Source organism: Pelophylax lessonae (genome assembly GCF_965119305.1).
Source record: "Pelophylax lessonae genome assembly, chromosome: 1".
Classification (NCBI taxonomy): Eukaryota; Metazoa; Chordata; class Amphibia; order Anura; family Ranidae; genus Pelophylax; species Pelophylax lessonae.
In genome coordinates, this window is record NC_138768.1 from 179900696 (window position 1) to 179972784 (window position 72089).

A 72089-nucleotide genomic window follows, 5' to 3' on the forward strand; every position below is an offset into this window, starting at 1 on the left:
CTTTTTTATAGTACTGTATACTGTAAAGGCTCGTATACACAAAAAGAAAAATCGGAAGTAAAATTTTGTCCGACGAACGATCTGCCGATTTTCGGATTGTTAGTATAGTGCTTTTGACAGCCAATTATGAACTTTCGGATGACAAAAACTGAAAGTGGCGGCTATAAAAGTTCTATCGTAAGTGAACACAATGTCTGATTGTTTTTTTTAATCAGCACAGTTTTCATCCGAAATAAATCGTAAGCACAAGACTACGCATGCTCGGAAATGAAAGAATACATACAAAACAATTCAACACATGACATCACTTCTGAAGTTGAATTCTGCCGTATGAGAATTTTCGTATGAAAGTAACCTCTTCACTTTCCATATGAGACTAGCATGCAGTAAAAAACGGACGAAAATGAGTCCGATAATCTGATCGTGTGTACGAGGATTAAGTCTGGAGCCCTAAAAAGACCATTATCCTGTAAAACTGGAACAGAGGGTGGGGCACATCTTATAGATAACAATCTATAAACTTTTGAAAAGATCTTTCTACTGACAGTATTACAATTAGCAAGCAGATTCCCATAAGAGGAATGACACCTCCTATAGGAGCCTCCCTAATAATACCACATTGTGATTAGGGTAACAAAGCCCTTTTGTGGATTCTTCCCGGCAGACAAAAGTTTCATAAACAGTATATATTTATCTACATACAACACGCTTAAACTGCATGTCTGCTTGAAACAAGTGGTCTCACATAGAAGCCAGCACTGGAACACCACTGGTAAAAAAATAAACAGTTTTTTTTTTTATGGTAATATTGTTATTTTACTCGCTTTAGGGCCCAATCACACTAGGAACTGCATGTGAAATGCACAGGATCCTGCTGTGTGTTCTGTGCGATTCACATGCAGTTCCTTGTAATGTGATTTCAGCCTATTCATTTTGAATGAGGTGAAATCACACGGCAAGAAAAGTAGTACTTTTGGAAATGCACTGCCACCGGATCACGTGATCACACATCTGTAACAGGCAAACCAGTGCAGGCAAATGCACTGCATTTGTAATCTGCATTTGTGGCGTCAAAAACTTTGCCCTGACACCCGCTGCAGTTCGCAAGGGCTGTGCTATTTTAATGCAGATTGGTATTCTCCTGTGAACGGGCCCTTACAGTACTTGTATAATATATTAGCAAAATATAAAATAATCTCTGAGATTTGTAAAATTACAAGTAAATATGAGGTAAAAATGATGGCTTTATAAATTAAAGTAGGCATAACAAAAATAACATTCTCTCTACCCTGACCATCTTGGTTTCTTACAAACCTTAGCTGTAAAAGAAGTGCTCCAACATTTACCTTTGAAACAGAAAGCAGTACTGAAGGCACACTACTTAGGAGAGGTGATCTGATGAGGGTCCATCAGTGCTGCAAGCACCCTACTTAGCAAAGGTCATGTGACCAGCATCTGGAGTGCTGCAAACACCCTACTTAGCAAAGGTCATGTGACCCGCGTCAGGAGTGCTGCATGCACCCTACTTAACAAAGGTCATGTGACCCGCGTCAGAAGTGCTGCAAGCACCCTACTTAGCAGAGGTCATGTGACCAGCGTCAGAAGTGCTGCAAGCACCCTATTTAGCAAAGGTCATGTGACCAGCGTCAGAAGTGCTACAGGCACCCTACTTAGCAAAGGTCATGCGACCAGCGTCAGAAGTGCTGAAAGCCCCCTACTTAGCAAAGGTCATGTGACCAGCATCAGAAGTGCTGAAAGCACCCTACTTAGCAAAGGTCATGTGACCAGCGTTAGAAGTGCTTTCAGCTCCCAACTCAGCAAAGGTCATATGGCCAGTGTCATCAGTGCTGCAAGCACCCTACTTAGCAGAGGTCATATGACCAGTGTCAGAAGTGCTGCAAGCACCCTACTTAGCAGAGGTCATGTGACCAGCGTTAGAAGTGCTGTCAGCTCCCAACTTAGCAAAGGTCATATGGCCAGTGTCATCAGTGCTGCAAGCACCCTACTTAGCAGAGGTCATATGACCAGTGTCAGAAGTGCTGCAAGCACCCTACTTAGCAGAGGTCATGTGACCAGCATCAGAAGTGCTGCAAGCTCCCAACTTAGCAAAGGTCATATGGCCAGTGTCATCAGTGCGGCAGGCACCCTACTTAGCAGAGGTCATGTGACCAGTGTCACAAATGCTGCAAGCTCCCAACTGGGTAAAGGCAGAAAGGTCATGTGACCAGGGGTAGGAGGTTGCTTTTGGTTATGTCTGCTTTAAATAATTAAATAAAAATAAAAAATAAATTAAGAAAGTAAATATAAAATATCAGACACTACAGTAGCTAACACTGAGTAAAATGCTTACACCATTAAAGTGGAGGAATGTAAACATTTGGAAGCATAATCAATTGACAGAAAAAAATATCTGGAATAAAACAAATTTATAAAAAATAGTTCATATAGGCAGCTTTCCATTTCTTAGATGAGGTGTCGGCATTCGCTTATTTTGTAAGTGTTTCTTTCTCTATTTTAACTTGGTGATCATGCCAGTGACACAATACCTGTCCTAGGGGACACCACTCACTGACTGCACTCTATGTTTTGAAGAGCAGTGTTGTCACCCTAGGCTGCTCTCTTGGTTTGAACTACAATCACCTCCCTCTCTCATCACCTCAATTACATAGACAGGAGGTGTCCTGTAGTTCACAGAGGATAGCTGAGAAGGCTGATAGGATTGTTTGATATTTTAGTTCAGTGCACAGGAAGTTACAAGGAGACAAGATTTCTGTGCAGAAAATGTACACTGCATCTAAGGACTGGTAAGCTGCAATGCATTACAATTTTATTCTTAAATATTGGCTATGAATAATTATTTATAAAGCATATCAGGCATATAAACAATGGCAGTAGCAATTTTAAGAACTGGACCAGAATGTGAATTCTTTCTTTGTGCTAAGCATTAAAATTCAAAAGTGATCCTCGCAACAACTGACCCCTGAGCCTTCGGGTATTGACTTGTCAATGCTCACCAACACTTTGGTGACCAGCGGGTAGGGCCGGGACAAGATCCTCTGACACCTAAGGCTAGGCTGCCAAAGAGCACCCAACCAACCTGCTTATTCAGCTTTACAAAAACTAACACATATTTAAAGCAGTAAAAAAAAAAAAGGCTAAGTGAAGGGAAAATGAGTTAACAAACATAAGATGTTAGCTTCAAATGTTAGGGTAAAAACCAATTTGGGCTACCAACAAATTTTATTCTGTGATTTGTGCCTTTTATAAAGGCACTAGAATCGTGTTTCTGGTACAAGCACTTTTGTTTTTTTTTTCTTAAATCTGGACCTACAAAAAAGTTTACATACAAATGATTTTTAAAAAAATGTGCAAAAAAACACAAGAGAATTAATAAAAATGTAATTAGGGTTCACTGAGGTTTAACAAGGAGTTAAAATGTTGTTTAAAAGTTTTTTATTCATACATAATTGTAGCTCTTATTCATGAATAAGCAAGCTCTGAGCTGTCACACTTGAAGATTACACAGAGAAAATGCAGCTCCATGATAGCTGGTCACTGTGACACAGAGCTCCGGATACAGAGCAGGCAGGTGTCACACTGACCTCCGTGGATGTGAATGTCACGATTTCCATGTGTAATCTGCAGGACTGGGCTATCGGTTTGACAGCTCTGTCTTTCCCAATGCAGGGCAATGCAGAGGCAGGAGAGACTTCTACTTCCGCTGTGATCCCCACAGCATGGCGCCTAAAGGGGGTGCCCCTCCTGCCTAAGCTCAGCCAGGTACATCTCACAATATGTTAAGTCCTACTACCAAAGGGCCATTGAGCATTAACATAAATGTAATATACAGTATATAACTGTTACAATATGAACTGTATATACTGTTCTGAAAACCCTAAGGGCAAGAAGAGGGTGGGTGAAGTGAAAACCACTTTTGAGCCTGTGGCCTAAGAACCTGATGTATCACTGTGGAATTTTATGAATAACAATCACCAGACTTGGCCAATAAAAATAAAGAACTCAGGACTGTCCATCTTATAAAATTACTAGGCCAAAAAATAGCTATTTGCATTTTCATATTTTAAAACTAACCATATAGCCAGATATGAATGCATTATTGTATACTGCATATCCTTGTTATTTTAAATTGACAGTAATATCAATGGAATTTCAAGTAATGTCTTTAGTACTATATATTTACGTAGCTAGGAGTGCAAAGTAGCAGGTGCAACTATAAAAATACATTTCAGCCAGCTAAATAGTATATGCCATTAAATATATATATATTTATTTTTCTTCAAATATAACTTGCTATTTTGAAGACCTAATATGAAATAAAATCTAAAAACACATATGCCAAAGGGAGTGTATGAGGCTAGTATTGAGTGGTCTGGTGTATGAGGTACAAATTGGCATAGCCTGGTGTAAATGGTGTGTTAAGAGCTGCCTGGTGTAAATGGTGTGTATACTGTACATCTGTATGATGTATGAGGTGTGTATACTATACATCTGATGTATCAGGTGTGTATACTATACATCTGATGTTTGAGGTGTGTATAGAGCTGCCTGGTATAAATGGTGTGTATACTGTACATCTGTATGATGTATGAGGTGTGTATACTATACATCTGATGTATCAGGTGTGTATACTATACATCTGATGTTTGAGGTGTGTATAGAGCTGCCTGGTATAAATGGTGTGTATACTATACATCTGTCTGATGTATGAGGTGTGTATACTATACATCTGATGTATCAGGTGTGTATACTATACATCTGATGTATGAGGTGTGTATAGAGCTGCCTGGTATAAAGGGTGTGTATACTATACATCTGTCTGATGTATGAGGTGTGTATACTATACATCTGGTGTATGCAGTGTGTATAGAGCAGGAGTCAAAAGAAACAAACAAAAGGGCGCTCCGCCCTAGAGCATTATCCTCAATAACAGGCTTTAATAATTTAAAGGTAAATATACTCACAAATAAAGATAGTAAAAAAAGCACATCCAATCCAAACATCTGGAACAAACTGTATCCGTGACCTCTGAAGAAGAGGTTAAGCCTTGAAATGCGTTAGCCATCATATATTGAGGATATTGGTCATGGATACAGTTTGTTCCAGATGTTTGTTTGTGAGTATATTTACCTTTAAATTAATAAAGCCTGTTATTGAGGATAATGCGCTAGGCCAATGCGCCCTTTTGTTCATTTCTTTTGACTCTAGTGCCTTCGGACAACCCCAGTCCTAAAGGGCAGCAAGGCCGTGGCCATTTGGGAAGCCAAGTGAGAGTACCATGGAATAACATCTCCAAACAAGTTGGACAGGGGGCCCTGTCTCTGAGTGCAGGAGAAAGGTGCTACGGCATCACATTTTCGTCTTGGTGTGTATAGAGCTGCCTGGTATAAATGGTGTGTGTACTGTACATCTGTTTGGTGTATGTGGTGTGTATAGAGCTGCCTGGTGTAAATGGTGTGTGTACTGTACATCTGTCTGATGTATGAGGTGTGTGTACTGTACATCTGTCTGATGTATGAGGTGTGTGTACTGTACATCTGTCTGGTGTATGTGGTGTGTATAGAGCTGCCTGGTACAAATGGTGTGTGTACTGTGCATCTGTCTGGTGTATGAGGTGTGTATAGGGACAGCCTGGTGTAAATGGTGTGTATACTATACATCTGTCTGGTGTATGAGGAGTGCATAGAGCTGCCTGGTTTATGAAGTGTGTATAGGGAGGGACAGCCTGGTGTATGAGGTGTGTATAGGGACAGCCTGGTGTATGAGGTGTGTATAGGGACAGCCTGGTGTAAATGGTGTGCATACTGTACATCTGTTTGGTGTGTGAGGTAGGTATAGAGCTGACTGGTGTGTATACTATACATCTGTCTGGTGTATGTGGTGTGTATAGAGCTGGCTGGTGTAAATGGTGTGTATACAGTACATCTGTCTGGTGTATGAGGTGTGTATAGGGACAGCCTGGTGTAAATGGTGTGTATACTATACATCTGTCTGGTGTATGAGGAGTGCATAGAGCTGCCTGGTTTATGAAGTGTGTATAGGGAGGGACAGCCTGGTGTATGAGGTGTGTATAGGGACAGCCTGGTGTATGAGGTGTGTATAGGGACAGCCTGGTGTAAATGGTGTGCATACTGTACATCTGTTTGGTGTGTGAGGTAGGTATAGAGCTGACTGGTGTGTATACTATACATCTGTCTGGTGTATGTGGTGTGTATAGAGCTGGCTGGTGTAAATGGTGTGTATACAGTACATCTGTCTGGTGTATGAGGTGTGTATAGGGACAGCCTGGTGTATGAGGTGTGTATAGGGACAGCCTGGTGTATGAGGTGTGTATAGGGACAGCCTGGTGTATGAAGTGTGTATAGGGACAGCCTGGTGTATGAGGTGTGTATAGGGACAGCCTGGTGTAAATGGTGTCTATTGAACAGCCTGCTGTATGAGGTTTGTATTGAACAGTCTGGGGTATGATATGTGAATAGAGCAGCATGGACAGCTTCACCCTGAGCCACTGAGCTTTACATGCAGTGTGGTGTACCTGCGTTTTTGGTGCAGGTTAGCTGCACTTTGCCATAGACTTCTATTATGTTCCACGGTTTTGGTGCAATTTCTGAAAAACCCACCAAAAACCACAGGACATAATGGAAGTCTATGGCAAAGCACAGCTAACCTGCACCAAAAATGCAGGTACACTGTGCTACACCAACGTTGCGGCCAAATGCAGTGGGGCAGTGTGAAGCTGCCCCATAGGGTTTGAGGTGTAGGTATAGAAGTCTGTATCGGGTAGTCCCATGTATGAGATGCGTATACAGTTGCTGTAAGTCAGATATGAACATGGATTTCAGGCCTCATTCATGTCAGCACCAGGGAAACATTGTTCGATTAAATGACTGTGAAACATCTACATGAGCAACTGTCTGTAAAAGGCCTTGTTACTTGTTATAGTCTCATAAGGAAAACAGTATTTGATTCTGAACATGCGATGACTGTTTGCCTATAAGCTCTACGACTTCTTTAATGCTTTCCTGAGGTCACTATAGAAATTTACCAAGGAACCCGCCATAGCAAAGTCAACAGTGCTCTGTGGAAGCATCCCCCTCAGATCCGTCTGTATGTAACCCGTCAGAAAACTGTGCTCCGGGCAGCTCTGTAGAGGCACACAAAACCAGCCACAAGGGTGATTGAAGCCACGGACACAATGTGGATGGCCACTTTCATGTTCAATGCTGACACCTGCGTGAGTGAGCAAACAAAGACAATGGATTAGACTACAAGTCTTTACATTTTTATAACTCTGTTTTTACGGATGTACAGTATTATCTATGAAGAAAAGTATGCATGCAATGTTTGTGTCACATTATCATATGTAAAGTCAGTCTTCACCAAGGTGACCCTAAGTTTTAAACATACTGTCACCCATCAAAAATGTGCTGAATTTACAAACTCAGTCTGTATTCATCTCCATGTTGACCTTGCCCCTGTAGTTCCCTCAGCTGGAATGTTACACAAGACTGATATGGAAATGGGGTAAGTCAAAGTTCAACAACGTAAACTACAAGCACAGGGCTAACATTTCCGTAATGGAATGTAAGAATAGCAGAAGACACCAGAGTCACCCTTATAAAATCCCCTTTCCATCTTCGTTCTACTGAAAATAATGGATTATTCTAGTTTTAAAATGGCAAACATGCTAAGTAAACACCTGGCAAGAAGTCTACATCCATCTTTGCACATTCTTACCTCATCATTGTAATAATCTGAAGAAAATCTGTGGTAATAAAGCTTTAAGCTGCAGCAAAACAATACTGAAATCAATACTTCCTCCAAAAAAGCAAAACACTGATGAGCCTTTTTTTCATAAGGTACTTGATAATTATTAGCTCTTCATAGCTGCCAAGATATTCCCATGAGCAGACATTGGTTGAATACTGCTCATCAAGTGAGCGCCGAGCCCGCTCAGGGTCTCCTATTCATCAATACTGCAAAGTAGATCTGAATCAGTGCCCTTCAGCAAACGAATAGCTCCATAGGGGCCACAGATTAATAGCAAAGTCTTTTATATGGCAACTACTGTGTATTTTCAGTGTTCAGACATTTAAAATTATTAATATTATTAAGTTAATTTGAAAGTAATTTTTGACATCATAGTTTTAAGCGCTTGTTGTTTGGCTACAGCTGCACAGATGATTTTTAGTAGTTTAGACACACTACTAAGATCACCAGCAATTAACCACTTAAGCCCCGGAAGATTTTACCCCCTTCCTGACCAGGGTTTTTTTTGCGATTTTTTACTGCGTGAATTTAACGGACAATTGCGCGGTCGTGCGACGCTGTACCTAAACAAATTTGACGTCCCTTTTTTCCCACAAACAGAGCTTTCTTTTGGTGGTATTTCATCACCTGTGCAGTTTTTTGATCATGCGCTATAAACAAAAAAAGAGAGTCAATTTTGCAAAAATAACAATATTTTTCACATTTTTTTATATGAAATTCCCCCAAAAAAATGTAAAAATCAAATTTTTTTAACATTTTCGGCCAATTTGTTTTATGCTACATATGTTTGGTAAAAAAAAATCGCAAAAAGCGTATTTTGATTGGTTTGCGCAAAAGTTATCGCGTTTACTAACAAAGGGAAAGATTTTTGTCATTTTTGGTGTTTTTTTTTTTTAACAAGTAATGGCGGCGATCTGCGATATTTTTTGCGGGACTGCGACATTGCGGTGGACAGATCGGACCCTTGACTGACATTTTTGACACTTTTGGGGTTACCAGTGACATTACTGCAGTAATCAGTGCTATACATATGCACTGTTACTGTAAAAATGACACTGGCAGGGAAGGGGTTAACTGTATTGGAGAGGGAGGGGTTAAGTGTGTCCTAGGGGCGTGTTTCTAACTGTGATTGGATATGGCTACTAGTGTAAAAACAGAGATCAACGGTCCTACATAGTAGAACCGTCTGATCTCCATTTTTACACAGGGGAGAATGACAGGCGGCTTGTTTACATTAGCCGCCTGCCTTTCTCCCTTCCTGGCGAACAATCGCGAGTGACCGGCGGACATCGGGTCCACCGGTCACACGCACTGACTTGTTAGGGAACGAGCCGGGGCGGGCGAGCGCCTCAGCGGGTGCGCGCTCGCCCGCTTTTGGCTCACAAGCCAGTGACAGGCTAGTGACGTACCGGTATGTCACTTTGCCTGGCCGGGGCTGACCGCCGCAGTATATGTACTTGCGGCGGTCGGCAAGTGGTTAATCTCTAAGGCTAGGTTCACATCTGTGTGGGTGGTGTCGCTGCAGGGTCCACAACCACCCACACAGAGAAAAGTGTTACCCACGGGTGGGTGCCATTCATTTTAATGGCACGCCGCTTGAACTGGAAATCGCACCTGTACTGGGAACCTCGGTTCCTGTGCAAGCTGCGATCTCAAAAATAGTGCAGGGACTTCTTTCCTGCATCTCACAGAGCACTGCAGCCATTTCAAATGAATGGGCATTTGTGCCCACGCAAACTGCACAGGTGTGAACCTAGCCTAACAGCAGTAACTGATCATTAATAGCATCAAAATATCACCAGTAAAAGCTAATCGATACTTTTCAGGTTCTTTGTTTTTCATCAAGTATACAAAAAGACTCATTACATCTTATCTTTTTGAAATTGAAACATGAAAAGCAAATTGTAAAATGTTACTGAAGGTAACCCAAAGCTGTGGGATGTAAGCCATATAATTTTGTACTGAAACAATGTAAAAAAACATAGATGGTCAAAGGTCAGTTTAACATGAGAGAAAGAACAAAATAAACCTGAACAATATAATGGGGTGGGCAACTACATGGCAGATGAGGTTTAATGTTGAAAAATGTAAAGTAATGCACTTGGGCATCAGAAACACAAAAGCAAGCTACTCACTAGGGGGGGGGGGGGAACCTCTGGGGGAATCTAAGATGGAAAAGGACCTGGGGGTACTAGTGGACAACAAGCTTGGCAGTGGCATGCAATGCCAAGCCACTGCAAGCAAAGCCAACAAAATACTGGGATGTATAAAAAAGGGGATTCACTCCAGAAATAAAGAGATTATTCTCCCACTCTACAAGACTCTGGTCCGGCCACATCTGGAGTATTCCATCCAGTTCTGGGCACCGGTCCTTAGGAAGGATGTGCTGGAACTGGAGAGAGTCCAGAGAAGGGCAACAAAAATAATTAGGGGAATGGAGGACATCAGCTATGAGGAAAGACTACAAGCCCTGAACTTATTCTCTCTGGAGAAGAGATGCTTGAGGGGGGATATGATATCAATGTACAAATACTGTACTAGTGATGACCCTAGCATAAGGAACAAACTTTTCAGAGAAAGGGATTACAATAAGACACGTGGCCACTCACTAAAACTAGAGCAAAAAATGGTTTAACCTTAAAATACGTAGGGGGTTCTTTACTGTCAGAGCAGTAAGGATGTGGAATTCTCTTCCACAAGCAGTAGTATCAGCAGGGAGCATCGATAGTTTCAAAAAACTATTAGATGGGCACCTTAAAGACCACAACATACAGGGGTATACAATGTACGGTTAACAGCAAACACACACACACATCATAGGTTGAACTGGATGGATTGATGTCTTTTTCAACCTCAGAAACTATGAAAGCCTCCCTGTCTGTATAACTTCATTTCTGACACTTCAAAGGGAGTGAAGGGAATAAGAAAATGGAAAAGGGGATAAAACAAGGGAGTAAAACTAAAGGGGTTTTAAATCCTAAAGCTAAGGGCAGTTACTATATATACAGTATATGATGTCAACAACATTTGGTCATATAGCATACAATAATAATAAAATGTAAAAAAGTACCGCAGGTTAAAAGTCCATTTTCATAGCTGGTGGTGTAGGAGAAGTCAACGAACTCTCTTGGGGAAATAATATTCAGTAGTTGCCCAGCAGTCATGTATCGCATCACACAACAATTCTGCCAACCAAAGCAAAATAATGGTCAGGGATTGGTAAATGGTACATTATAATCCCCAATTATTGGTCAAGATTCTCTTTTTCCCTTTAGCTGTCATTCTCTAGCCATAGATATGCTCAAATCTTGATCGTCCCTATGGTTACTGAAAAATAACTGATAGAGAGAAGAGGCATATTTTCACCATAGATAAGATAAGCAGTAAGAGCGCAGCAGGAGCTGCTTAAAGTGGTAGTAAACCACGTTTTTTTTTCTTTCTTTTAAACCTGCAAGGCAAAATTATAATGTGCTAGTATGAATAACATACTAGCATATTATGTGAAACTTACCTTAAAACCAAGCCATCCAGCACCGCTGACAGGGCTTCTATCTTCACCCGGTCTTCCTTCCATGTTGGCGGGCTCTGGTCCTTTGATTGGACGAGATGCTGTTGACGGTACAGGGCTCTGAAGAATTAACATGGTATGCTGTTCCTTCAGAGTGTCCTAAACGCACATTTAGGACATATTTACTGCTCCTATAGGTAAGCCTTACTTTGGGCTTACTTATAGGTAAAAAGTTCCATGGGGGTTTACTCCCAATTTAAGCTGGACACAGACAATAGACAATAAATAATGGTCCTTGATGCAAAAATATTGGTTGGAAGCAGTCACCATATGTATGTCTACCTTCAGTCCTAACCATATACCCCATCTAGAGATTTCAAGGGGATGGTCTAGCATAATTCCTCCCAGTTGATAATGATGTTCTCCTAAATAACCTGGAGGAAGTGCTATGTGGGTACATTCCACTCTTTTCCTTACATGCATTAGCTTTATGCGCTGTTTTAATAACCTTTAATGTCTATGAGCAGGAGATGACAAAATTGGCCATTTTTTTGCTTAAAGTGACATTACAGTCTATTTTTCCCATAAAAACATACAAATAACATTACTTACATGTGTTACCTTTTTCCCTAATTAATTTACTCATTCGAATTTACTTTGCAAGTTTATTTATTTTTCTGGCCATCCTAACACATTCCCAGTTCTATGTCTGCCCACTGTGCTCGAGACCTATGGAGTCCTGTATGAGTCTCCTGTACCTGCATATTCCTGCCCTGTACTCTATGTGCAACTAATGCAAGCAACACATACACAGGCAGTGCAAGATGGACACACAGCAAAAGCTGTCAATCACCGCTGCAGAAGAGGAGGAGAGGTGTGGCTTTTGCTGCGTGCGGCACTTGCAGCGGCTGCATGTAGAGTTGTAGTACAGGGAGGAAGCGTGCATATACAGGAGACTTGTACAGGTCTCTATAGGTCCAAGAGCAGAGTGGACAGACATAGAACTCTCCATAGGTCGGGAGGCACAGTGGGCAGACATAGAACACTCCATAGGTTATGAGGCACAGTGGGCAGACATAGAACACGCCATAGGTCAAGAGGCACGGTGGGCAGACATAGAACACTCCACAGGTTATGAGGCACAGTGGGCAGACATAGAACACTCCATAGGTTATGAGGCAAGTGGGCAGACATAGAACACGCCATAGATTATGAGGCACAGTGGGCAGACACATAGAACTCTCCATAGGTCAAGAGGCACGGTGGGCAGACATAGAACACTCCATAGGTTATGAGGCACAGTGGGTAGACATAGAACTCTCCATAGGTCAGTAGGCACAGTGGGCAGACATAGAGTGCTCCATAGGTTATGAGGCACAGTGGGCAGACATAGAACTTTCCATAGGTCGGGAGGCACGTGGGCAGACATAGAATACTCCATAGGTTATGAGGCACAGTGGGCAGACATAGAACTCTCCATAGGTCGGGAGGCACGGTGGGCAGACATAGAACACTCCATAGGTTATGGGGCACAGTGGGCAGACATAGAACACTCCATAGGTTATGAGGCACAGTGGGCAGACATAGAACACTCCATAGGTCGATAGACACAGTGGGCAGACATAGAGTGCTCCATAGGTTATGAGGCACAGTGGGCAGACATAGAACTCTCCATAGGTCATGAGACACAGTAGGTGGACATTGAACGGGGATTGTGTCAGTGCAGCTGAGGAACAACCTAAAAAGTACACTCAGAGCTGGAAAGTTATTGAAAAAAAGATAATACATGTAGGTAATGTTATTTTCTATCTGTTTTATGAAAAAATATGGACTTTAATGTCACATTATAAATCTGGAGTTTTCTGCTGTATCTCCTTGTCAGTGCTTGCAATGTGAAAATGAGTTATACTGTTAACCTGTGTTAGAAAACTCCACCCAGACATACGTTTTAATATTCAGAACAATTTGTCTTTACAAAAGAAATGCACTGGATTGCTACTGCTTGGAAAACTGACTTTAAGTCAGCCAAAAAAATTTTTTCGTTTTAGCTTTGGATAGAGTAGGGAAGGAATAAGACCCCTGCCAGGGTATTCCTTCCCATCTGTGTATCACTGGGTACATTTCCCTTCACTTCCTGTATTTGAGAGATGCAATAGAAAGTTGGAAGGAAATCTTCCAAAGTGAGGCGAATTACTCTTTTATACAGATTTCGTTGGGCAGGTGTCCACATTGGACAATTTGCTTATACCTACTGTTCTGGGGACAACTTTAAACTTTTAGATTTCCCCTCCATTTCTTGGTGCCAGTGGTTACCAGTACAAACAAAGGGGTGAATCAGTGGGGACACAGACAACATTGAAAACTTAAAAAAGAAGTTTGGTGTTTAAAAAAAACCAAACATTATACTCACCTAAGTGGATTGCGCATTTGTGTGATGCAGCATCTGTCCCTTGCCAGGTCTGTAGTGAGAGCTGAGCGATCAAACACCACTGATTGCTCAGTTCTCCCCCTCCACTGTGAGCAGAGAGCCGTGATTCTCAGTCAACAGTTCTCTGCTCTCCCCTCACTGGAGCGCTGGACTGTGGAGGGGGCAGTTCTCTATGAGGCTTTGCCCATACTTCTCCTTTAACAAAGGGTCTAAACCCTCCTACATACTATCCAAAACTAAAAAAAGCCCAAAAAAACACTTTAAAATTGATCTCTACTGTGGCACTACATTACCATAACGGGTTCACAAACATTGGACGGGGTGTTATTTGTTTTAACCAACAATGTATTTTTGGATTTTCTAATCTTTGACCAATTCCTGCTCATGCTGTTCTTGTAAAACTATTTAGAGCTTTTTTGGATAATCAAAAATGACTAAATCTGTTTTGAAATGAAAAAAAAAAAATCCCAACCTAAAAACACTGACCTGTTCTAGATCCTTAATTATTTCCATTGTAGTCATTAAGCTGTCCCACTGCAGCCTGTATGGTCCAGGTCGGATATAGTCAACAATTTTGTTTGTAACATCTTTCACAACACCTTCAACCTTGTAGCTTTAAAAAATAAAAGAGGAAAAAACTGTCACAAAAACAAAATTGTATTTTACACATTGAAAAAGATAAAACCAAATATATATATAATACAAATTTGCTGATCTGGCATCACATAACGAGAGTGTAGGATTATTAAGTATATATTGAATTATCAGACATGCAAAATACAAACATAGGTGCACTTGTTTTCCTCCTGTTAAATCAGCCTTGTTGGTGATTAATTAATTTGCCAAGAAACTCCCAGGCCGAGTAACTGACAAAATTTGACCAGTTCAGCAGGGACCAGCCAAATTTCCATCAGTGTGTGTTGGTCCCTGCAAGACAGAAGTCAATGTTTGGTTGACTTCTTTTGAAGAGACATATTGGAAAATGTTCCTTGATTGTTAGCTGCAACCAATTGGCTAACCAAAAACAGCTGCAGCCGCTAATCAGTGTACAGTCAGGTCCATAAATATTGGGACATCGACACAATTCTAATCTTTTTGGCTCTATACACCACCACAATGGATTTGAGATGTGCTTCCACTGCAGACTTTCAGCTTTAATTTGAGGGTATTCACATCCAAATCAGGTGAAAGGTGTAGGAATTACAACAGTGTGTATTTGTGCCTCCCACTTTTTAAGGGAACAAAACTAATGGGACAATTGGCTGCTCAGTTGTTCCATGGCCAGGTGTGTTATCCCCTCATTATCCCATTTACAAGGAGCAGATAAAAGGTCCAGAGTTCATTTCAAGTGTGCTATTTGTATTTGGAATCTGTTGCTGTCAACTCTCAATATGAGATCCAAAGAGCTGTCACTATCAGGGAAGCAAGCCATCATTAGGCTGAAAAAACAAAACAAACCCATCAGAGAGATAGCAAAAACATTAGGTTTGGCCAAATCAACTGTTTGGAACATCCTTAAAAAGAAAGAACGCACCGGTGAGCTCAGCAACACCAAAAGACCCGGAAGACCACGGAAAACAACTGTGGTGGATGACTGAAGAATTCTTTCCCTGGTGAAGAAAACACCCTTCATAACAGTTGGCCAGATCAAGAACACTCTCCAGGAGGTAGGTGTATGTGTGTCAAAGTCAACAATCAAGAGAAGACTTTACCAGAGTGAATACAGAGGGTTCACCACAAGATGTAAACCATTGGTGAGCCTCACAAACAGGAAGGCCAGATTAGAGTTTGCCAAACATCTAAAAAAGCCTTCACAGTTCTGGAACAACATCCTATGGACAGATGAGACCAAGATTAACTTGTACCAGAGTGATGGGAAGAGAAGAGTATGGAGAAGGAAAGGAACTGCTCATGATCCAAAGCATACCACCTCATCAGTGAAGCATGGTGGTGGTAGTGTCATGGCGTGGGCATATATGGCTGCCAATGGAACTGGTTCTCTTGTATTTATTGATGATGTGACTGCCGACAAAAGCAGCAGGATGAATTCTGAAGTGTTTCGGGCAATATTATCTGCTCATATTCAGCCAAAAGCTTCAGAACTCATTGGACGGCGCTTCACAGTGCAGATGGACAATGACCCGAAGCATACTGCGAAAGCAACCAAAGAGTTTTTTAAGGGAAATAAGTGGAATGTTATGCAATGGCCAAGTCAATCACCTGACCTGAATCCGATTGAGCATGCATTTCACTTGCTGAAGACAAAACGGAAGGGAAAATGCCCCAAGAACAAGCAGGAACTGAAGACAGTTGCAATAGAGGCCTGGCAGAGCATCACCAGGGATGAAACCCAGCGTCTGGCGATGTCTATGCATTCCAGACTCCAGGCTGTAATTGACTGCAAAGGATTTGCCACCAAGTATTAAAAAGTAAAAGTTTGATTTATGATTGTTAATCTGTCCCATTACTTTTGGTCCCTTAAAAAGTGGGAGGCACATATACAAACTGTTGTTATTCCTACCCCGTTTACCGGATTTGGATGTAAATACCCTCAAATTAAAGCTGAAAGTCTGCAGGTAAAGCACATCTTGTTTGTTTCATTTGAAATCCATTGTGGTGGTGTATAGAGCCAAAAAGATTAGAATTGTGTCAATGTCCCAATATTTATGGACCTGACTGTATGTGTTACTGCTTATCGAATTGCATAGTTCAGAATACAACAAACATTTAAGAACTTATAGAAAAAGACAAGAATACATAGTAAAAACCATGAATTGGCAGCCTTTATCTCCCTCCCCCGAGTGGGAACTATCTGTAAGCGGATTTTGTCCACCGTGGACTTTAATTCACTAGGGAGGAGGTAGTGAATTCTATTGGCATTTACATTATTGGAGGTTCAAATACCAAAAATTCTTTAAATAGAAGCTCTTGGATTGTGGTTGCCTTCACATCTCTGTTTTTGGCATCACACAATATTGACACATAGTGGAAGGCAGAAGTAACTGAGTGTTAGGGCCCTTTCACGCGGGCGCTCCGTATGTCCGCAAATCATCCTATTTTTTTGCGGATGATTTACGGACATAATGTAAGTCAATGGCATTGCGGATGTCAGCGGAATACCATCCGCTGACATCCGATTTTCTTCCTTTCAGTTCTGTTCCGTTTTTTGGAATGGAACAGAACCCTATTTTTCATCCGTTCAAAAAACGGAAAGGAAGGAAAATCGGATGTCAGCGGTGTCATCCGCTGACATCCGCAATGCCCATAGACTAACATTATGTCCGTATATCATCCGCAAACGGATGGGATGATATGCGGACATACGGAGCGGATGACACAAATGTCATCCGCTCCGTGAAAAAAAAAAAAGTGATGGAGCGGATCGCAATGCGGTCCGCTCCGTGTGAAAGAGCCCTTAATGAATTGACAACTGTCACAGAGGCTGTGTGGATTAGCAAATAGCACTTCATAATTTAAATACTGTATAGATGTACCTGATGAGATATTTTGGGGGTTTTGTGTTATGCAGCAGCTAAATTTGGACATATAGGTACACAAAGCGCCAAGTAGACATGTAAAATCCTTTGTATTGCACGTAGTATGTAATTATTACATTAACTTTAAATTTAATAAACATTCACTAACTATTACTATGCTCACTGTAATGTGTTTTTTTTTATTAATTTGAATATAAAGTCAGCATCCTATATCCGTGGATCTGCTAATTATCCTGCACAAGTTTTTTTACTGAAAATAACTACGGTTTTGTTTTTTTTTATTTTTATTTTGAATGGCTCAGATTTGTGGCATGTTTACAATAAGGCCACATTCACACGGGCAGCTGGGATTGACACTTTGTGCACGTCCAGCCACGATCACTGCAAGTAATCGATGGCTGTGCAAACAGTCTCAAATAGCCGCAGCTGCCGACAGCCTGTCATAACCATGTACGGCTTGGCAGCCACAGCTATCCGCACACAACTGTCAATTACAGCAGCAGGAGTCAGTCGATGTTTGCTGCTGGGATTCGCAATATGGCTTAACACCCATGCAATTAATATTAAAGTACATTCACAAAGCCGTGATGAAGTCTACTGGATGAAACATGTAGTGCACATTCAAAACGTATGGTGCTGCAACGCATGTGGTTTTGAGTACTGTGGTGCACTGCATTAGCACACAGCAGAAGACACAGAGGCTGATTTACTAAAACTTGAGCACTCAGAATCTGGTGCAGCTGTGCATAGTATCCAATCATCTTCCAACATCAGCATGTTCAATTAGGCTTTGACAATAAGCCCCCTTTCACATCAGCGCCATTTGACATGCAAAATCACAGCCTATTGCCAGCAACGGCACTGTCCCAATTGCTGCAACACCCACTTTGCGGATCCACACTAATTTCCAAAAGTAGTTCTGCACTACTTTTGGTGACTTCAGGGGTGATTTTAATAGACATCTGTACATGAAGCCGAACAGATGTCATTCAAATCGCCCCCGAACGTTCAGTGTGAACGAGGGCTAAAACCTGGAAGCTGATTGGTTTCTCTGCAGAATTGCACCAGATTTTGCACTCTCCAGCATTAGTAAATCTTCCCCACAGCGCTTTGTTTTGCACTGGAGGTGTGCAGGGTTTAATAGAAATAGAACATTCTAGTAATGCCCATTTACCATGTGTTAACAAACTGTGCTGATGTGAATGGGCCATTGCACCTGGGAAAACTGTGCTGATGTGAATGGGCCATTGCACCTGAGAAAACTGTGCTGATGTAAATGGGCCATTGCACCTGAGAAAACTGTGCTGATAAGAATGGGCCATTGCACCTGAGAAAACTGTGCTGATGTTAATGGGCCATTGCACCTGAGAAAACTGTGCTGATGTGAATTGGCCATTGCACCTGGGAAAACTGTGCTGATGTAAATGGGCCATTGCACCTGAGAAAACTGTGCTGATGTGAATGGGCCATTGCACCTGGGAAAACTGTGCTGATGTTAATGGGCCATTGCACCTGAGAAAACTGTGCTGATGTGAATTGGCCATTGCACCTGAGAAAACTGTGCTGATGTTAATGGGCCATTGCACCTGGGGAAACTATGCTGATGTGAATGGGCCATTGCACCTGAGAAAACTGTGCTGATAAGAATGGGCCATTGCACCTGGGAAAACTGTGCTGATGTGAATGGGCCATTGCACCTGAGAAAACTGTGCTGATGTGAATGGGCCATTGCACCTGAGAAAACTGTGCTGATAAGAATGGGCCATTGCACCTGAGAAAACTGTGCTGATGTTAATGGGCCATTGCACCTGGGAAAACTGTGCTGATGTGAATGGGCCATTGCACCTGGGAAAACTGTGCTGATGTGAATTGGCCATTGCACCTAGAAAAACTGTGCTGATGTGAATGGACCATTGCACCTGAGAAAACTGTGCTGATGTGAATGGGCCATTGCACCTGGGAAAACTGTGCTGATGTAAATGGGCCATTGCACCTGAGAAAACGGTGCTGATGTGAATGGGCCATTGCACCTGAGAAAACTGTGCTGATGTGAATGGGCCATTGCACCTGGGAAAACTGTGCTGATGTGAATGGGCCATTGAACCTGGGAAAACTGTGCTGATGTGAATGGGTCATTGCACCTGGGAAAACTGTGCTGATGTTAATGGGCCATTGCACCTGAGAAAACTGTGCTGATGTAAATGGGCCATTGCACATGGGAAAACTGTGCTGATGTGAATTGGCCATTGCACCTGGGAAAACTGTGCTGATGTTAATGGGCCATTGCACCTGAGAAAACTGTGCTGATGTTAATGGGCCATTGCACCTGAGAAAACTGTGCTGATGTAAATGGGCCATTGCACCTGAGAAAACTGTGCTGATGTGAATGAGCCATTGCACCTGAGAAAACTGTGCTGATGTGAATGAGCCATTGCACCTGAGAAAACTGTGCTGATGTGAATGGGCCATTGCACCTGGGAAAACTGTGCTGATGTGAATGGGCCATTGAACCTGGGAAAACTGTGCTGATGTGAATGGGTCATTGCACCTGGGAAAACTGTGCTGATGTTAATGGGCCATTGCACCTGAGAAAACTGTGCTGATGTAAATGGGCCATTGCACATGGGAAAACTGTGCTGATGTGAATTGGCCATTGCACCTGGGAAAACTGTGCTGATGTTAATGGGCCATTGCACCTGAGAAAACTGTGCTGATGTAAATGGACCATTGCACCTGAGAAAACTGTGCTGATGTGAATGAGCCATTGCACCTGAGAAAACTGTGCTGATGTGAATGGGCCATTGCACCTGGGAAACTTGTAGGGGTAATAAGGTCTGTTTTACGTATTTGGAAAAAAGTAACAGGAATCACTTATAAAACAAATACAATTATGAACAACATTAATGTTTGTTAGATACTCACAGGCAGCCTCCAAATTCCTCAGATGGTTTTCGCCACACAGTTACATCACTCTGTAAAGTAGAGAGGTCCAGGTCAGCAATACTGGTTCAAGATTTAGATGACTGAGATAGTAGAACATATAACATAGCTACTGTAGATATCCTATCACAAAGATTACCAACAATAGGCTATACATTATTAGAAAGCGTGAAATATACATTAGTGAATAATTAGCTTAAAGTGGAACTCTACCCATAACAACTTGATAAAAAATAAAGCTCTTTAGCAAGGAACATACATTCCACATTTATAATTATGCTATTATATTAATATAGCAATAATCACTGTCTTCTCTCCGCAGGGACAGCTTTCCCCTCCAACCCCCACTGGGAAAAGATAATTACTCTTCAGAAGGGATTCCCCTGTCATCACTGCCTGTGTCCTGGGAATCAGAAATGTGTTTTTTTTTAGACTTGAAGTTCAGTTTTACTGTTGGTTCACACTGATCCGACCCGACTTCGGGCGACCAATGTCGTCGCCCGTGCACCGCGACTTCGGCACGGCTTGCAACGACTTCACATAATGGAAGTCAATGCAAGTTGCTCCGACTTTAAAAAAAAAAGGTGCAGGAACCTTTTTCTAAGTCGGAGCGACTTGAGTCGCTCCTATTAGAATGGGAACCATTGCACAGGATGGACCGCTACTTGTCAGGCGACCAAGTCGCCTGACAAGTCGGAACAGTGTGAACCGGCAGTTAAACTTAAAGCGGAACTAAACCTTCCTATCCTTTTCAGCCAATGAAGCTGCCTCTGTTTGAACCGCAACTGCCATGGTGCTGCATATGTGATCAGTTATGACACTGGTCAGTTGATGATTTGACATTTTGCTTGAAAGCACAATCAATGTGACAGTTAGCATTTCCGACACGCCCGAAACCATTAAATTGGTGCGTTTAGTTCCACTCCCAGCTACAAAAGCCACCTCCCATAGACTCACACTAGCATCATTTACCTCAATTTACCTTTAATATTCAATGCTGCAATGTAGTAAAATAAGGGTAGCATTGACAAATGCTATAGTTCACTTTGTGCTTTGATGTGCAATATTTTTTCATACTTCACACAATGAATGTAAAAATTACATTTTTTTGGTTACTTTATTTTGTAGGAAATGTGTGCTGACTTATGTCATACTACTATCAAAATGGGTAACCCTAAAATACCATGGCTGTAGGTGCCACTGCTCTGAAATCACATATCGGCTGGTCATGTGACCAAATGAGTAAGCAAGGCAAACAGTAGGGGGTGACAAACCAACCAGGAAGTCCACCTGAACTGTGATTCTCGGTCTGTTTTTAAGGTCATTTTCAGGGATTTTCTACAGAGTGTAAAATAGTCACTTAAAGAATAGGGCAAGTCCCTGGAACGCGTCATTCACACCCCCTCTCCCGACATTCACTGGGCACTTGACAGCTGTCATCCTCGTGTGCAGCCTAGAACGCCACCGCTGCCAATACCCATACCTGGAGCTGGCTGACGCTCTGTCATCCTCAGTCTCTGTTTTGCTCAGTGATGTCTACAGCCTCACACTGATTACAGCTGCTTGGTCCCAGGTGTTCCCTATCCATGCTGTTTCATGCTAACTTCTATGTAAGGCTGGCCATACATGTTCAATTCTCTTGTACAATTTTCTGTTAGATTTACCAAAAAACATATAATATGAGGTCAAAACTAAACAATGCTTTCAATTGAATCCTATAAGTCAGGCCTTTGTACTACAAAGTTGAAGGTAAATCTAAAGAAAATTGTATAGAAAATTGTAAGAAAATTGTATAATGTATGGCCAGCCTTAGGCCCCTTTTACACATTAGTTCAGTCACGTTTTTTTTTGTCATCAGATTTTTTTAGTTCATCCTTTGCCATCAGTTTTTCATCTGTTGTCATCTGTTTTTCATCTACTTCATCCGTTTTTCATCCGTTGTCATCCCTTTTTCATCCATTGTGATCTGTTTTTCAGCCTAAGTGTGCTGCTTATTTTAATAAAGTGTTTTTGAATTGGAAACTGATCTCAGCACCCTGCTATTTGTTTGCTTCTGTAAAACAATCAGCTTTATGAAAGGGCCTTATCCTTTATAAGCTTGCTATGTCTTGCACTATATCAAAGCTGGCCATAGATGGATGGAATTCCGAACGAACATTCTCAAAACATTTATAATATTATTATTATTAATATTATATAGGATTTATATAGCACCAACAGTTTGCGCAGCACTTTAAAATGTAGAGGGGGAGACAATACAATTACAATACAGTTCAATACAGAAGGGACAGGAGGGCCTTGCTAATGAAGCTTACAATCTAAAGGGAGGGGAGGTGGTACAAAAGGCAATAGCTGCAGAGGTGATCTGATGAAGGTGGCTCAGGTACAGTTCTTAGGTGGAGGTGGGATTGGCTTCCCTGAATAAATGAGTTTTTATGGATCGCCTAAAGGTGGACAGAGTAGGGGCTGACTGGACATACTGGGGCAGGGAGTTCCAGAGGGTGGGAGAGGCTCTACTAAAGTCCTGGAGACAAGCATGGGAGGAGGTAACAAGGGAGCTAGAGAACAGGAGGTCTTAGGAGGAGCAGAGAGGACGATTTGGGCGATATCTGCAGATGAGGTTGGTGATGTAGCTGGGGGCGATGTTGTGGATGGCCTTGTATGTTGTGGTTAGTATTTTTATCCACCTCAGCTCCGGAAAGTTTTAACCCCGTTAATGACCAGGCGATACGGCACTGCATTGCTTTAACTGACAATTGAGCGGTTTTGCAACGCTGTACCCAAACAAAATTGATGTCTTTTTTTCCCCACAAATAGAGCTTTTTTTTGGTGGTATTTGATCCCCTCTGCAGTTTTTATTGTTTGCACTATAAATAAAAAAGTACCGCAATTTTGAAAAAATATACATATTTTTTTTTTCTGCTATAAAGCATACCCAATAAAAAAATTTTAAAAATCAAATTTTTTCATCAATTTAGACCAATTTGTATTCTGCAGCATATTTTTGGTAAACAAATTCAAATAAGCGTATTTTGATTGGTTTGTGCAAACGTTATAGCATCTACAAACTATGGGATACATTTATGACTTTTATTGTTTTTACTAGTAATGACGGCGATCAGTGGTTTTTTTCAGAACTGCGACATTGCGGTGGACAAATCTGACACAAGTGACACTTTTTGGGGACCAGTGACACCAATACAGTGATCAGTGCTAAAAATATACACTGTTACTGTATAAATGACGTTGGCAGGGAAGGGGTTAACACCAGGGGTGATCAAGGGGTCTAGTGTGCTCCTAGGGAGTGATTTCTAACTGTGAGGGGAGTGGATTTACTAGAGGAAAAGAGAGATCTCTGTTTCAGCTTAGCTCTCTCTTTTCCTGTTACAGAACAGCGGTCTGCCTTGCTTACTTCTGTCACTCCGCGGAACAATCAGCTGGTCTTCGCGACCATAACGGCCGCCAGACCCGCTGATTGGCTCCAGGGGGAGTGGCGCGTGTGCCCCCGAAAACCCCTGCACAGAATCACATTTATGTACATGATTTTGCGCAGCCAGGCTGCAAAGTATATTTCTTCCGGACCGCCCACTACATATATATACTGCGGTGGGCAGTCCGGAAGTGGTTATTTTATACAGTGGGGTATTGGAAGCCAGTGAAGGGATCGGCAGAGAGGAGCAGCAGTCACTGATTGGTTAGTAAGGTGTATGAGTCTAGGCTTATGAGTCATTTTTAATAGACTGAAGGGGGGATTGCCTGTGTAAGGGTAAGCCGGTGAGGAGAGAGTTGCAGTAGACAAGGCAGGAAATAACCAAGGAGTGAATACGTTGTTTTGTGGTGTCATTAATCAGAAAGGGGCAAATTCTGGAAATGTTGCGGGGGTTTAGGTGGCAAGATGTAGCCAGTGATTGGATGTGGTGGCTGAATGTCATTCGAAAGGTTTTGTTTGCCTGTAACATTCCATTTTTGAATGAACGGACGTTACTGAAGAAAGACCAGATACACTGTTGGAAATTTGTTCGTTTGAGAAAGATTTTCCATCCTGCTTCTTTGAATTTTCTCATAACTGCGGTCAAAAATAAAAACACATATTTGACCTGACTAATGATTAGAAAAATAAACAAACTTTCTTAGAGCATTCCTTTTGTAAGAATTTTCCTTCTATATGTAGCACCCTCCTAGGTAGGTGCTAGGATAGTTAGGTAAGTGATAGTACTTGTTTTTGATAAGTAAATTTAGTTGCCCCCACTGTAGTCAGTGTGGCTGTGACAGACATCCCAAGTCTCCCACGAAGTGCGGGAGACTTCGCATTTGGGCTGCGGCTCCCTGACACCCACAAGTGCCACACGATATCCCGGCTGTAAGCCGCAGCAGCCCTTACTGTGAAGAAGTGGAGCCGATGCTTCCTGTATAGTTCCGGCTCCCTGATATTACAGGCGGAGTGATATCAAATGTACTGCGCCTGTGACAGGTGCCATACAGGAAGCATCAGCTCTGCTCTCTACTGCAGCCACATGCTTCCTCCAGCCGCCGCTCCTTTCACACTCCGTTTCTGTCTTAGAGGAGCCAGCAGCACCCACCAGCAGTACCCACCATCAATACCTGCAAGCAGTATCCACCAGCAGTACCAGCCAACAGTACCCACCAGCAGTACCAGCCAGCAGCACCCACCAGCAGTACCCACCATCAATACCTGCCAGCAGTACCCACCATCAATACCTGCCAGCAGCATCCAACAGCAGTACCAGCCAACAGTACCCACCAGCAGTACCCACCATCAATACCTGCCAGCAGTACCCACCAGCAGTATCCACCAGCAGTACCACCCAGCAGTACCCACCAGCAGAACCCACCAGCAGTACCCACCAGCAGTACCAGCCAGCAGAACCCACCAGCAGTACCCACCAGGAGTACCCTCCAGCAGTACCCTCCAGCAGTACCCACCAGCAGTACCAGCCAGCAGTACCAGCCAGCAGTACCAGCCAGCAGACAGTACCTGTCAGCAGTACCCACCAGCAGTACCAGCCAGCAGTACCCACCATCAGTACCTGCCAGCAGTACCCACCAGCAGTACCCATCAGCGGTACCCGCCAGCAGTACTAGCCAGCAGTACCAGCCCTGGAGGACAGCCAGCAGCAGCCACCATCTATACTCACCTGGGGGATAAAAAAAAAAACTAAATGGTAAGAAACGTGGACTTTGGAGGCACTAGATACTTTAAAAATATAACATTTTATTAAATAATATGTATAAAAACATCCAGATGGAAAACACAAAGAACAAAACAGTGTAACCATCCCATTCATGGAGAGAGACGTATTTATACAGAATAAACAATTCTGGTAGTTACATTGCTGGTGAATAGTGAGCAAGTACAAATCATTTGAATAGCAAATTAGAATGATTTTTGGGTGAGGTAAAAGCATAGTTTGGCTCACTGTACTCAGTATGCCGCACGACTATTTACTGCGGCAGTCAGCCCTCTACAGGCAAACCGACGTAGGGCTGCGTCGCTCGCCTACGAGCCTCTAGGGGGCGAACGCGCTCCACCGGAGTCGTGCTCCCGCCCCCGCTCATTCACTAACATCCCCGCGCGAGTGACTGGCGGCTCCGATGTCCGCCGGTCACACGCGATCTCCCGCTGGAGAGGGAGAAAGGCAGGCGGCTGATGTAAACAAAGCCGCCTGTCATTCTCCCTGGTGCAACTGCAGAGACTACACGACCCTGCTATGTAGGATCGTATGTCTCTGTGGTTACATCACAAGCCACGCCCCCCACAGTTAGAATCACACCCCTAGGGATACATTTAACCCACTGATCACCAATAAAGTTAACCTCTTCCCTGCCAGTGTCATTTTTACAGTAACAGTGCATATTTATAGCACTGATTACTGTAGTAATGTCACTGGTACCCCCAAAAGTGTCAAAAATGTCAGTCAAGGGTCCGATCTGTCCGCCGCAATGTCGCAGTCCCGCAAAAAAAATCACAGATTGCTGTCATTACTAGTAAAAAAAAAAAAAAACAATAAAAATGACATATATCTTTCCCATAGTTAGTAAATGCAATAACTTTTGCGCAAACCAATCAAAATACACTTATTGCGATTTTACCAAACATAGGTAGCAGAAAACAAATTGGCCTAAAATGTTAAAAAATTTTGATTTTTACATTTTTTTGGGGGGGAATTTCATATAAAAAAATGTGAAAAATATTTTTTCAAAATCGTCGCTCTTTTTTTGTTTATAGCGCAAAAAGTAAAAATCACACAGGTGATCAAATACCACCAAAAGAAAGCTCTGTTTGTGGGGAAAAAAGGACGTCAATTTTATTTGGGTACAGCGTCGCACAACAGTGCAATTGTCCGTTAAAGTCACGCAGTGCTGAATCAGAAAATAGGCCCTGGTCTTTGAGCAGGAAAATCCTCCTTAAGTGGTTAGTCAGGCCTGATCTGTGCGCTCTGCTGCTGCTAGTCTGCTGGATAGCTTCCTCTGTATCCAGGCAACTTAAGAAGTTTCTGGATGATAGGTATAGACGAGCTATGCAGATAGCAGCATCAATATTGATAGAGCCCTGGCCTATCCCAGAGAGGCAGGCTCTAAAGTTGGGCTGGGAGACTGTATTTATTCTTAGAGTACACAGAGCTCTGGGTCTTTTCCCAGAGTGGAGGAGTCCAGCCTGAGGGGGGACACACTGTCCTCTCAGGAACAGGCTGCCATGTGGAGACATCAGGTGGGCGACCTGAGGGAGGAATGCAGAGACCCGGGTGCTTAGAAGAATTTGACCAAGGGGAGCTGTCTGTCACAGATCTGTCTAGTATCACTAGATGGCATTGCTTAGAAGATTGGAGGGAGGCATCCATTTGTCCTTGAGGCTTGTGAGAACAGACATTGGGAAGACCTTGGAGAACTTGTGCTCAAGCTACTCCTCTGGTGCCTAGTTAAGTCAGCTGTGAGTCTGTTAAAGGGGACTCTGGCTCTGTCCAGATACTTGTTAACTAAAGAAAAAGGGACTTTGCTCTACTGGCTCTACTACTATTTAAGCAGAAAGGAAGATTAAGTTCTCAGTTGTACATAGTTCTTATCCCTCTATCCAACCACTTCCCTCATCCCTATTGAAGTTCTCTAAAATAAAAACATCATCCCCTAGACTGGTTTTTGGAGAAGAGTAAATGAGCCTGTTGTGTGCCTGGCTGCGGGGCTGAATTTGGGAAGATCTGGGCAAGTAATTCCTGTGGCTCCTATGGGAGTAGCGCTACAGAAATTAAACCCATCTATGACCAGCTTAATCCAATAAATCTACTGCCTTTGGTTATTTTAGTTTTTTTCACCAAAACTATAATTGTTAACCACTTGCCGTCCGCGCTATAGCTGAATGACAGCTACAGTGCGGCTAACCAGTTCTGGGAGGGCGTCATATGATGTCCTCCTGTGATCGCGCCAGCCTGCTGCAGTGCGCGAGCAGCGCATTCTGTTATTGCTGCATCACTAGGACACAGCTGGTCACAAATCGGGGTAAAGGGTCAATCACAGCAGTCTTTTTCCATGTGATCAGCTGTGTCCAATCACAGCTAATCCCGATGTAAACACAAGTTGACAGAGTGAGGAGAGGAGAGCCGATAACCGGCTTGTGTAAAAGGGACATATAAACTGATAATCAGGGCACTGATTATCAGTGCAGTCCCAACAGTGCTGCCTATCAGTGCTCACCAGTGCTGCCAATCAGTGCCTCCTCATCAGTGTCACCTATCAGTGCCCATCAGTGCCACCTACCAGTGGCCACCAGTGCTGCCTATCAGTGCCACTTATCAGTGCCACCTATCTGTGCCCATCGTGCCACCTTTAAGTGCCCATAAGTGTATCCTCATCCGTGCCTCCTCATTGGTGCCCACCAATGCCGCCTCATCAGTGCAGTCTATCGGTGCCCAACAGTGATGCCTATCAGTGTCCATCAGTGGCACCTATTAGTGCCGCCTATCAGTGCATCCTCATTAGTGCCCACCAGTGCCACCTCATCAGTGCTCATCAGTGCCCATCAGTGCCACCTTTCAGTGCCCATAAGTGCAGCCTCATCAGCACATATCAGTGAAGAAGAAAAATTACTTTTTTGCAAAATTTTATAACAAATATATATATATATATGTATATATATGAGAAACTTTTTTTTTTTTTCAAAATTTTCAGTCTTTTTTCTTTTATTTAGCAACAAATAAAAAAAAAAAAAAACAGTGGTGATTAAATACCACTAAAAGAAAGCTCTATTTGTGTGAAAAAAAGTATAAAAATGTCATATGGGTACAGTGATCCAGGACCGCGCAATTGTCATTCAAAGTGTAAGAGTGCTGAAAGGTGAAAAATAACCTGGGCAGGAAGGGAGTACGAGTGCCCAGTAGGGCACTTGTACCCCCTTCCTGCCCAGGTTAATTTTCAACTTTCAGCGCTCTTACACTTTCTATCCACTTACTTTCTTTCTTAATCTATCTCACAGCCAGCATGGGAATATAAATCATTCTTAACTGATGGTATTGTGGCATGGTCTGGGAAGTGAATGAGTTCACTGGAAGTCTTATTATGAAATTGCTTTTATATACAGTACATTTATAACTTTGGGTTAAGGTCACATTTAGTATTTTCTCTCCATTCAGATAAAAGATACATTCTCAGTATGTTTATATGAGATTACATTTAAAAAATATTATAGGGAAACTTACTGATTTTTTAGCGACACTCCACTCATCTTCTGGAAGACTGTGGTACTGAATCAGTGTATTTTGCAATTTTGTAGACGTTGTTGGTACATCTATATGGTCCACCATGTTTCTAAATAAAAAAAATATTGACACTGAAGGTTAATGTTTTTAAAGTATAACTAGCTACGTGTTAAAACAAAGTTTTACAGGCCCTCCTTCGACCTCTCCATCTCTTACGCATTCCCCAGCAGAGACCTCAGAATAATTACCTCACCTATATCCAAATAATGCACCAAATCTACCACCTTCATCCAAATAATGCACCAAATGTATCACCTTCATCTAAATAATGCACCAAATGTACCACTTTCATCCAAATAATGCACCAAATCTTCCACCTTCATCCAAATAATGCACCAAATGTACCGCCCTTATCCAAATGTACAACTTTCATCCAAATAATGCACCAAATGTACCACTTTCATCCAAATAATGCACCAAATGTACTACTTTCATCCAAATAATGTACCAAGTCCAAATGTACCACCTATGTTCAAATAATGCACCAAATGTACCACCTTAATCCAAATAATGCACCAAATGTACCACCTTCATTCAAATAATGCACAACATGTACCCCTTTCATTCAATTAATGCACAAAATGTACCACCTTCATTCAAATAATGCACCAAATGTACCCCTTTCATCCAAATAATGCACTAAATGTACCGCCCTTATCCAAATAATGCACCAAATGTACAACTTTTATCCAAATAATGCACCAAATGTACCACCCTTATCCAAATAATGCACCAAATGTACTACTTTCATACAAATAATGCACAAAATGTACCACTTTCATCCAAATAATGCACCAAGGTACCACCCTTATCCAAATAATGCACCAAATGTACCACCTTCATCCAAATAATGCACCAAATGTACTACTTTCATCCAAATAATGCCCCAAATGTACCACCCTTATCCAAATAATGCACCAAATGTACTACTTTCATCCAAATAATGCACCAAATGTACCACTTTCATCCAAATAATGCACCAAGGTACCACCCTTATCCAAATAATGCACCAAATGTACCACCCTTATCCAAATAATGCACCAAATGTACCACCTTCATCCAAATAATGCACCAAATGTACTACTTTCATCCAAATAATGCACCAAATGTACCACCCTTATTCAAATAATGCACCAAGTGTACTACTTCCATTCAAATAATGCACCAAATATACCACCTTCATCCAAATAATGCACCAAATGTACCACTTCCATTCAAATAATGCACCAAATGTACTACCTATATCCAAATAATGCACCAAATGTACCACCTTAATACAAATATTGCACCAAATGTACCACCCTTATTCAAATAATGCACCAAGTGTACCACTTCCATTCAAATAATGCACCAAATATACCACCTATATCCAAATAATGAACCAAATGTACCACCTTAATACAAATATTGCACCAAATGTACCACGACCTATATCCAAATAATGCAGAAAATGTACCACTTTCATCCAAATAATGCACCATTTTGATTCTTCTGTGAGCTGGCTATCCAGTGGTTCTGCACCATTGATTATGATCGAGAGTTTGGGGTTGATTTATCACAGGCAAATAGATTGTTAAATTTGCAAGACAATTTTCCATTAGTTTAGTAAATGAGGTGAACCTCTGCTGACTTACATCATCCAACCATGTGACAAAAATGCTGTTTGTACACCATTGGGTATTCTTTGCAAAGTCATTTTTTACCACGTTCAATAAACTAAGGGGAAATTCCCTTGCAAAGTGAACAGCCTATTTTCATGTTGAAAAGTGAAATAAGGTGCGCAAAAAACTAATTGATATTACAGTGGCAGCAACTGAGACTCCAACTGTGATGGAGTGAATATGAATAGGAAAATGGATAAGTGCGCTCAGTAATATAGGTGAGAAACATGCATCAAAGTATATAAATGAATAAATGTGAGCAGTATATGCCAACAAATGTTGAATTAAATATACATAAATCATGCATGAATAAAACCAAGTTCATAAAGTCCAAACAAATGAGTGACTGTTAAGATCTTCTTAGTGATTAAAGTGAAAAGGTGATTTAAATATGGATTTGCAGACTCCAATTCCCCCAACAGCACCACGTGAAGGCTGATATTGTGATGCAACCCTTACCAGCTCCTCTTTATCATGTGAAGCAAGGTTTCCAGGCCTGTGGCCTGATGTGGGTCTGCCATCGGTACCGGTACTCTCTCCAGCCCATGTGAGCTGTGACCCTGGGTGTGACAACTGAAGCAGCGACAACTCCGGCATCTTTGTTTGTGGTTTTTATTTGATTTAAAGGGGATGGGAGAAGAGAATGAGTGGGATACTCCTTGAGGCTTGAACTAATTACACATGGGACTTTACTCTAGAAAATGCCCATTAGCGCTTCCTTGACGCCAGCCGGCACTCACTAACGCTGAGAATACTTTGTAGAACACAGAAGTGCTGAATCCTCGACTTTTAATCCAGAAGATTCAGGACTGAGAACTGTAGAACTCCTGACACTAATGTGCTGGATAAGTCACTGAATACTGTCCCCCCGCTTTGGCCAGCTTGAGGTAGTATGAAGTAGAATTCTGTATAGCTGTACTTGCAACTGACACACTCTATACCAGGAATGGGCAAACTACGAAAGGGGGCACGCTGGCATATCTGCATTGGGGGGCCCTGACATATCTGCATTGAAAGGGGGCCCTGGCATATCTGCATTGAAAGGGGGCACGCTGGCATATCTGCATTGAAAGGGGGCCTTGGGATATCTGCATTGAAAGGGGGCACGCTGGCATATCTGCATTGAAAGGGGGCCCTGGCATATCTGCATTAAAAGGGGGCACACTGGCATATCTGCATTGAAAGGGGGCATGCTGGCATATCTGCATTGAAAGGGGGCACGCTGGCATATCTGCATTGAAAGGGGGCATGCTGGCATATCTGCATTGAAAGGGGGCACGCTGGCATATCTGCATTGAAAGGGGGCCCTGGCATATCTGCATTGAAAGGGGGCACACTGGCATATCTGCATTGAAAGGGGGCCCTGGCATATCTGCATTGAAAGGGGGCCCTGGCATATCTGCATTGAAAGGGGACACGCTGGCATATCTGCATTGAAAGGGGGCCCTGGCATATCTGCATTGAAAGGGGGAACGCTGGCACATCTGCATCTTGGTCCGGCCCCAGGGTCCAATGTATGAACCTATTGCGGCCCTCGAGTCAAAAAATTTGCCCACCCCTGCTCTATACAATTCAGGGCCCAGCTGCAGGTGCCCCCTTTTGACTTGAACTCTTCAGGGTCCACTGACTATGCACCCCCTTTGTGACTTCACGGTCCTCAACCTAGGTACCCCCTTTGTAACTAGCTGACTCTGGATCCCAGAACCTCTTCTGGAGTGGTCCCCTTCTGACTCTAGGCAGACCCCAAGGGCAATCCTTAGTACACACGACCTGTGTAGGCTTTCCTGGGACTGGACCCCTCTCGCTCTCCGCAGGCTCTCGGCACACCGGATCCCCCTCAGCTCACTCAGCACTCTCTGGATACTCAGGCTACACACCGAGATATCCGCTTCCTCAGACAGGAGGAGAGACAGCCGTTCTCTTTCTCCTGGGACTCTGCTCCCGCCAAAGACACCGTGCCACGCACTTCCCCCCAAACTTATACCCACTCCCAGAATCCCTTGCAGCATAATCTGCCTTCTGGGGTAGTTACAAGCTGGGATGTGTCCCCTGATTGGGCTTCCCACACTGCCCCTACGAGCAGCCTCTTACAGGAGCCAGTGGGGACACTTCTCCCCCCAGCAGGCACACCTGGAAGCCTTGACACCCTGACTAGATAAATCACAGCCCCGTTGTTAGGCAGACAAGGCCCACTATACATTTACCTAGCACCTACCTGTAGGGTGCTACACATGCAATCAAAATATAAAGAGCAAAAGTCAGTGGAACATGATGTCTTCCCACAAGCCAGATCAATCACCTCAAGGAATAATGGGGATTAGACTCTTACCGAATACTTAGATATCATGTGCTATGTACTGGATATTCCCAGGCAACCGCAAACTCCAGGGCCCTTGTAGTGTAGATATTCCACTCTGCACGCTCCTGCTAGATCCCCTCACTGTATTAATGTTGAGCCTCACCAGAGATACCTCTCCTGTACAGCGCCCTCTTTCTGCTGAAATCGGGGATTAGGCAAATAGCCGAGAATCCCCGTTCTCAGCAGATGGTCAGAATTTTGTGTAAGCAACATGAAAGAATGGATCCATCCTGCCTTGTAGCAACGGTTCAGGCTGGTGGTGTAGTGGTGTGGAGGATAGTTTCTTGGCACACTTTGGGCCCCTTAGTACCAATTGAGCATCATTTAACCTGTTTACAACCACGCTATAGCCAATGACAGCTGCAGCGCAGTCAAACTTTGCTGGGAGGCAGTCACTGCACATGGGATCGGCAGTGATCTTTGATCATAGTAAAGAGCCTATCATGGCGGCTCTTTACCACATGATTAGCTGTGTCCAATCACAGCTGATCACAATGTAAACAGGATTTACCAGTTATCGGCAAACCTCTCCTCATGATAACTGGCAAATCCACACAGGGGACATCTACACTGGTAATCAGGGTACTGTTCATCAGTGTCCTGATAATCAGTTCAGCCCCAACAGTAACCAGTGCTACCAATCAGTGCCCACCAATGCTGTCTTTCAGTGCTGCCTATCTGTGCCACCTATCAGTGCCCAGCCTATCAGTGCCCATGAGTGCCGCATATTATAAGAGCAGCCTCATCCTTGCCCATCAGCGCCGCCTCTTCAGTGCCCCCTGTCAGTACTGACCATGTCCATCCCTTTATGATCACAGTGTACCCATCTTCTGATGGCTACTTCCAGCAGGATAATGCACCATGTCACAAAGCTCAAATCATTTCAAACTGGTTTCTTGAACATGATAATGAGTTTGTTGTACTCCAATGGCCTCCACAGTCATCGGGTATCAATCCAATAGAGCACCCTTGGGATGTGGTGGAACAGGAGATTCCCATCACGGATGTGCAGCCGACAAATCTGCAGCAACTGCGTGATGCTATCATGTCAAAATGGACCAAAATCTCTGAGGAATGTTTCCAACAACTTGTTAAATCTATGCCATGAAGAATAAGGCAGTTCTGAAGGCAAAAGGGGGTCTAACCCGGTACTAGCAAGGTGTACCTAATAAAATGGCCGGTGAGTGTATGCGGTCTTGCCCAAAGGTCTGCCGCCTTTGGATAAGGGTCTTTACAATGCAATCCTACTTATTAATCTTCAAAAGGACCCTTGGGAAGGAAGTCCTCTCCTTCATAAAACCCATTGACAATGTCCCTTGTCACAGCTTAACACTTATAACACACATATTACTAGCCATCAAACAAACCATTGCTGGATCATGGAAATCCTCATCCCTTAATTTAATCCCAGATACAGGGTACACTTATCAACAAAAAACTATTCCCAACACTAGAAAATACCCATGACAAATTTCTCTAAATCTGACAACCATGGCTTAATTATTCTCCCTCCTCACAACAGACCTTACCTCTTCTCCAACTTTGAGATCTGCAGATTAACTCGATGCCTAGACTAGGGATGCACCGATACCAGTTTATTAAGACCAAGTACGAGTACCATATTTTTTCTCAAGTACTTGCCGATACCAAATCCCGATACCTATTTTAGTGTCATGCGACAGTTTTGTTTTGACTAATGAAAAGTTATTACTTAGGCTGCATTCACACTTGAGCGGTTTTTACCGCGATTTTACCGCAATTTCAGGCATTTTTTAAGGCGTTTTTGGAGGCAGGCATTGACATCTATCAAAAACGCTGGTAATCAGCCCAAAAAGAAGCTTTTTTCAGCTACAGGCGTTTTGCTTCTGGCGTTAAAACGCTCAGATGTGAACAGGGGCCATTTAAATGGATGGGGTTTTACTTGTTGGGCGTTTTGGAACGTTTTTCTTTGCGTTTTTGGAGCTGAAAAACGCTCAAAAACGCCCAGGTGTGAATGGAGCCTAAAGACGACAGAACTTGGTTCACATATGTGCGGTCCGGTTTTACAGCGGGATTTCAGCCCCCTCTGGTGTGACTGTGTTCAGCGGTTAAGTTGTGATTCAGGTGCGAAATGTCAAAGTGTATGACAATGGAAATTGCACCTGAACCGGGCTCAAAATTACACCAGACTCTTTTTAAAAATGTGCTTCGGTTGTGCTCAAAAATTTACATTCCCTGGCAGAATTTATGATTTCTTGGCCATTTTTTAGAGAATATGGCCCCTTTCACACGGACTCCGTTCTGCTCATCCACCAATCACCGCTGAGCAGGGAGATGACAGCTACGTCTCCGTTCTGTGTGCAGAGACGGAGCTGTCAGATCCCCGCTGTCCTCTATGGGGAGATCGGATTAGAACGGACCTCCTGTCCATTCTCATCCGATCTCATCCAATCCTATCCTCCAGACGGATGGAAAATAGGGTTTCCATCCGTCAGGATTTCACTGACAGGATCGGATCAGACAGCAGTGGGTGTCAGCGGAGATGTCTCCGCTGACACCCACTGCCCCATAGGGATGCATGGAGCGTCCGATCAGGTCCGCCTGAAAAACTGACAGGCAGATTGGATCAGATCGCCCGTGTGAAAGGGGCTTAAGAATGATAACACAAAAACTTTTCTTTCACTCATGATTAGTGTTTGGCTGAAGCCATTTATTATCAATCAACTGTGTTTACTCTTTTTAAATCATAATGACAACAGAAACTACCCAAATGACCCTGATCAAAAGTTTACATACCCTGGTGATTTTGGGTAAAATCACCAGGGTATGCCAAAATGTGGTTCAACAGCCTGTTTTTTTCCTTCGCCCCAACAGCAAGTGTAAAAAAAACCTTTGTGACCCATACTGGTAGGTACTGGGAGAGCCCATTCACACTAGCACGACTTGTGAGGCGACTTGTGTAGCCCCAGGTCGCTTGACATAACAAAAGCAATGTTAATCAATCAGTGCTGTCTTAATTGGCACTACTGAAGTCGCTCCGACTTCAGAAAAGGGTCCTGTACTACACAGGCGACCTGTGATCCGACTGTCCCATATACTTGTCCCATAGACAATGGGAGTCGCCTCCTTATCTTAATTGAAGCGACTTGTTATCAGACTTTCCAGGAAGAAGAAAGAGATTAGCCAGGCATTCCCCACAGACAAAGTCGCCTGTCTCTTCAAAGTAGTGCACAAGTCTCTTCCAAGTCCCATCCAAGTCCCATCCAAGTCTCTAAACAAGTCTCTTCAAGTCACGGGGCGACTTTCTGGTCGTGGTAGTGTGAACCGGCTCGGAAAATACTGGCTTTTATAAAGTGGTATACTGTTTAGTAAACACAAAAAACAGTGCAGTGAAAAGCCATAATGTGGAACTAAATACAAAACATTTTTCTTACGACTGTAAAGAATGAGGAAGGGTAGGAACCCAATTTGGAGATTGCTCCTGGCTTTCTAACGTTCCATAGCTAGTAGTACCTCTGGATTTTATATTTGGAGGTGACAGTCAAATAACATAGCAAATAACCCTATTGATAAATATTACTACATTCTCCCAAAAGAACTCAATTAAAATAATCTAACATTATACACAACTGAAGTGGACTACATATAGTCTAAGAGCCGATTCACACTGAGGCGACACGACTTCGGGGGGCGACCTGTGAAGTTGCGTGCACCGCGACTTCACATAATGGAAGTCTATGCAAGTTGCTCCGAGGTCGCTCCTATTAGAACGGGTCCTGTACTACTCAATGGACCGCGACCGACCGCGACTTGTCAGGCTGACAAGTCGCCTGACAAGTCGCGGCAGTGTGAATGGGCTCTAATACTACACACATTTGTCACAAAGTGGCATGTAACTGATATATACAGATCTCCATCATGTGTGTGCCAATGTTTATCTGACTCTCCTTGCCACCTGGAATAGGATTTCCAGTAATCCGAAAAATGTCAACTTCCCTGTGCACCTCTCTGAACTAGATCATATCTGCCTCTGTGTGGAAAGTTTAGCCCAATCCACAAGGCTTTAACACCTGGGTGATTGTCTTTATTTTAGCCAGATGACTGTAATTTTCACATCTCTCTGGCCTCAGCTGAAAATAACTGTCACTTTTTAACTACTTCCCGCCAGGAAGCTGTCATTTGACATCCTGGACTTTGAGTGGAGATATCTGAATGATATCTTTTTTTATCAGCCGTCTATTCCCTGCAATGGTAAAGCGCTCATAGTGGCTGTTTAGCAGCTTGATTGCTTTTACATTGTCTTTTTCCCCGCCCCCCAGTGCTTCTCCCGGTTCGCTTGTGCAATCGGCGATCCGGAGAATGAAATCGTCGGTCCCCGGCCATCTCTATGATGTCACTTCCTTCACTGGCAGAAGTAAACACAGCTGATTTTTTTTTTTTTTGCTGGGAAGCTTGAGATCATTATTTTTTTTATAATCTCAGGCTTTCCAGCATTATAGCCCCCAGATCTCTCCATAAAGAGGAGCTTTCATGCCCTATTCCTATTACAAGAGATGTTTACATTCATTGTAATAGGAATAAAACTGATAAAAAAAATGTAAAGGAAAAGTGTAAAAACATAAAAGTAAAATAAACAAAAAAAAAAAAAGCACCCCATCCCTTTTCTTTGCATGCAGAAGAGAACGCATATGTACGTTGCGCCCGCATATGTGTACGGTGTTCAAACCGCCATGAAAATTGGACTAACTTTAGTGTTTTTTGTTTTTTTTTAATTCCTGAAAGTGTCCAGCAGTAGGTGGAGCTGTGATCTTTGACCTCTGAGACCACACCTCCTGACCTTTGGGGTGGGTCCATGACCCTTTTCCTGAGTCAAAACCCTCTCCTGTCTCTGTACCGGTGTTCTATAATTTCATCGGACCCGTGAAAATTCCGGACCCTCGTCACTTCCGGTGACGCTACGTCACCACCAGCTGGTGCGAGCCCTGGTGCGCATGCGCACAAGACATTTTCCGGGTCTGATGAAATTTTAAGACTTAGCGAACAGCTGACTGAGAGGAGGCGGGGCTGAGGCACCGGGTATGTGCGGTCCACCAACTCCACTTCCGGGTCTATGCGTTCCAGAATTTTTTTTTTATTGTTTTCTTTTCTATCATTCCACACATTTACACACATTCCCTTTACTTCAATGGAACGGAAAGGCGGACACTCTTTTTTTTTTTAACCACATACCAACACACTGTGCAGGGGTCCAGAAGCACTGCATTTCCCATGATGCATTTCCCTTTTCTGCTAAATATAAATACTAATTATGATTATGATGAATATTAAACATTTTATTATTTCTCTCGATGTGTGTAAGGGAATGTGAGTAAATGTGTGGAATGATAGAAAAGAAAACAATAAAAAAAAGATCTTTGTCTGGAACGCATAGACCCGGAAGTGGAGTTGGTGGACCGCAAATACCCGGTGCCTCAGCCCCGCCTCCTCTCAGTCAGCTGTTCGCTAAGTCTTAAAATTTCATCGGACCTGGAAAATGTCTTGTGCGCATGCGCACCGGGGCTCGCACAAAAAATAAAGGAACAGAGCGCACACCGTCCTAGTGTAACACCATTTATTTGAAGTTAATAGAAGCCATAAAAACAGGTACTCACAAACAGATAGGAAGTCATGCATGGAAATAAATATGATGTTTACAGGGCTCTCTCCTCCTAGCCTCGGCGGCTCAGCTGTTCGTCCTGCACTAGTCAGTGAGTATCGTACGGCTAAGCCAACCGCCTCGGATTACTCAAGGAGACTCGATGTGGTGAGCCTGCGCACGGTCCAGCCGCCCCCACACACCCTCCAAGAGCCGGATGCTATAGCCGCTCAGAGAAACTGACAATGCGGTTAAGCAGAGGGAGACTCCACGATCGGGACCCAGAGCATGACTTGCATGGGGTTGCTAAGGACAACGTTTCGGAGGCGTAGCCTCCTTCTTCAGATCTCAACACCCCAGAGATCCTTTGCCCTCATTTATATAACAATATAGCGGCTCCTCCCCTCACTATTTCTTAAAGGGACATGACAATAGAGAGCCTGTAATCAGGGGCAATAATATCCAAACATTCATATATATCCATGAATTGTACATATCTAATAAAAATTTTATAAAAGTGAATAAGTTCATAATACAATAAAAACTTTAAAAAAAAAAAAATATATATATATATATATATATATATATATATATATATATATATATATATAATATACATATATATAAACCTACATGACACTGTGGAGACTAGACTAACAAAACAAGATAAACACCATATATGTGCGCATATGTATCTCAAAATATTCCCGTATTCCCGGGGCTCGCAACAGCTGTCGCACCAGCTGGTGGTGACGTAGTGTCACCGGAAGTGACGAGGGTCCGGAATTTTAGAACACCGGCAATAGAGCAACCCTAATCCTAACCCCAACCCCCTAACCCTGTCATTTGCGTTTGAAAAATTTCTGCGCAAATACTTAGTGACACATAAAATTGCAACGACCTTCATTTTATTCCATGGAGTCTCTGCTAAATATATATATATATAATGTTTGGGGGTTCTAAGTAAGTGTGGATCCCAACACTGATGACTATATCAGGATCCCATGGGTGGATGGGATCTCCCATGCAGGTGTCACTGACCTGCATGCTGCAAATGACATGGAATAACTGACTAGGGAGGGGTGTCAGGTATTGCAAGCATTTTCCAAAAAAACAAAAAACAAACAAACAATAATAATTAGCTACAGAGAAGTAACTGTGGTCACATATCTGCAACTTGGATCCTTATGTAACAATATTGCAGCAGTCATGTGACTCATGTATAGCAGGATCCAGTAGCTTCTGCTGACTATCAGTATGGATAAGCAGTCTGATCTCCTGCCATACAGAGTGACCTGATCACTGCAGTATGAGAGGCGATCTGCTGATTTATCCCCATCATACAATGTGATCAATACCCAGCTATACTTAGGGTTGTCACCTCATCCCTTTAAACCAGGGCACCCATTAATTACACAGGTTCTGTGGCTGATGAAGGTGGTAATTAAACTCACTTAGTGCATTAAATCAGCCTCAGAACCTGTGTAATTAATATGTGTCGTATACTAAAGGGATGAGGTGGCAACCCTAGCTACACTCCCTCTGATTACCTAACTACAGGAGCCTGGAAAGCAGCATGCTGGGACTTGTAGTCCCCCCTGAACACATGATCACACACACACACACAGTCCAATTACAGAATAAATAATAAAACAACAAACATGCCATCATATCCTCCACACATACCTAGCTCTGCCTCCTCTCTCGCCGGATGGCAGCTACAGTACACAGTGTTCTACAGTATCAGCAGTTCTACTACCGTCCAATCACGACGCGAACTCATTCATATCCGCGTCACCAGAAGAGAGCAGGAACCAATAGGAGCTGAGCCCCGGTCAGAGCCCGCCCCCGTCCTGTTTGCGATGACAGAGGGATGCTGGAGTGGGCGGAGCCATGTGACTCATTCAGACATCTCGGCTGTGTGTAGAGTGATGAGAGGGGAGCAGATGGGGAGGAGTAGGGAGTGATGTACACAGTACAGGGGAGCAGATGGGGAGGAGTAGGGAGTGATGTACACAGTACAGGGGAGCAGATGGGGAGGAGTAGGGAGTGATGTACACAGTACAGGGGTGACTATGGATGGGATGGCTCGTTATGTCGGAGGAATGCCTTCCTCATTCCTCAATCATTGTGACATTAGCGGATTACAGCTGCATCTGTGTTTATGTCTTTTTCAAACACCACATTTAACCACTTAAGCCCTGGAAGATTTTACCCCCTTTCTGACCAGGGGGTATTTTGCGATTCGGCACTGCGTGACTTAAAAGGACAATTGCGCGGTCGTGTGATGCTGTACCTAAACGAATTTGATGTCCTTTTTTTCCCCACAATCAGAGCTTTCTTTTGGTGGTATTTGATCACCGGTGCGATTTTTTGATCATGCGCTATAATCAAAAAACAGCAACAATTTTGCAAAAATAATATTTTTCACATTTTTTTATATGAAATTCCCCCAAAAAAATGTAAAAATCAAAATTCTTTTACATTTTTGGCCAATTCTTTTTCTGCTACCTATATTTGGTAAAAAAAAATCGCAATAAGCGTATTTTGATTGGTTTGCGCAAAAGTTATTGCGTTTACTAACTAAGGGAAAGATTTTTGTCATTTTTTTTGTTTTTTTTTAACGAGTAATGGCGGCGATCTTCGAATTTTTTGCGGGACTGCGACATTGCGGCGGACAGATCGGACCCTTGACTGACATTTTTGACACTTTTGGGGTTACCAGTGACATTACTACAGTAATCAGTGCTATACATATGCACTGTTACTGTAAAAATGACACTGGGGGGGGGAGGGGTTAACTTTATCTGAGAGGGGTTAAGTGTGTCCCTAGGGGCGTGTTTCTAACTGTCATTGTATGTGGCTGTGTGTGTAACAGCACAGATCAACGGTCCTACATAGCAGGACCGAGTGATCTGTGCTTTTACACAGGGGAGAATGACAGGCGGCTTTGTCTACATTAGCCGCCTGCCTTCCTCCCTTCACAGCGGACAATCGCTAGTGACCGGCGGACATCGGGTCCGCCGGTCACACGCGCGGGGTTCCTAGTGAACGAGCGGGGGCGGGAGCGCGCCTCCGGCGGCGCGCGCTCGCCCCCTATTGGCTCCTAGGCTAGTGACGTACCGGTACATCACTTTGCCTGGGAGGGGCTGACCGCCGCCGTATATAGTCGGGCGGCGGTCAGCAAGTGGTTAAAGATCCAGAAGTGATGAATGCTTTATATGGGAAGGAAAACAAGGCTCCCCATATACTTAAAGCGGAGTTCCACCCTATGTTTTGACTTCAGAATCCAGTAGTGATGTTAAGGATGAATTGGGCACTTTGCATTTTTTTTGGGGCTCACTTACCTTATTAAAAGAGCATTTTTGGTCCTACTTTCTCCTTCTACCCCTTATGCGGCCGCGGCCGCCAACGTCACTTCTGGCTTTGCATTGCGTCCTATGAGATGTTTGTCATCACTCCCAGGAGGCAATGGGCAGTGACTTGGGTGGCCAGCCGCTCCTCTCATCGCATGATTTCCAAACCGGAAATGACGTATAAGAGGCAGCGTCCAGCGCGTCCAGCGCCATCCTTAACAAGGGTAACCAGGCTATTGTTGCCATTGTTATCCTAGCGTCCGTGCGAGGCAGAGCGATCGGCGGTTTTCACAGCAGCGTTTCTTAACTTCTTTGAACAGGAGCATTGTCAGTCTGGGGGGAGGCAAACATTAGATGTACTATCAGATTTAGATATACTAACAACTTGAAGCCAAACACCAACTCACACTTTATAATCAGTTACAGCTGTTTTCTTTTTCCTTTTGGCATAAAGGTTTATAAAAATAAATAAAAGCTCACCATTGTAAGCACCCCCTGCTAGTGTTAAATGGTTTGTCTCATCTCTGTAACTGATACATTCTGCTGGAGAGCTTGCGCTTTTGAAAAACAACAGACTTACTGCTCTAAACACCAGATGAAGAATTCAGTCATCACATCTAAGAATTAGTAAGCTGCAAAATAATAAATGCCTAAGGCCTAATTCACACAGTTGAAAAAAACTTTACTGATGAAAATACATGTGTTTTCCAGGATTCTGTGTTTTCTCTAATGATCATTAAAATACTTATCTATAGAGTGAGGCATGGTTGCTGTGAATGCTATTTATTGCGGTGAGTCAGCACCCCGCCCGTGTCCCAGGACAATGTCATTTGTGACGAAATGCGTCGGTTTCAGCAACGTGCTGATGTCACCATGCTTAGAGTTCCTGGAAGGACGGTGCAGTTGCTACAGCCAGTTGGCTATGATATTTATGCGGATATATACTACGTTGTTATAAAGGCATTATTTTTTACACTAATAAAACATGGAACGTTTTTACACTATGGCAGGTTTTTATTGTATTCTATGGGGAGTGTCACCCTTTGACCGGAGATATATATAGGAGATTCTACCAGTCTACTAACTCCTCTGGAGACACGAGGCCTTGGCTGGGTAAAGCCCAAAGCGCTGTTGACCTGTTGAAGTCTACATCTCTGGTAAGCAGGCCATCGTGTCTTGGTCGAGGATATCACATTTGGTGGTGGAATGGACATTCACATGTGTGATTTGCGCTATTGAAAACAATGCAGCTTTGTTCAGATCCATAATTAAACGACTGTGTGAATGAATCCTTAAATTGATACTAAACACACACTGTTTGATTCACATTGTCCCTTTTATTTCTGTATATGGATGATGGCACTGTAATTATTTTAATAAAAAAAAACATTTAAGTACCTTTTTCCTAATCGATATAAAGCTGTCACATGACCCAGATCTTTCCCAGCCTGTCTGCAGGTAAACATAAGCAGGAGGAGCTTCTAGTCCTCTGCTACTGGTCACATGTTCAAAATTAAAAAAACAGTCTTTGGAATACAGAGCAAAAAAAAAAAAAAATAATTACAATCAATAAACTGTTTTAAATTGTCCTATTGAGTGCTCCCACAGCAAGCAGCTTGATATGGGGGCACCTGGACTGAGCCGCTGCTCTGTGTGTCCATTTAGAGACGGAGCCGCGGCCTGCCCCTGCCCTCTCTCCCCTCATTGGCTCACTGACTTTGATTGACAGCAGCGGGAGCCAATGGCCCCAGGCTGCTGTCTCAGCCAATGAGGAGGGGAGTCCCGGATAGCCGAGTCTCTCGTGCAACATTGCTGGATCAAGATGGGGCTCAGATAAGAATTAGGGGGGCTGCTGCACACAGAAGGTTTTTTATCCTAATACATAGAATGCATTTAGATAAAAAAAATGTCTGCCTTTAGAACCACTTTAAGGCTAAATCAATTGGAAGGAAAGTAGAGCCTGTTTAAACGTTTACCAATTTATTTAATTGTTTGAATCGCATATTGATAGGGTAGCACTGTCCCCATAGGGCTTGCTGTATGATGACTTGTTGGGCCTCCTCTGATTAACAGCAGACAGTCACTTAGGGAACAGTTCACACATTCATCCTTACTCCCAATTACTCGTTACTCAATAAACAGTCCAGGGGTGTTGGTTTTTAGTATTTATTATGGAACTTGGATGGGAGAAGGGAATAGTGGGATACTTCAACTGGAGCTATATACATTGGATGAGGACAGCTCTCACTTGGCCTCACCAGGTTGCTTGTGGAAGCCGTCTCACTGCTTAAACCATACTTCCACGTGTATGGAAAGGATTAAGTCTCCTTGCTCTTTCTCCAGCAATAGACTTCGTGATCTACATTATCTCCAGGATACGCTCTAGCATACACCCATTCACTGACTCTTCTAGCTGCAGGGATGCCCCCCTCAGGTCAGGCCCCTTGACACAGATCTGTACTCAGTGTATGCAGAATCAAATCCTTCCAGTGTCTCCCCTTCCAGTCAGCTTTACAGGACCTCAAGGTTCAGTTCCTCTCTAGCTCTTAAAGCCCTAAGGTCAACCACTTGAGACTGCATGGCACTTCTACAGAGAAAGAGGCAGCCGCCCCGGAGCGCCCCCCCCCCACCCCCCCTGGAACTCTGCTCTCCAGCTGAAAGACTCTAAGCACATGTGCTCCTTGCATTTATACAGTATCCTAGCATGCACAAAGGCACTTGCCTCTGCCAAATCAGCAGGGCTGTACTAAATGCCTGTGCACTCATTTGTCAGGTTTCCTCCCACAGTCCAATATGCCTCCCTATTGGACCAGTGTGAAACACTCTTCACACGGACTGAGTTGCAGCTGAGCACATTGAGCAGACCTCACTAGCAGATCCTGCTTTCTGGTAGGCCGAGAACAATATAGATTTACCTGCAATCCCTCTGGTAAGCAGAAAGGATTCAAAATTATACTCTCTCTAGCACCTACCTAGGAGGGTGCTACATCCACCTACCGCCAAACTGAGCCATGTCCTCACTGGCTCTGGGTATCCGCCCCAACAAAAATACCTATAAAAAAATGTACATGGATTATCCCACAGATTTGCAAAACGGGGAAATACGAAAAACATATGCACAGGGCCATAGGGCTACCCCATATGTGGCCAGTGAATACAATAAATTATGTGGAAAAATATATATCTCTGCTGTACAATATTTACACATAGGAAGGTACCAGGTGCATTTGAACCAATGCACCCCCCCCCCCCCCGCCAAAAAAAAAAAAAAAATTTGGCGGGTGAAGGTTAGACATCCTATCTAACTAGACTACAGGTAACATTTGCACATATATACAGAAATAGACAGAGGATGGCCTCTCCAAGGCCCGAAGGGCCTCCGCAAGCCTGCAAAGGAAAAGGGAAAGTACATAGCAACTTGAACATCCTACATACTTCCAGTGAGACCACCCTCTCCATAGAGACGACCTTCTCACCTGCAAAATCTGACTCTAACATTCCCGTAGAGATCTCCAATACTGCCGGCCCCCTAGGAGCACGCTTGACTTGTTACTCTGTTGTGCACCTGTGATAGACAAAACAAAACAATTCCTGCCAATCTAACTAACACATTAGCACTAGTTCCATCTAGGAACCGTTTGACTAGCAATAGGCACAGTCCCTCTCAGGTACCAGGGCACTGACTCTTTCCTATCCTAGTCAGACCCACCATTTAGAATGAAGAAATGCGGAGTCCATCCGACTGGTATTTACAGTGTCCTTCCCTCTGTAACACCGAGGCAACACATCTCCTGATGGCAAGCTATTCTTGCTGGAGCCTGAGCAAAGCTTGCCTTACTTGCGAGTCTCTGTAAGAACTCTTTAAGGGATCCTTCACTCTGGCATCCCTCTCTCTGAAGAGACAATGAGCCGCTACCCTTCTCTCACAAGGTAGCAACTCACGCAAAGTTTCCTTCAGCATCACTCCGGCCCACTGGCCTAAAGGATCTTCGCAAAGTGTCTTTTCTCAGCACTCCATTTTAGCAACAGTAGTGGCTCAGGGCCAAAACGATCTTCACAAAGGGTCCTTTAGCAGGGTGTCTCTGTGAACCAGGGGTTTGCCCCTCCAGGTAGCAACTCCTGGATTTAACAGGAGAAGCTCTTTGTGGCAAAAGTTCATTCTCCCAGGTAAAGAAACTAGCAGTTTTTATGATCCCCATTTTCTTTTGCAAGGTTTAGAGGGGAAGGGGATTTGAGAACAGGGCTCCCAACCCTAACAGCAACTTTAGTATCAAAGTGACTCTTCAGGCATACTAGACCCTTTGTAATTCTTTCCAACCAATACAACAGATTCTTCAGGCTTGCTAGCCCCTTGGTAACTTAACTTTCCAGCTAAAACAAGAACTCAGCCCACCTCAGTAATAATGATCAGGATGAGGTATGCAGACGATCTTGCCTTCAGGATCTTGGATACTAATGGCCCAGGCTTGGCCTTTTCCATCTGGGCAGTGGACCTCTACTCGGTCAATATAGATGGACCATCCCAGATTTCAATTTGCCTTGATTGATAAGAAGGTGTCCCATAATTGAGGCTTGGACTGGATACGATATGGTTTAGGGACATACAGGAAGTCCCAAACAGCTTCTTCACACCAGGCCCCTCTCTTACACTTGACTTCCTCCATTATCTCCTGGGGAGCATATGGATAATCATACCTGTACTCCATGGCCACCTTCTTCTGGACAAGGCGTTGGAAGCGTGAGAACCTGGGGAATTTTTGCCTGTCTCCTCTCCCAGGTGGGGTGTAAAGGGTCTCCACTTTCTTGATTAGGCTGGAGTAGCCATCAATCTGTGCCCGAGCATAGGCATAAGTGTGAGGTGGGGAATGATCTGGGACCCTAGTGGCATAGGCCCCACAGAACCCCAAGTTCCCAAGTTCTTTGCGCACTGCATGCGAACTGGAACTTGTAGGACTTCTTCTCTTCTCAGTTCCCCAGTCCCACTCAGTCTCCAATTCTGATCTCCAGTCCTCGATTCTCTCCTCCAGGGACCCACAGCGATGCTGGAAACTGGGTTACCCCACACCAATGGCCCCTGCCTTCCCCTCACTGAGCAAACTGGGGGACTTCAGTTTCTGGGCCCATTGACTCCCCTCTGCCTCTGTAAGAGCTGGACTGCTAGTTGTTGCCATTGTCACCAATGCATCTTTTGGCTGCTGCTTGGCTCTCATGACTGTGTGCATTGCACCTCTGAGATGTGGGTCTCCCTGCTTTGGCAGATGGTAGTGCAGGTTTGCATCACTGGTCCCAGCCCCAGCGGTACTCTTGATACTCCCTGTCCTCTTCCAAAAGGGATAGCCACTCTAGGTGTCAGCAGTCCATGAGTTGTTCCTACTTCCCAGTTCACATACAGTCTTCTGGGCTTGCTATCACTACGTTCTATCTGCAACAACATGTCCCCGCAGTGCGCACACTGACCCCACGCTCGCAGCAGCATGGACATCAGGTATCTGCTATGTACCAGTCTGATATGCTCTGTATCCCCTCCGCTGCACAAGGCCAGGCTTCCTTTGGGCACTAATCGGACCCCGGAGTCCCACAGGGTCGAATTCGGCAACTCGTTCTGCTCTGCAGGTTCACCGCCAGTACGTGGGATAGCCCCGGCACTCCGGCTCACTCCGGCACCCGCCATTTTGCTCCTCCACACACGTGTCTGCTCCTCAACTGCACCCGATGGCGGAAGTGACGTCTTAGCTCCCTTCCTCCACTGGGATTGGTGGCTCGCGGATGGAGACTCTGCCCATGTCCCCAGACTAGCTGACTCTCTGGCGGTGACTCCTCCTGCAAGGCAGATGTCTTTGGTGCGGTGCAGTAACCCTTTTGCTAGTGCCATAACACTGTTCAGGCCTGCATGAATGGTACTGCAATGCAGATTGTGTTCCCTGCCACAGATACACATACATCTGCCTCTTCTGTCTGTACTTGAGCTTCAGTTGCACTTTTCCATTCACAAACCAACCAAACTCCCTCACTGCTGTTAAAAATTGTCCCACTGTAACTGGTTGCACAGCAGACATTTTCCTCCTCAGCACATGTACAGACACAACCCCTGACGCGCCGATGCCCCCATATTCACAGCTTTCTTGACCATAACTTGAAAGCACACTTGCACAGGTTACTGTAAAGCAGACTCAATTTCCTCCTACAATACAGCACATCTTTTCTCCATCGACACTCCAGCACTTTACTTGGGAAGACATAGTGTTTCCTAGGTACATGTCCGGTCATTGCCGAAAAGAAACCACTGCGTGACCATGACTTGGAAGCACACTTGCACTGATCACTGTAGAGCAGACATTTATTTCTCCACTGACACTCCAGCACTTTGCTTGAGAAGACATAGCGTTACTTGGGTAAATACTCAGCCGTTGCTGGTAGCAACCACTGCTGTAATTTAGAGAAAATCCCGGACGACGCTCGTAAATGTAGCACTGTCCCTGTGGGGCTTCCTGTATGATGACTTGTTGGGTCTCTTCTGATTACCAGCAGACAGTTACTTAGGGTACAGTTCACACATTCATCCTTCAGTGGCGGCTGGTGCTCAAAATTTTTGGGGGGACACAAACAGAAAAATGTAATAGGCATTGCTTTGCCTTTTGAGGTCACAAAAGTGTGAAAGGGGCCTTCAGTAATTAAGGTATAGCGTGCCCACTTTCAATGCAGAGAGACCAGCGTGCCCCCTTCAATGCAGAGATCATCCTGCCCCCTTTCAATGCAGAGATGCCAGCTTGCCCCCTTTCAATGCAGAGATGCCAGCGTACCCCCTTTCAATGCAGAGATACCAGTGTGCCCCCTTTCAATGCACAGAGACCAGCGTGCCCCCTTTCAATGCAGAGATGCCAGCGTGCCCCCTTTCAATGCAGAGATCATGGTGCCCCCTTTCAATGCAGAGATGCCAGCGTGCCGCCTTTCAATGCAGAGATCATCGTGCCCCCTTTCAATGCACAGAGACCAGCATGCCCCCTTTCAATGCACAGAGACCAGCGTGCCCCCTTTCAATGCACAGAGACCAGCGTGCCCCCTTTCAATGCAGAGATACCAGCGTGACCCCTTTCAATGCAGTGATGGCAGCGTGCCCCCTTTCAATGCAGAGATGCCATTTTGCCCCCTTTCAATGCAGACATGCCAGCGTGCCCCCTTTCAATGCAGAGATGCCATCATGCCCCCTTTCAATGCAGAGATGCCAGCATGCCCCCTTTCAATGCAGAGTGACCAGCGTAAGCGTGTGTGTGTCCCCCCCCCCAGCGCAGGACCAGTGCACTTACCTCAGCCTTGCTGACAGTGTTCGGTCTCTTCTAGAACGTCCTCTGCTCCTCTGCTCCGGTGAGTCTGGGCAGCCTCAGTGGTCAGCGCTCCTCCATGGACGGGAGGTGTTGGGCTCCTGGGCCCCCCCCCCCCCCGGGGCGGTGAAGTCCGGCATGGAGAGGGAGGTGAACCGGCTGCGTACATTCCGGGACTGGTCAGGCTCGGTGTCCAGCGGCGGCTCGCGGCTTCTCTTCAGTTCCCCGGCGTGGCGGCTTCTCCTCGAGTCCTCAGTCCTCTCGGCTCCCGCCTCCTTCCCAGCCAATGGCATGGGGTTTGACTTTCGGCCAATCAGGAAGCGCGTATCAGACCCGCTTCATGATTGGCCAGGAGGAGGATCCGTGTGACAATAACGAATTTTCCAAAAAAAAGCCCATTGAACTCCATGCGTCCGGCACCCCGAATGTAGATTAGGGGGCCGGATGCATGGATGGGGTGGCGGCGCCACTGTCATCCTTACTCCCAATGGCTCGTTGCTCAATAAACAGTCCAGGGGTTTTGGTTTTCAGTATTTATTGTGGAACTTGGATGGGAGAAGGGAATAGTGGGATACTCTGACTGGAACAATATACATTGGATGAGGACAACTCTCACGTGGCCTCACCAGGTTGCTTGTAAAAGCAGTTTCATTGCTTAAACCATACTGCCACGTGTATGGAAAGGGTCAAGTCTCCTTGCTCTTTCTCCAGAAATACACTTAGTTATCTGCTTTATCTTTAGCTAACTCTCTAGCATCCCTTTTACTGACATCCATCCACTGACTCTTCTAGCTGCAGGGGTGGCCCCCCCTCGGGTCAGGCCCCTTGACACAGATCTGTAGTCACTGTATGCATAATCAGTTCATTTCCTCTCTAGTTCTTTAGGCCCTCAGGTCAACCACCGGAGGCTGCATGGCACTTCTACAGAGGAGGAGGCAGCTGCCCCCTCCCTCCGGGACCCCGCTATCGTGATGAAGAACCCTGAACGTATGTGCTCCTGGCTTTTATACAGTATCCCAGCATGCACCGAGACATTTTCCTCTGCCAAATCACCAGGGCTGTACTAAATGCCTGTGCACTCATTTGTCAGGTTTCCTCCTACTCCAATATGTACAATCACTTTTAAAAAAAAAAAAAAAACCTGTAAGACAAAAGTATAATGAGCTAGTATGCATCGCATACTAGCTCATTATTAAATACTTTAGGGGTTAAATCTTTTCTCCCCTTGGGATAGAAGATGTTTTGTTTGTGGGGAAAAGGAGCATTTCAGGGCCCAATGTCCAAAACGGGGACTTAGTCCAGAAATAATGGAGGAGTTGTTGAAAGCTATACAGAAGTTCTTCCTTAACAAGAAGGCGGAAAACTTCAGTGGACATCAGTGAAGGAGCCAATTGAGAGTCCTGCTAAAAGCCTGAGCTCCAGTAATCATGAGGGTAATTACGGTCACGGTGGGATGGAGTCTGCCTCCCCATCCCTCCCCAACACCTCTATAACTTTGTGGGGATCCCCTAGTTCTGGTAGAGAGACACACGGGGTTGATACCTCCACTCCTTTTCAGCAGAGAGAATCCAGAACTCCAAGAACTAAGTCCGTCAAGGTGCAGACCCTTGAACTCCCTGAAGGTTTCAAGCCCCAGAGGGCGAAAAACCTTAACAACAAGGTCTGCCGGAAATTGTTCCAGTCCACCAAAGAAGTTGTACCCAAGAAACTAGTGGGGCCATCCCCTATAGTGCCACTCCAGGTGGAAGGAATTTATACTAAGGCCCTGTTAGACACGGGTGCTCAAGTAACTCTACTCTATAAAGACTTCTACCAGAAGCATTTGAGGCACATCCCTTTGTGCAAGTTGGAGGAACTAGAGATCTGGGGTTTAGGGACCCAAAAGTTCCCCTATGATAGGTACATCCCTGTGAAGATATCTTTCCAACCAGCTATAGGTGCGAAGATGGAAGCATTTGATACTCTGGCTGTAGTGTGCACTCGACCCCCAGGTGCCAAACAGAATTCATTAATTATTGGAACAGATCCGCTTTTTAGCGAGTGTTGCAGGAGCAGAAGATCCCTGTTGAAGAAGTGGGGAAGCTCTGGAGGTTTGACACCAAAGAGTGGGTGTTGCAACCTGGAGAAAGAACTGCATGAAGGCAGTGGTGAAGCTGTCATGGGACCAGCCAGGGCCCTTTGTGATGGTAGAGGGGGATCTGTTGGCAGAAGACAGCGGGATTGAGCTGGTGCCAGAAGTGGTTCTGACTAGGGCTCTTCAGAAGAATGGGGGGAAGATTCCTGTAAGTATCCGGAATGTTACTACCCAGCCAGTACGCCTGAAGCCTAGAATGGTGTTGGGACATGTGAGTGCCGCCTCTCCAATGACCCCTTCAGAGTTGAAGGAAGAAAAGCATAAAGAAAGGGGGCCAGAAGGTACTTCTCCGGCCCACCCAGCTGTCCCTTTCAAGTGGGGGAGCGGGAAAAAACACAACTGTCCCGATGGGAAAAACTGTTTTTAAAAAATGATTATGATGTGGGCTGTGCTAAAAGTGCCCAACATCGAATCTGCCTCAGTGAAGACAGGCCCTTTAGAGAGACAGCGTGCAGGATACAGCTGAGTGACTTGGAAGATCTTCAAGAGCAACTAGCTGAGCTGAAGAAGTCAGGTGTCATATGGGAGTCCCGTAATCCTTATGCTTTACCCATAGTGGTGGTCTGCAAAAAGAATGGGACCATCCGGATGTTTATTGACCACTCTAAAACGGCGAACTATCCATGATAAATACACCATCCCCCCTATATAAGATGCTCTGCAGTGTTTGTCAGGGGCTAAATGGTTTAGCGTATTGGATTTAAAGAGTGGGTATTACCAAATACCTATGCATCCTGAAGACAGAGAAAACTGCTTTCATCAGCCCATTGGGATTCTTTGAGTTCAACCGCATGCCCCAGGGATTAGCTGGAGCCTCAGCAACCTTCCAGAGATTCATGGAAAACACTGTAGGGGACATGCATCTAATCGAAGTTCTGGGATACTTGGATGACATCATTGTCTTTGGGAAGACATTGGAGGAACATGAGGCCCATTTGGAGAAGGTATTTCAGAGACTCTATGAAGAGGGACTGAAGTTATCCCTGGCGAAGTGCCAGTTTTATCAGACCTCTGTTACCTATTTGGGTCATGTGGTGTCTGCTGCAGGGGTGTCTACTGATCCGAAGAAGTTGGAAGCTGTCACTACTTGGCCAAGACCCACAAACGTGACTGAGTTGAGATCCTTTTTAGGTTTCTGTTTATGAGAAAGCTATGGAAGCAAATTGAGGGCAATGAAATAAGAGAAACTTTGATTTAAAGGTGAGGGTGCAAGACTTGCAGCCAGGCCATAAAGTACATTTGAGAAATTTGGGAGTACCCAGGGAAACATAAACTAGCTGACCGTTGGCGCTCACAGCCTTTTATCGTCCATAGGAAGCTCCCTGGGCTGCCCGTCTATCAAATCCATCCGGAGGGGAAGGTGGGGCCTCTCAAAGCCTGGCATAGGAATCACCTATTGCCTATTGCTGAAGCGGTCAGGACATCGACTGAATGGACCGAGGAGGGGGATACTCCCAGAACTCCTAGATTACGGTCTCGACCTTTACAGAACACAAAAGCTGCTAATATAGTGGATGAAGAAGGGGATAGCGATGATGAAAGTGTCATTTTTGATTGGTGGTGGCCATCCAGTGAGGGATCTTCTTCTGAGCAGTCTCCATCCATTGCTGATTGGCCTTCTGATCCTATTCCTAAATGAGAAATTATTCAGGGACACAATCTGCTTGTGAGCAGTGTGGAGCCGAGGACCCTGAGGGTCCATTATCTAATGGAAATGTTTCTGTGGATTTCCCCTCTCCAAGATTGGAAGAACCTACTGTTGGAGATTCAAGTTTCTCTCCCATGGAATCGTTTGAAGAACTGTGTGGGAGTCTAGGTTCAGAAATAGTCACACCTTCTGAAAAAGTGGATTCTTTTGATGACAGGCAGGAAGCATCAATGAGTCCCGAATTACCAATGGAAGGGGGCATTTCTAAAACTGACAGTGGAATATCTGCTAAATTGCAGAGAGAGATCCATCCTTCCAAGAGACTGACTTATAGTACTCTGGGGGAAAGTTCTGAAGAACACATCTCTACAGCACAACGCTCTGTGCCGTTAACTGTCTCTTCAATTGACAACTCTCAAGAAGAAAGTTCTATTCCACCCACTGACCCTATTAAATTGGCTACTGATCTTTTATTAGCCCTTTGTGAGAGTGACCCAAATTTATCTGATGACACATATAATAAGTTGTTAGATAGTGCCTTTAATAATCAGTTTTCAGTTGCTATGAATGCTGCTTTAGATGGTTGATTAAGACTTTTGCTATAGACAAGTTCTTGTCTCCTTTGAAGAGGACTTTCCTTATCTTTGGAGGACCAAAGATGTTCAAGTGGGAAAGGATGTAGCCTGGTCGCACGGCTAGTATTGTTCAGACTGTTGAGTTGTTTGTTATTAAAGTTCTGCAAAGACAGTGACCTTTGAATTGTGGGAGATATAGTTCCGGGAGGAGCCAGGACTATAGACTGCTATGCGAACGGACTCTTCTCCCAGGGAGCGATGTGACTCACGGAGCCTGCTGGGAGTGTCTTTATAAAGGGGGCGATATCAACTTTCACTCTCTTGCCTCGAGGACAGCGTGCTGTGTAGAAGGGGAAGAGCTACTGCGGATCGCAGAGGGGTAGGCCGGAGGCTTAGATGAGCGGTGTGTGTAGAGGAATCTTAGTAGCGGAAGGACGCCTGACAGGCCGAGAGAGAGTCACTGAGCAGAGCGGGGCCTGGTTGCAGCGCGGAGCGGAGCTCCCGGTATTGGGTGAGAGACATCCAGCATCTACATCTGCATTTATCACTTATCTAGACTGAGTCAGGGCAGAACTGTCGAACTGTTTGAATAGCATGCCTTACTGAGTTCTAAAGTCTCCACTGGACACTGCAGTTATACATAGTGCCTATTGTTTGCCTATTGGAAAGCTTCAATATCTGTTTCTCGTTCATCTTTGTGGATTACAATTACTAACTACCTCGGGGATTACAATTATTGATCATCTTTACTTGGATTACAATTACTTTCCTTGGATTGCCTGAGGATTTCTTGCCCGTGAAGACTAATGAAGCCTCACTCTCCAGGAGACTCTTTCAATCTAGTGTAAAGGGGGCCCCCGTCAGTACACAGAGTGCACTCTGATATTTAGTTAGTATTGTTATACTGTTTATTCTACAGTTATTCTCTAAGTACGGTTAACCTTAATTTGTGGTCACTCTCCGCCTACTGAAAAATCCAGTGTGTTTATATTACTACAGAATACAATCCTCTAGCATATATATGTATGTATATACATTATATATTTGTGGTTTGTATTCCAGATCCTGAGTGCTGAACCCTACTCAAGTTATTGGTTGGAGATTCAGGATCTACATTACTATTGACATTCTTGCATTATCATTGATTCTGTTTGTACATTCTCTAACTTCAAAACAAGGAGCAGTAAACGTGATCTTTTATTGCACTTTCTTGTGGTCTTGATCATTTAACATGACCGAACCAATAGTGTCAGTTAAGTTGAAGCAGGTTTAGGGCAACCGAAGTGAAGAGGATATACCTGCATTAAGCCACTCCCCTGGGAGCAGGGCTACATTACATTTTTGTTTTTGGGTTTAATACCACTGCATATAATATCACCAGATGACATTCACCATTGCAAGCTTCAGATTATTAGAAAGTCCTGGACAAGAAACTGTAAACATGGCAGCCTTAGCTGTGAGTAACCAGTACTGCAACATATGCTCAGTGTGTAGAGAGGAGACACCATGGCACTCAGAAGAAAATGTCCTGCTATACTTTCCCAGTCTCCTCAGCATTATAGCTGTGGCATTGTGGTTTCCTAGTGAGACAAGATGTATACTGCTGTATACTGCATAATGACGGCTTCCAACTGACAGACGTTAAAGGTCATAAAATGGAAATCTAATGCAAAGTTTTTAAAAGAAAGTGATGTTTATCTGGCTTGGCATTTAGGGAGCTTCAATGGTGGTGTGCTGGCTTCTTTTGTATTGTAGAAAGAAGGGTGGGGGGGGATCTCGTAACCTGGAGGGCGGTAGATTAGTTCTTGAGACTCTATAGGATGGATCTGTTGAGCTGATGGCACAGGTCACTTCTAACAACATGGCATTACAATTGTAACATGGAATAACCTTGGTAATACAGTAATCCCCCGCTACATCGCGGTTCAGTTTTTGCGGTCCCGGTAATTCGCGTTTTTTTTTGTAATGTTATTTTACTATATAAATCATTAAAAATGAAAGATTTTAGTGTTTTTCATAGCTCTTGCTCTGTCTCTAAGTATCTTTTATGTGTTTAAATGAGTTTCTATTGTTTTAAAAGTGTGTTTAAAGACCTTAAAATGCTTCTACACGTACAGTGACAGTAAAAAAATCATGCCTACAATGCATTTTAATAGGGTTTTTCTATTTCGCGGAATTTCACTTTTCGCGGCTGGGTCCGGAACGTAACCCCCGCAATGGAGGGGGGTTTACTGTATTGTGTTCCGCTGTTACAACGAGTCATATGGGATCACACTTAGAGTGATGCATTACTCCTCCTTATCTAACCTGACATAGTTATTGGGTAGAATGGCTATATGATACAGCTGGTAATGCAGAGCAGTTAGTGCCATGGGAGGGTGGCACACTAACAATTTGCACAGTGCGCCATAAAGTAGTACGGAGGTCATATATTCATTGATATTAGCCTAACCAAACTCTACACAATCTAAATGTACAATCTCCATTATTTCTAATGTAGGGATCTGCTGCCCTCTGCTCTCTGTATTTGTAAGTGACTATAAATTATTTTTGTACATCACTTTTTTTGTCCTTGGAGTTGGGTTAAAAAGTGGAGAGAGAGCAGAGATGTATAGTAACTAAGTAGAACTACTTCACTACTGTACTTAAGTAACGAAAGGCGGTATCTGTACTTTCCTAGAGTATAATTTTTTTCTCCTACTTCCACTTTTACTTCACTAAATGTTTTCAATGATATAAATACTTCTACTCCAATATTTTTTTTTTGTGTTGCATAGTTACTCGTTACTATTATAAAAATTACCACTGCCAGAACAGTAGATGGCAGGTTTCATGAAGCTCAAAACATGTGTATTATCAACGCATACGAAAATAAATGCTACTGTATGTATAAATAAAAGCTGCATTTGAAATAATAAAAAACAATATGATGTTCAGACCCCGTTCACACTGGGGCGACCTGTCAGGCGACCTGGTCGCCTGACAGGTCGCCCTAGGTCGCCTGCCATAGAGAAGCTGTGGACCTGTTCTAATAGTCGCTCCGACTTAGAAAAAGGGTCCGGAGCTTCTTTGGGGCGACCTGGAGCGACCTGCATTGGCTTCAATGATATGAAGTCCGTGCCGGCCGCTCCGAGGTCGCGGTGCGAGCTGCGCACCGCGACCTGTGAGGTCGCCCCGGCAATTAGCGTTGCCCCAGTGTGAACGGGGTCTCAAACTTTTGACTTCTTTCTTTAATAACTACATAACACAGAACTTGTACTTTTACTTTCAGTTCTTAAGTAGCATTTTTTTTTCAAAACTACTGGTACTTTTACTTTCAGTACTTGAGTAGCAAAATTTTTTAAAAAACTACTTGCAATACTTAAGTACAAAAAATGTTGAATACTTTAGTACTTTTACTCAAGTCACTTTTTGATCGAGCACTTCCACTTCTACTCAAGTCACTTTTTGATCAAGCACTTGTACTTTTACTCAAGTATGGGTTTTGAGTACTTTATACAACTCTGAGAGAGAGACACAGATAATTGAGGCACATGAACTTATACACACAGTAGCTGCTATTGCTGCTATATTTTCATCCAGACCTAAAGCAGAGAATATTGGGCAAGTATTCCTATGTTCTAATCGTTTAATTGCAGCTACCCATTGATTCATGAGCATGTATCTGAATCCTTGTGACAGACAAAGTATATCTGTCTTTTTTTTATTATCCTATATTCACAGTGCCAGATAGCTAGGTCTTTGCTAGTGTGTGTGTAGTGGTCACCTTCCAGTATATTAGTAGGTGAACCTGTTTATTGCAATGGAGTATGTATGCAACTCCTGTTATTTTAGATAACCCTGGTTCTTCTAGCCTGGGATTCTATAACAAGTTATAGCTCAGGGCTCAATAACCACCATGGGCTAGAGCCAGGTTATTCATCCAATGGCTACTTCTGGTAGTTAGAGATCCAGCTGCATCATAGATTAGACATTCCTAGGGACTAAGAGCAGAGTAGATAAGCTGACTCTGAGTTCCAGTGCTACACCATGGTTTCTGTTGGTGAAAAGCTGCATCTCAGGCTGGCTGATTAATGGACGGAGGGTCTACTCATCACCACTGATCTTGCCTTCAGGTCTTTGACACCAAGACAAACGCTGCAGCATGATCATCCTCAGGGGCCTCTGCAATGGAACTTTGCTGCAACATTGATCTGGAGGTAACCTTATTAATAACTATATAGTCCAAATGAGAGAGTGGCACTCATGGGTCTTGAGAGGTGAATGCACCGTGAAGATTTTATTTTGGCGTTTCCATGAAGCACAAGCTCTTCTTCATCAGAATTTGTTTCTCATTGAAGTGTCAAAATAAAATCTTAACTGTGCTTTCACCTCTCAAGAACGGTAAATGCTGTTCTCTCTTTTGGACTATATGTACTACAGACTTTGCTGTGCACCTGGGCCCATTTTCTCTCTGATATGCAGTTCAGTGAGTAAAATAAGTATTTGATCCCCAAGCAAAACATGACTTAGTACTTGGTGGAGAAACCCTTGTTGGCAAACACAGAGGTAAGACATTTCTCATAGTTGTTGACCAGGTTTGCACACATCTCAGGAGGGATTTAGGTCCACTCTTCTTTACGGATCTTCTCTAAATCCTTAAGGTTTCTTGGCTCTCTCTTGGCAAGTCAAAGTTTCAGCCCCCTCCATACATTTTCTATAGGATTAAGCTAGGCCACTTCATGACCTTAAAGCGTAACTCCTCTTTTGTTGAGAAAAAAACATTCCCCTCTAGGTGATCTCTATACATTTCAGGGATTTTAACAAACCTTGTTGCAGATTCCTACCTTTTGTTATTCTGAATAAATCATTGTTTGTTCCTCTGTGCCTCTGTGCTGAGTGGGTCAAATGGGAGTGGTTTCATAATTATCTGTCAGCTGTGGCAGCTGCAGGGCTCTAATGGGGGAAATCTACTGGGCCTGCATCCCTTTAGACGTGTTCCTATTGGGATTATCTCACCAAAAATTACATTTTCTGTTGCAGGGGATGCCAGAAATATGACTTGTATCTTAGGCATACTTCTGGAAAATATGGTGAGCCAATCACACAAGCAGGAAATGATGTTTCTGGGGTGTGGTCAGTACACATTCTGTGTACAGAACAGCTCCAGGTAGCCATATTGCATTGCATTTTCAGAAAACTACAACAGCTGCTGATTGAAAGGGTAAGGTCATTTTTAGTAACATTCAATTAGAATATGATTTGTGTCGCTATTGTATGCGCTATATCGTTTTTCCATTATTTGCTGATATTTTTCCCCCACGAAAGTGGAGTTACCCTTTAACCACTTTACCCCCAGCCCTATTTCGGACACTTTTTGTTCACAAGTTAAAACCAGTATTTTTTCCTAGAAAACTACTTCGAACCCTTAAACATTATATATATTTTTTTAGCAAAGACTCTGGAGAATAAAATGTCGGTCATTGCAAATTTTTTTGTCATGCGGTATTTGCGCAGCGGTCTTTAAAACGCCATTTTTTTGGAAAAAATTTGAAAAATCACATTTCACTGCATTTAAAAAATACTAAACAGTAAAGTTAGCCCATTTTTTTTGTATATTGTGAAAGATGATGTCACGCCGAGTAAATAGATACCAAACATGTTACGGTTTAAAATTGCGCCCCCCCGTGGGATGGCGACAAACTACAGTCAATAGAGATCTCAATCTGCGACGCTTTAAATTTATTTAATGGTTACCAGTTTAGAGTTAGAGTGTAGCTCTTTTTTTTAAATTATTGCCCACGCTCTGGCGATCGCGTCGATACCTCACATGTGTGGTTTGAACAGCGATTTCATTTGCGGCTCGACTTGCGTATACGTTTTTTTTTGTGCGCGAGCTAACGGTGACGGGGGCGGCTAAATTTTATTTTTTCCTATTTATTTTTTCTTTTTTTTTAAATTTATTACAGTTTTAAAAAAAAAAAAAAAAATCTGATCACTTTTATTGCTGTCACAAGCAATGTAAACATCCCTTGTGACACCAATATGTAGTGACTGGTACACTTTATGGAGGGATCGAGGGTCTAAAAGACCCTAGACCCCTCCACTACACTTCCCTGTATGCAAAACGCCGAAAACTGCATTTTTGCATACAGCCGTTTTTCAAATCTGCCGCCTTTTGCAGCAGAGTAACCCGGATGTGACGTCATGGACGCCGCCTCTGGGTTACGTCATCGGAGACCCGATCGATGCCGTTTCCGGCATTCATCGGGACTCCATCCAGCCGGCGGACGGCGGCGGGAGGGGGGGGACGTCCCCTCCCGCCCCCCCGGGTAACGATCGAGCGGCTCCCGAGCCGCATCGATTGCTACCGACGGAAAGCCGACCGTCGGCTTCAAACAACGGTACCGGGATGAGGCATCATCCCGGTATAACCACTCAAAGTCAGCCGACGTAGATCTACGTGGCTGGTCGTTAAGTGGTTAACCACTTCAGCTCCGGAAGGTTTTACCCCCTTAATGACCAGGCCATTTTTTGCGATTCAGCACTGCGTTACTTTACCGAAAAATTGCGCGGTCGTGCGACGCTGTACCCAAACACAATTGATGTCCTTTTTTTCCCCACAAATAGAGCTTTCTTTTGGTGGTATTTGATCGCCTCTGAGGTTTTTAGATTTTACACTATAAACAATAAGATAGCAACAATTCTGAAAAAAACACAACATTTTTTACTTATTGCTATAAAACCTTCCCAATAAAAAATTTAAAAAATCTAATTTTTTTATCAGTTTAGGCCAATTTGTATTCTGCTACATATTTATGGTAAAAAAAAATAATAAAAAGCGTAATTTAATTGGTTTGTGCAAAAGTTATAGTGTTTACAAGCTACGGGATAGATTTTTTTACTTTTTCTTTTTCTCTTCTTGTTTTTATCTGTAATGGCAGCGATCAGCAATGTTTAGTGGGACTGTGACATTGCGGCAGACAGACGCCTAACTGCCATTTTTTACACTTTTTGGGGACCAGTGACATTAATACAGTAATCAGTGCTAAATAATATGCACTGTTACTGTATAAATGACACTGGCAGGGAAGGGGTTAACACTGGGGGTGATCAAAGGGGTTAATGTATGCTTGTATGTTTACTGACTGTGGGGGGGAAGGTTCTGTGAAAGGCACAGAGAGATCGAGGTTTCAGCTCAGCTGAAACTCCTGATCTCTCCCTGCCTGTGAGAGAGAAGACTCGCCTGCTTTGTTTACATAAGCAGGCGGGTCTTCTGTCTGTTTATCTAAACTATTGCGGGAGGCCGGCGGCAACTGACTCATCTGACCACAGCACTTTCTCTCAATCCCTCTCTGAATCATTTAGATGTTCATTGGCATGACTGTACATGTGCTTTCTTGAGGAGTGGGACTTGCCTTTATTTTCTCCACTGTATGTGCACAATATATGGGCATATGTGCACAATTCCACCAGGACTCCTATCAGGCCCTTTGCTGATAATACCTGTTTGTAAATTGGATGTATGTTCTGTTATTAATCTCTTCCTATAAAAATCTCCTATTATTTCTCTATGGATATGCATCGAAATACTTATGGTTAATGTTATATGCTGGTTGCAGTAGTTCCTCAATTACTTTGAATAGATTACTAGTGAATTTCCCAGGAAGAGAATCCTTTCTGTTTACAGAGGTCTTGCTCTGGGTGGAGGCCCTGCCAACTTAATTATCAAACCCACTGTTTAATCACTTGCCGACTGCCGCACGACTATTTACGTCGGCAGTCAGCCCCTCACAGGCAGAGCGACGTAGGGATACGTCGCTAGCCTGTGAGGGTCTAAGGAGCGAGCGCGCTCCCGCGCGGTCACGGACCCCCCCACGCGTGTGACCGGCGGACCCGATGTCCGCCGGTCACTCGGCGATCGTCGGTGCAGAGGGAGAAAGGCAGGCGGCTGATGTAAACAAGCCGCCTGTCATTCTCCCCTGTGTAGAAACAGTGATCATACGGTTCTTCTATGTAGGACCGTTGATCATTGTTCCTACACCTAGAGCCACAGCCAATCACAGTTAGAATCACGCCCCTAGGGACACACACCACCCCTCCCTCTCAAAAAAAGTTAACCCCTTCACTGCCAGTGTAATTTTACAGTAACAGTGCATATGTATAGCACTGATTACTGTAGAAATGTCACTGGTAACCCCAAAAGTGTCAAAATGGTCAGTCAAGGGTAAGATCTGTCCGCCGAAATGTCGCAGTACCGCAAAAAAAATCGCAGATCGCCGCCATTACGCGTTAAAAAAAAACAACAAAAATGACAAGAATCTTTCCCTTTGCTAGTAAAAGCGATAACTTTTGCACAAACCAATCAAAATACGCTTTTTGTGATTTTATATGTAGCATAAAACAAATTGGCCGAAAAAGTTAAAAAATTTTGATTTTTACATTTTTTTTGGGGGGGAATTTCATATAAAAAAATGTGAAAATATTGTTATTTTTGCAAAATTGACGCTCTTTTTTTGTTTATAGCGCATGATCAAAAAATCGCAGAGGTGATCAAATACCACCAAAAGAAAGCTCTGTTTTTGGGGAAAAAAGGACATTAATTTCATTTGGGTACAGTGTTGCATTATCGCGCAATTGTCCGTTAAAGTTACGCAGTGCCGAATCACAATATAGGCCCTGGTCAGGAAGGGGGTAAAATCTCCCGGGGCTTAAGTGGTTAACTTAGCGAAGGTTCTGCTTTTCCTATTTACTTATAGGTTTGGCACACTATTCTGTTTAGGGAGGGCCATTTCTCATACCCCCAAAAGAGGGCTACACTACCTTCAACTATGTAGTTAAAGATCCTGCCTGATTTAACAGTAATTGAACAGATTGTTTAGGTTTCTTCTTTTAATACAAAGTTTTAGTAACGGAAAAAAATTGTACTAAGATTGTAAAGATTGTATAGTGTATGGCCAGCCTAGGTGTTTATTGGCACTGGCCCTCATATTTCTTGTATGTAGGAGCTTGGAATAGAGTGGGGGGCCTTGGAGGCAGTGGTAGTGTGAGTCCAATGAAGGCAAAATATGCATTAGGGTTCACAGTAGAGGAAGGGGTGGCACAGTGATAATCCATGTGAGTCCCTGGTGAGAAAGAATGGGCAACAGACTGGTGAGGAAGCAGGTAACAATGAAAATTAAAATGTGCTGCAACCCTTGATCGCAAAATATGGTCAACAATTCAGGAAATTAACAGTGTGCTCCTCTCACAGTGAAAAAAATGTCCTGTGTTAAAGTGGTTGTAAATGCTTCAGGTTTTTTGTACCTTAAAGCGGAGTTCCAGCCTGGGGAAAAAACATTAAAAGTCAGCAGCTACAAATACTGTAAAGCTTTTATTATAAGGATATTTTTCTGTCCAGGGATCCCGCGATGTCGGCACCCCAAGCTGATTCGTCTATTGGCTTCGGGTGCAGGTGCAGGCATTGCAAGTAAGGGAAACTTACAGGCTTCATAGCTGGTTTCTTACTGCGCATGCTCGAGTCACGATACGCTTTCTGAATGCTCCCGCCATCTTCTGCGGCACACATAGGCCCCAGAAGGCAGCAGGGGGAAAGAAGAGGGGCCGGCCATGACTGAGATCGCTGTGTGGCGATCTTTCCAGGGAGTGGTACCCGCTCTCCACCCCCCCCCCCCCCAAAAAAAAGTGCCAAATGTGGAGGGTGCAAACAAGCGGGACTTCCCCTTTTGGGTGGAGCTCCACTTTAATGCATTGTCTGCATTAAAGTAACCCACCCCACCACCTCAAAATAACTCAATACACAGCCATTAATGTCTAAACCACTGGCAACAAAAGTGAGTACACCCCTAAGTGATAATGTCAAAATTGGGCCCAATTAGCCAATATTTTGTGTTGCCACAATTCCAGCACTGCCTTAACCCTCTTGGGCATGGAATTCACCAGAGCTTCACAGGTTGCAACTGGTGTCCTCTTACACTCCTGCATGAGGACATCACAGAGCTGGTGGATGTTAGAGACCTTGCGCTCCTTCACCTTCCGTTTGAGGATGCCCCACAGATGCTCAATAGGGTTTAGGGCTGGAGACATGCTTGGCCAGTCCATCACCTTTACCCTTATCTTCTTTAACAAGGCAGGGGTCATCTTGGAGTTATGTTTGGGGTTGTTATCATGTTGAAATACTGCCCTGCAGCCCAGTCTCCGGAGGGAGGGGATCATGCTCTGCTTCAGTATGTCACAGTACATGTTGGCATTCGTGGTTCCCTCAATGAACTGTAGCTCCCCAGTGCCGGCAGCACTCATGCAGCCCAAGACCATGAAACTGCCACCATCATGCTTGACTGTAGGCAAGACACACTTGTCTTTGTACTCCTTACCTGGTTGCTGCCACACACACTTGACACCATCTAAACCAAATAAGTTTATCTTGGTCTCATCAGACCACAGGACATGGTTTCAGTAATCCATGTCCTTAGTCTGCTTGTATTCAGCAAACTGTTTGCTGGCTTTCTTGTGCATCATCTTTAGAAGAGGCTTCCTTCTGGGACGACAGCCATGCAGACCAATTTGATGCAGTGTACGGCGTATGGTCTGAGCACTGACAGGCTGACCCCACCCACCCCTTCAACCTCTGCAGTAATGCTGGCAGCACTCATACATCTATTTCCCAAAGACAACCTCTGGATATGACGCTGAGCATGTGCACTCAACTCCTTTGGTCGACCATGGCGAGGCCTGTTCTGAGTGGAACCTGTCCTGTTAAACCGCTGTATGGTCTTGGCCACCGTGCTGCAGCTCAGTTTCAGGATCTTGGAAATCTTCTTATAGCCTAGGCCATCTTTATGTAGAGCAACAATTCTTTTTTCAGATCCTCAGAGAGTTTTTTGCCATGAGGTGCCATTTTGAACTTCCAGTGATCAGTATGAGAGAGAGAGAGAGTGAAAACACCAAATTGAACACACCTGCTCCCCATTCAGACCTGAGACCTTGTAACACTAATGAGTCACATAACTCCGGGGAGAGAAAATGGCTACTTAGGCCCAATTCGGACACTTTCACTTAGGGGTGTATTCACTTTTGTTGCCAGCAGTTTAGATATTAATGGCTGTGTGTTGAGTTATTTTGAGGGGATAGTAAATTTACACTGTTATACAAGCTGTACACTCACTATTTGTAGCAAAGTGTCATTTCTTCAGTGTTGTGAAATTTTGAGAGTATATATTGCGCTCAACAACAATATTCACAAAAAGTGCATAGGTGCATATAAATAAATATGTGAATAAATACTTATATAAAAACAGTCCAAATGTGCTTAATATCATCGATAGCGATTAAAAGCCACAACAATTGATAAAAGCACAAACCCAGCATAAATGAGAAAATAAATAAATATAAAAAGTCCTTTTGGTGCTTAAATAACAAGGTGATAGTATGATTATCCGCAGCAATAATTAAAAGAGACAGACACACAGACTTGATAGAAGTGGTGTTAAAAACCTTCACCTCCACACCTTCATCCAGTGTTCTTAATAAATACTCCTTACCAGAAGGATATGACCCCTTGATTATAGGGGGTCACAACAAACATTGGTATCCACAACGAATCCGGATCATCCACATAACTTTTCCTCTCACCAGCAAAGATGTGTGACCAGATAATAGTGGAACTCCTGTCTAGAGGAAAGAATATTCAGACCCCCCTGAAATTACACATCTTTCGGGCACTCTTACTTCCATCTGCCAGGTAACAAGTCTTGCTGCAGATAACCATACTATCACCTTGTTATTTAACCGCTTGCCGACCGCCGCAAGTAGATTTACTGCGGCGGTCAGCCCCTGCCAGGCAGAGTGACGTTAATTAACGTCACTAGCCTGGGAGGGTCTGGGGAGCGAGCGCGCGCCCGCGGAGGCGCGCTCCCGCTCTCGTGCGGTCACGGACCCCCCCGCGCGTGTGACCAGCGGACCCGATGTCCGCTGGCCACTCGGCGATCGTCGGGGGAGAGGGAGAATGTCAGGCAGCTTGTGTAAACAAGCTGCCTGTCATTCTCCTCGCTGTAAAGACACTGATCACACGGATCTAGTATGTAGATCCGTTGATCAGTATCCTTACAGCTAGAGCCACAGCCAATCACAGTAAGAATCACGCCCCTAGGGACACACACAGCCCCTCCCTCCCAAATAAAGTTAACCCCTTTACTGCCAGTGTATTTTTACAGTAACAGTGCATATGTATAGCACTGATTACTGTAGAATTGTCACTGGTAACCCCAAAAGTGTCAAAAATGTCAGTCAAGGGTCCGATCTGTCCGCCGCAATGTCGCAGTACCGCAAAAAAAATCGCAGATTGCCGCCATTACGCGTTAAAAAAAAAACAACAAAAATGACAAAAATCTTTCCCTTTGTTAGTAAACGCGATAACTTTTGCACAAACCAATCAAAATACGCTTTTTGCGATTTTTTTTACCAAACATAGGTAGCATAAAACAAATTGTCCAAAAATGTTAAAAAATTTTGATTTTTACATTTTTTTTGGGGAATTTCATATAAAAAAAGTGAAAAATATTGCTATTTTTGCAAAATTGTCGCTCTTTTTTTGTTTATAGCGCGTGATCAAAAAATCGCACAGGTGATCAAATACCACCAAAAGAAAGCTCTGTTTGTGGGAAAAAAAAGGATGTCAAATTCGTTTAGATACAGCATCGCACGACCGCGAAATTGTCCGTTAAAGTCACGCAGTGCCGAATCGCAAAATACCCCCTGGTCTTTTAGCAGGAAAATCCTCCGGGGCTTAAGTGGTTAAGCACCAAAAGGACTTTTTATATTTATTTATTTTCTCATTTATGCTGAGTTTGTGCTTTTATCAATTGTTGTGGCTTTTAATCCGAATCGATGATATTAAGCACATTTGGACTGTTTTTATATAAGTATTTATTCACATATTTATTTATATGCACCTATGCACTTTTTGTGAATATTGTTGTTGAGCGCAATATATACTCTCATAATTTCACATTTATCACGTTAATACGTTGTTTGTTTGCTGCTCGCTGTGTGGAAGGCATTTCCATATATTTTATATTTATATATTCACAGATTTATTTATTTAATTTTGTATTCACGATTATTACACTTTATTTTGTGTATAAGCACCCATTTGCGCAGTTCGTTTTGGTTTATCGACATTTTTTCTCACATTTCTTCAGTGTTGTCATATGAAAAGATTTAATAAAATATTTACAAAAATGTGAGGGGTGTACTCACTTTTGTGAGATACTGTATATGTATATATATATATATATATATATATATATATATATATATATACACACACACATACATACAGTATATATATATATATATAAGTAAAGTACAAAGTTACAAACAATGTGTAAAACCCCTAGTTACATCACTGCCTATGATGTTAAGATGGTAAAGAGACCAAAAGTGACTTAGTCCATTTTTACGGTCCATCGTGAATATGCCACTTCCCCATAAAGTTCCCTTCTCACCCTTTCATTTCCCTATTTTTATTTTACAAAGTATACATGTCATGAGATCTTGCCAAGTGATGGGGAATGCCAGTCACTACAGATGGAGGAATTATCAGTATCTATCTATAATATACATAAAAATACCCTAGACACCAGAGATGAAACCATCAGGCATACAGGTCGAACCATCCCCAGACATGTATGCTTGCCACCAGGTAAGTGTGCGCCTGTTCCTGGTTAACCTGCAGATAGAGGCGAGGGAGACCTTCTGTGGACATTTCTGGTGGAAACACAAAGCAATCAGACACATTTATTGAAGTTGTCCAATCGCTTCTCCCAATAATAGATCTCAGCTGGTTAATGTCTACAGGTAACTCACAGATTACATTGTCTCTTAATCTGGCCATTTCAGTCAGATCATGAGACTGTCAACTAATGTGTGTGGACCCCACATACTACAATGTATTGCAATGTACTATAGACACAAACATCATCTTTGTCACTTGTAAGTGGAAACGGGGTTAAAACATCTTATTGCTCTGGTTCCTAATGTTATCTGTGACTTCATATTCACTGTATTGTCAAAAGTATTGGGACGCCTGCCTTTACACGCACATGAACTTTAATGGAATCCCAGTCTTAGTCCGTAGGGTTTAATATTGAGTTGGCCCACCCTTTGCAACTATAACAGCTTCAACTGTTCTGGGGAGGCTGTCCACAAGGTTTAGGAGTGTGTCTATGGGAATGTTTGACCATTTTTCCAGAAGCACATTTGTGAGGCCAGGCACTGATGTTGGACGAGAAGGCCTGGCTCGCAGTCTCTGCTCTAATTAATCCCAAAGGTGTTCTATCAGGTTGAGGTCAGGACTTTGTGCAGGCCAGTCAAGTTCCTCCACCCCAAACTCGCTCATCCATGTCTTTACGAACCTTGCTTTGTGCACTGGTCCAAATCATTTGGTGGAGGGGGGATTATGGTGTGGGGCTGTTTCTCAGGGGTTGGGCTTGGCCCCTTAGTTTCACTAAAGGGAACTCCTAAGGCATCAGCATACCAAGACATTTTGGAGAACTGCATGCTCCCAACTTTGTGGGAAAAGTTTGGGGTTGCTCCCTTCCTGTTCCAACATGACTGTGCACCAGCGCACAAAGCAAGGTCTGACCTCAACCCGATAGAATACCTTTGGTATGGAGGGAGGAGCCTGTCTATGACGCCAAGCCGGTGTGCAGGTTGAGGCTGGCGTGTGAGAGCTGCCTGTTGAGATGGCCGTGAAGACTCCCAGCCTTCCCGACCTCCCCGCACCCGGGAACCACTGATGGCACCCCCCCCCCCGAGATTGCTCACCCCCCCGCACCTAGAGAGGACCACGGAGAGCGGAGGAAGGTTCACGGCAAGCAGAGACAGCCCGCCTGGAGCCCGCCTTGAGCCCGCCGGAGACCCTCCGGAGACCCGTGCCGCACCGGAGGAGAGCCGGCGAGAGCGGAGGTGTCCGAGCCCGCCGGAAGGGATAGGCGGTTGCTCGGCGGTTGCTCGGCGAGGGCCTACAGGCTTTGAGCGAACGCATCGGAGGAGTGAGCCGAGCCCAGCTGGAGTGTGCAGTAGCCGCGAGGTGTGGAGCTGCGGCGTCAAGCCCTGTAGCCGGCGATTGACCACGCGGATCCCAAGCGAGGTGGCACAGTCTTCCAGAACTCCCGGAGAGACCCCAGTGCGACTGACGAGGAGCTGGTGAGAGGGCGAAAGCCCCCCTCTTTTCTCTGTGTGTATACACCAAGCCTAGTGCTAGCCAACACCCAGGATACACATTAAGGCTTAGTGTTGATGGAGGCTGACATGAAAAGGGATACTACACTGGCTGATAGATGGATAGGGTGAAGATGGCTGCTTGGGGTGGATTAGTATGAAAAAAGGAGGACTCTAGCCAGCCCACCCTAGAATCTACCTTAACATCATAAACTGTTATTGGTATCAACATTGCATGGATAAGAAAAAAGAAAAATAAAGGGAGAAGGTTAACCAGGGAGAAAATTATCACTGATGTTTAAAAGCCCGGACTTCTTGAGGTCACTCCTCCCTCATTATTTTGTTACCATTTTTGTGTTTCTGCTCCCATCTTTTACCCTTGACCTGGAGAAACAACTATGTGAGGTTTAAAAAAGACATATCCTACTCAGTTTTAAACCCCGGAGTAATTAAATCAGCGGCATTCTATACATCTCTTAAATTTTTAGTGTCATACAGAGATCAGAGTGCCCACAGAAATTAAACATGAGGACCTAAAGGGGTCCCTATATGGGCTACTCAGCAGTTTGACATACATGTGACACTGCTCTATACCCCCACAGGGTAACACTATAAAACAGCATACTACTCCCTGAACTAGAGTAGACATAAGGAGAAAGTTCATAAAGTATAACTGCGAACTACCACAAAACCTTGAGACAGGACTAAACAAGCGAAATAGAGCGGGGCTGGACAAAGAGGTAACAATAGAAAGATTCAGATCTTAACAAGAGAAGTAAAATAATAAAAAGAGCCCCCCACAGATGTGTATATACAAAAGAAATACAAGGGTCAGGACTGATTTAATACTGTGAAAGGATAACAGAAGAAAGATCAAAGATAAAAATGAGGAATAAGCCAACAAAGGAAGCAATAGGGAAACCCTCAAAAAGCACAACAAGTCCAGGCTCAATTAAAATGTACTTGACACCAGAAGGAAAAGGACAAAGTTTACCACCAGAGAGACAACCGGTAGTAAGACCAAAACAGAACACGGAGACAAGTAAGAAAGGGAAAAGCCAAAAAAATAGGGGAGCAAGTGGAGAAGAAAGTTTAGAGGTATCAAGAGAAAGCGCACAAAACCCAGGGGAGGAAGATACGAGTAGAGAAGAGGAACGAAATGAAAAAGAACCCCCCCCCATCAAAATCAGAGATGAGGGAAATGTTTGCATGCCTAGAGAAATCTATCAAAACAGAAATAGCAACCCTCTATAAGGAAATGGGACATGTTCTGATGAGAGTTGAGGAAACAGAAGACAAAATAGTCCATTATGGGAAAAAGTTGAAAATTTTAAGGGAACAGATGAAGAAAGCGCAAGTGGAACAGAGAAATATGGCATATAAAATGGAGGATCAGGAAAACAGACACAGAAGAAAGAACTTACGAATTAGAGGAATACCGGAAAGGGGCTCAACAGAGAATCTGGAAGAGATCTTAGAAAATGTATTTAACCCTCTCCTGGGAAAAGCGGCCACAGATAAAATTGAAGTTGAGAGAATACACAGAATACGAAAACCAGCAAACATAGCAAAGGAGAAAGCAAGAGATGTGATTGTGAGGTTTCACAAATACGAGACAAGAGCCCAGATTTGGGAGAAAATGAGAGAGAGACCAACTTTAAAATACGAAGGAGAGGAGTTACAGATTTTCCCGGATCTCTCGCAAGAGACGATTAATAGGAAACGTGTTCTGAGACCAATAGTTGAAGAATTAAAAAAACTAAAAATACAATATTTCTGGAGTCACCCGGCCGGCCTAGGTGTTCGACGAGAAGGAATGACTATACTACTCAGATTCCCTGAAGAGACTCAAGCTTTTTGTGAAGCCTTAAAAATACCTCCAGTAGAGATCCCGGGTTGGACAGATCAAAGACCCACAGAAGAAGAAACAGATGAAGAAGAATGGGCTCCGAGAAAAACAAAGAAAAAATAAGAGAGAAATGACTAAGAAATGAAAAAGGGACGGTGGGGGAGGAGGGGGTATCTGGGGGGGAGGGGGGAGACTGGTGGGGGGGTGGGGGAGAGGGGGGAAGAGCTAATAGGGAAAAAAAGGAAAGGAAAATGGGCAGCCTCACAATAGTCACAGTAGTCAGCAGGCCTTTACCATCTTAGAATAGGATGGACGGAGAAGGCGAGCATAGCCAGAGCTCCACCTCGGCAAAAAGTCGATGGGAAGGGGAGAAGGCGATGTCGACATTCCTGGCTAAGGGTAGGGGGAAGGCCAGGCCCTCACGGGGACAGGGAGGGAGGGAGGAGGGAGGGAAGGGGAAAATGGTAAGTAAAAACCCGGTTTTTAAAGTTAATTACTTTCAGTCCCCAACATGGGAACATATTCTTAGACACAGAACCATAGGTAAAATTAATTACACCCAGGCACTAAGGAGAGTAAATACTCTGGGTATGTATACGATCAGAACCCCAGGCAAACCCAATAAAAGTAAATGTGTGTAGTTAATTACGTATCATATAACGTAAGAGGAATGAACTCACCCATGAAGAGACAAAAAATTGTAAGTTCCTTAAAGCGGATGTCATATTTTTACAAGAGACACACATCACACACGAATCTAACATCAGATTATACTCCCCTAGCCACCCCACGTGGTTTTATGCTGATACATTCAAGAAAAAATCTAGTGGGGTAGCTATCGGCTTCGCCAGAGGGACTAGATTCACCCTAGAAGATAGGTTAGTCGACCCAGAGGGTAGATTCCTTTTCCTAAAGGGGACATTAAATGGTGAAGAGGTGACACTAGTAAATATATATAGCCCCAACGAGGGACAAATGGCTTTTCTAGGGAGGATCTTAAGGAAACTAAATAATTTCAAGAAAGGGGGGGTGATTCTAGCCGGGGACCTCAACCTGAGCCTCGACCCTAAAATCGATAATACATCACGATACCAAAGGTTTTCGAATTATCAGAATAAGGAATTAAAAAGGAAATTATATCAAAATCAACTAGCAGATATCTGGAGAATACTCAATCCTAAAGAGAAAGATTATTCTTATTATTCAAATATACATAAGACATATTCCAGAATTGACTACTTTATAATAGAACATCGATGGATTGAGAAAGTATCAGAGGCAAGGGTTGGGATAAGGACCTGGTCAGATCACTCCCCCATTTCAGTGAAAATAAAAATGGGTAAAGAACAAATTAGAAGATTTAATTGGAAAATTAATGAAGAATTGATTAGAGATAAAAAATGGGGAAAGGAAATAGAAAAAGAACTGGAGAGCTATTTTCAGA

The 72089-nt window shown here is 43.7% G+C and overlaps 1 protein-coding gene and 1 long non-coding RNA gene across 2 annotated transcripts; one reads left to right on the plus strand and one right to left on the minus strand.

The window, feature by feature from the left end:
• The first annotated feature begins 5382 nt into the window (after positions 1–5382).
• Positions 5383–6619, plus strand: LOC309546435. The gene is made up of 4 exons (XR_014224936.1): positions 5383–5472; positions 5539–5713; positions 5857–6040; positions 6184–6619. It is a non-coding gene; the product is annotated as an uncharacterized lncRNA (long non-coding RNA).
• Positions 6620–6918: 299 nt separating this feature from the next.
• STARD4 (StAR related lipid transfer domain containing 4) lies at positions 6919–40373 on the minus strand. The gene is made up of 6 exons (XM_082246072.1): positions 40250–40373; positions 28870–28978; positions 20144–20193; positions 14211–14337; positions 10859–10973; positions 6919–7248 (listed from the first exon to the last, which is right to left on the minus strand). The coding sequence occupies exons 2-6, from the start codon at positions 28972–28974 to the stop codon at positions 7019–7021; spliced, it is 627 nt and encodes a 208-aa protein (XP_082102198.1). The 5' UTR covers positions 28975–28978; positions 40250–40373; the 3' UTR covers positions 6919–7018.
• Between the last annotated feature and the right edge of the window lie 31716 nt (positions 40374–72089).

Bases quoted from the DNA above. Each gene is read 5' to 3' on its own strand.
- STARD4 (XM_082246072.1), bottom strand. From the start codon at position 28,974: ATGGTGGACCATATAGATGTACCAACAACGTCTACAAAATTGCAAAAT. The intron at 20,194-28,869 runs GTAAGTTTCCCT...TCTACTTTACAG, and splicing joins GGAGTGTCGCTAAAAAATCA to AGTGATGTAACTGTGTGGCG. The intron at 10,974-14,210 runs GTCAGTGTTTTT...TTTGGTTGGCAG, and splicing joins TAATTAAGGATCTAGAACAG to AATTGTTGTGTGATGCGATA.